At 36.9% G+C, this 72,089-nt stretch overlaps 2 protein-coding genes across 5 annotated transcripts; one reads left to right on the top strand and one right to left on the bottom strand.

Annotated features, from left to right (window-relative positions):
- The first annotated feature begins 37,439 nt into the window (after positions 1-37,439).
- Positions 37,440-63,835, top strand: LOC132300712 (serine/threonine-protein kinase ATR). 3 transcript variants are annotated; one of them, XM_059797914.1, is made up of 19 exons: positions 37,440-38,011; positions 38,160-38,304; positions 39,474-39,586; positions 39,849-40,189; positions 40,339-40,463; positions 42,036-42,180; positions 42,340-42,918; positions 43,032-43,107; positions 43,582-43,894; positions 48,519-49,775; positions 50,103-53,508; positions 53,642-54,211; positions 54,735-55,358; positions 55,930-56,124; positions 56,607-56,808; positions 56,901-57,012; positions 57,127-57,179; positions 62,517-63,106; positions 63,464-63,835. In XM_059797914.1, the coding sequence occupies exons 1-15, from the start codon at positions 37,852-37,854 to the stop codon at positions 56,772-56,774; spliced, it is 8,217 nt and encodes a 2,738-aa protein (XP_059653897.1). In that variant the 5' UTR covers positions 37,440-37,851; the 3' UTR covers positions 56,775-56,808; positions 56,901-57,012; positions 57,127-57,179; positions 62,517-63,106; positions 63,464-63,835. The 3 variants fall into 3 exon arrangements, with proteins under 3 accessions (XP_059653897.1, XP_059653895.1, XP_059653896.1); XM_059797912.1 differs by having other exon boundaries at positions 56,607-57,012; XM_059797913.1 differs by lacking the exon at positions 57,127-57,179 and having other exon boundaries at positions 56,607-57,012.
- An 807-nt stretch (positions 63,836-64,642) lies between these two features.
- Positions 64,643-66,534, bottom strand: LOC132300714 (pentatricopeptide repeat-containing protein At2g17033). 2 transcript variants are annotated; one of them, XM_059797916.1, is made up of 2 exons: positions 66,168-66,534; positions 64,643-65,936 (listed from the first exon to the last, which is right to left on the bottom strand). In XM_059797916.1, exons 1-2 carry the CDS (start codon positions 66,360-66,362, stop codon positions 64,875-64,877), a joined length of 1,257 nt encoding a protein of 418 aa, XP_059653899.1. In that variant the 5' UTR covers positions 66,363-66,534; the 3' UTR covers positions 64,643-64,874. The 2 variants fall into 2 exon arrangements, with proteins under 2 accessions (XP_059653899.1, XP_059653898.1); XM_059797915.1 differs by having other exon boundaries at positions 66,072-66,533.
- Between the last annotated feature and the right edge of the window lie 5,555 nt (positions 66,535-72,089).

Raw genomic sequence — 72,089 nt, 5'->3', positions numbered from 1 at the left:
AACTCAATTCCCTAGTCTCCTCTATTTTTTAATTCCACCTTTGAATTCATTTTAATTCTATTTTACGTTCATTATATGCTAAGTGACAAACAAACCGATTTATGACACTTAACAAACTCGAAATTAATCTTTGAATTTGGATTTCCATAAGCTAGCAATTTCCATGGATTGATACCCTTACTTAGCCAATTTCTACGTGAATTTTGTGCTACAGTTAGTTGTTTATTATTGATATGCTTGTGGCAGGAACGATCAGCTACAAAGGTTAAGGCAAATATATTTCATCTATTTACAGCCGCAGAAGCTATGTTCATTTTCAATTTATAGTTGCATTATATTTTCATGTCTCAAACCTCATAAATTATGGACTTTCTGGTGCAATTGCTTCTGATTTGAACCTATCTTGTTGACATCTTGCTATGTATTGATTGTATATCATCTGAGCATGATTATATAGATGATTTGAGGCAATTCAAGTTAAGACATGGCCAGAAAAGTGACCATAATAGGTTGTGGTCTTGTGAACCTCCTGAGTTAGGGTTTTCAGCTGAAATAAGGCTTATTGAGTATTGTTAATGGTATACCATGCTTCTCTCATTTGTTGAGATTTTAAGCCTGTTGTGTACTGACTTTGTTACAGCTTGATATATTCACTGCGTTTAACAATTGAGCAAGTGTAAATTAACATTTGGAGGCTGTGTGTATCATTAGTTGGACTGTGATGTGGTTTGTACTTGTTTTCATCCTTGAGATCAAGCCTCTTCAAGTTTTTTGCAGAAACCAGTTCTTCTAGGCACTAATTTTGTTATACCTTGTTATTCATTGAGTGGTCATCTTTCATACAAGTGTATCTTATATATTGAAGATAGTAGAGGTGACTGTTGGATTTGTTTTGAAGCTATAATCTAATTTGATTATACTAACCTCAAGCCTACAAAAACTGTGACATGATTTTTTTTGTTGTAATCCATCTTTGTATCTGTGTATTAACTTTAATCTTATTGTAACAGTTAGTATAAGATGCATTTTGGTGTATTGACACTTGTAATTGTTGTAGAAGCTATAGAGGGCTTTGAGGGTCCAAGCAAGGGCGCTGTGGATAGGGAGAGTGCTATGTGCACCAAATAGAGCTAGTATATATATAGAGGCTGTGAAAACTAGTGCTTCAACTTGTACTAGGATGTGTGCAAAGTGTGAGACAGCTGAGTGTGTAATTACTTGTACACAACTAGTGGATTTGCATTGGATGAGGTTAAGAACCAAGGTTTTTTATCCCTAATTGAGAGGGGATTTCCTTGTAATATCTTGTGTCTTTATGATTGATCTTATGGTTCAAAGCACTTAATACATACTGGGTTAATAGCTCTTGAAGTATGCAGAAAAATGATTAAGTGTTGGAATAAGTTATATGAACAAATTCACCCCATTGCCCTCTTGGTTCATCACTTTGCAAGATAGACTACTTCATCATCTTCTAGATCATCATCTTCTGAATTTTGTTCACTTTCTTTAATAGCTTCTTTGGCCGTGAGAGCTACTTCTCTTCTGTATTGAGTAGGAGCCCCAATCCTCATTTCATAAGCTATGAGAGAAGCTTGAAGATCATCAATCTTCATCTATGACATATCATTGTCTTCAAGGATTGTGACTTTTGCATTGAACCTTAGGATTAAGGACTTGAGAATCTTTTTGCAAACATCAGAGTCCTTCATATCTTCACCAAGAGCCTTGATGTTGTTGATAATTTTATTTATCCTGAGCAAATACTCTATTCCCTTTCTTCCATCTTACTACTTTCATATTGAACCTTCAACAGCTGTATCTTATTTTCTTTGATCAAAGTATTCCCTTTATGAGCAACCTTGAGAGAATCCCATATTTCTTTTGTTATTTTACAGTTCTTGATCCTTGTGAACTCTTATTACTTGAGAGCACAAAAGAGAGCATGTTTTGCTCTTCTATCATTTGCAAAAGCTGTTTTGTCATCAGCTGAATAATTATCTGGATTGTGAAAAACCACGCCAATGGTAGTGGCATACCATACATCATAGGACTGAGACATAAGAATCTTCCATTCTAGTCTTCCAAGAATCATAGTTTAATCCATCAAACTATGGAGCTTTGTTAGTGACTTGACCTTCATCTATCTCTTCAAGATCTTTCCTACAAGTTGGCTAATTAAAACCTTTGTATGGCAGACCAAAGCTCTGACACCAATTGATGAACCAAGAAGGGGGGGGGGGGGAGTGAATTGGTTCTTTTACAAAAATCATTTCAACACTTAGTTAAGTTCAAGTTTAAATTGGCTCACACATTCAACCACAAGTACTCATTGATTTTACAAGGAAAATCTTTCTCAACTAGAGATCAAAAACCTTGGTTCTTGGCTATAGCCAATGTAATCTTCCACTAGTTGTAATGCAAGTAGATACACACAAATCTGTCTCTCACTCTACACACTCCCTAACTCACAATTTTGCATACAAGCACTCCCTCTATCCTAAACAACCCTATTTGGACCTTATGAGCTCTCACAGTTCACCAAATACATATATAAAGATGTATTACAACAATAATTAATTTATTACACAAGATAAGAGTGAGAATACAACTTAAAGTATCAACCATAACAGCAAAGCCTTATTTTGCAGAATCTGTGCTCAGAGGGGTAAAACTGGAATTTTGTATTGTCACGGACTTGTAAATAGTACCCTCAATCTTATATCAACATTATGCACCTGCTCAAATGATGTTCTCAGTGGTTCAAGCAAGGTATATCACTTTCACAGCTCAATAAGGCTTATATTTGTAAGAAACCCTAAAAACTAGGGTTTCAAAAGCCAAAATGCCAAATGACTATTTTTCTGTGCAAATATCAACTTGTACAGCCTTGAATAAACTATAGAAACTTGTTCAAATGATAAAAGTTAAACTCACAACAAGATAACATGCTTGTATACTCATGACAAAAATAATAATAATAATAATAATAATAATAATAAATAATAAGGCATACATGGAGGTTTGAGACATCAAAATGAACTACAACAAGAATATGTGTATGAACAATGATTCTGTAGATTTCAAATAGTAAAATAAACTTGCCTCAACCTTTGGACACCTTTGAAAAGGCGTCAAGCTTGAAATTAACTTCTAAACCACCCCTTTGCATTAGAAAACCAGCAACACAAGATCTTGTCCATGATCTTCAAATACACACTCACAGTTTATGAATTACTGAGATAAATTAGCTCTCAAAGTAGACTCACAACTCATTAAAAGTTCATTGCTCTTAGTTCCTCAAGTGTTTGTCAAAATGTAAGTCACAAGGATACTCACAAAAGGCTTAAGGAAGCACAAATGCTATAACAGGATATATATAAGAGACATTGGCTTGTACTCCTACCCTAAAGAGGAAATCTACATGGCATCATTCTCCAATCATTGGCCAGAGGATGTCCCAGCATTCCTTGAGCAAAGGACCACAATGCCCCTGCCACTTTGCACATTTGTCTTCTTGTGAGCATGCCTTTTGACAACTTATATATATAGATACACAACAATATATATTAAGCTTGACCACTAAGTAATGCATAACAAGCCTAATTTTCTCACACTAGGACCACATGACACGTGTCATATATTTGTAATGACCAAAATACCCCTGCACGGGACACTTGGCAATATACACAGCTTTCTGTAGCTATAACTATAGGCACTTGATCAAACTGTGATTTTTAGCAATTAAATACAATGTACTATCTCAAACAAGTGTATAATGATAGAATACACTTATGTAGCCAAATACAATTGCCCCTGAGTGACTTTATAACCAAATATCACCTTCTGAACTTGAGCCTGAAACCCTAATTGTCCTGCAATGAGTATTGCTAACACAATGTACCTTCCTTAGGCTATTTGAAAAAACTTCTTATGAATGTATAATGACCATACTGCCTCTTTAGATCAATATAATGCACTGAGCATACCAGAATCATTTGAAGCTCACTGAATTGGACCTTTAACAACCTTTTGACATTTAAAAGGGCAAACCTTAATTCAAAGATGGGACCAACAAAAAGTGAGATCAAAAGTTACTATGCCCATGTCTATGATTGAGGAGTTGGGTCTTCCACTACTTCTTTTCTGGTTCCTGAAAATGTTAATAAAGGGATGAGCGACACTCGCTCAGTAAGAAATATCTAAAACACACATTTTAAGCTTCCATAAGCTAAACACCCAAAAAAATGGATAAAAATGGAATAGGGATCATACTTAGAGGGAAAAATTAGATCATAAACAATGCACAATTTCATAGCAATCAACTCACAAAGCAATATAGTAATTAATGCCAGTGATCATAGATTATGCTATTAAATGCAACCCCATCACCACGCAAACTCACACAACTCACACCAAAACCGCTAACCAACTTTACCAAGGTGAAGTTAACCAATTATCTCTGGCCTCTCATCAATGACCATTTGGGGCCTAGCTAGTTCAACCATATACGTCTTACCTGGCATATACTCCCTCTAGGTTCAGTTAGCCCGCCTAGATTGCGACTTCCAGCCTTCCTTTTCATAAAAATCCTTTTTAATAAAACTTTTATAAATCAATCCCATCATTGACCAAACTAACTCAAATCCCACTACCATGCCAATGCCATGAATACAATGAGCATACACATGTATTCCTCAGCATGATCATCATTTGTAAGGTTATATAAGCATACCATCATTTTTGAACTAACACATGCATTTAGAGGAACATTTTATCAAATAATTAATAGGCATGAAAGAGAGTAATCATATATAAAGAATAAAGACATAATTTGACGCAATCAATTAGCAAGGAAAGCATTCATTCCAATAAATATAGCACAATAGTTAAATACATGCTTCAAATTCAACATTTTAATACAAACAAAGGTAATTACACAAGTAAGCAACAAAACCCACAAATTCAACAAGTTAGAGCATAGCATTTTCAATTCTGAATATAACCTAGGGATAATACCACATAATTCTCAAAGCTAACATGCTCAAATATGTAATTAGAGTTAATAAAATGCACAAAGGACTAAAGTATTGTGTGTTAGACACCCCTAACTCAATTGAAATGAAAATCTTAGTTACCACCGAGATGAAAATGCTCCAAAAAAATCTGTCCGAAAAATAGATCTTTAAGCATGTTACCTTTAACTTTGAAATAGAAAAATCAATTCTTAAGCAAAATGAATAAATCTAAAAACCATTGAAATTTTAAATAATATAATTTGAAAATATAAATTTAGTTTAACCAAATTTTTTCTCGATTGAAACAGTTTTGATACAAAAGTTCTAAGAAAATTTTGTCCGAAAAACAAATTTCAAGCAAATAGCTTCCAACTTTGAAAATTCATGAAAATTTTAATTCTTAATCAAATTGAGTGAATCCATTGCCAATTAAAATTTTAAATACTATAGTTTGAAACTATAATATTATTTTACCATAATCATTTGCCATTTTATATCAGGTTTGATGAAAAGGTTTGGAGAAATTTTACTCCCAAAGCAGAATTTCCAGCAAGATGTCTCCAACTTTATAAATTCATAATAAATTCACTTCTTAACCCAGGGCTTAATGGAACATAATTGACTATAATTTCATGTTGTAATTTTAGTTTGGCAAGATTCATAACCAATTAAAATAGTTATGATGTAAATGTTTATAATAATTTAGTTCTCAAAACAAATTTTCAATAACTAGCTTCCACTTTTAAAAATTTATATCCAATTCATTTTAAAACCGAGTTGCATGAAATGAAAACTAAATGAACGCTAATTGATCTTGTTTTCATGTTGTAAATTTACTTTGACAAGATTAATTTCGGATTAAAAAAATTTTAAGGCCAAAATATCCGTCTCCTTCTTTTAAGCATGTTAAACATCTAAGAATCATATAGAACTACTTGAAAATAATAGATCAAGAAAGTTAACCACTCATACCTCAAGAAGAACAATTATAATTGGACCCAAAGTTTTTCAAATTAAAATAGTAAACTGGTTCAATTGTAGAGGAGAACAAGAGGAACAACTTCGTCTCTTGAAGTTTCCTCAAAATCCTCTTGTAAGTGTCTTGAATCTATGATAGAAGAAGATGAAGAAAGGTGAGAGAGAGAGAAGCCATATCTAGGTGAAGAAATAATGAATGGAAGACCAAAATGAATCATCTTCCTTATAATACCCTATGTTTTAAAGGATTTATTTTATTGTATTTAATTAGTTTATTTGGTTTTATTTGTATTTAATTGTTATTGTTGATTAACTGACTTGTTTAATTTAATTATTTGTAAATTATTTATTTATTTGTTTGATTATGTGACTTATGTGCTTAAGGTGTATTTAATTGTTATTAAGTATTATTAATTATAATTATTTGCTTTATTTATTATTATTATTATTCAATGGGTTGGGTTTTAGTATCGTTGGACCATATCTGGAGGGCCTTGTTGGGTTGTATTGAAATTAAAGCCCATATAGTATGTTAAAGCCCATGTATTATATAAAGCCCATGTAATATATTATATAAGCCCATGTAGAATATTATATGTATTTTATTTTATGATTATAATTATATATATTTATTTAGGATCATTATTATTAGGGTAAGTATCAGACGTATAATCAAAAGAGAGAGAGAGAGAATTGAGAGGCAAAGAGGGAGAAGACAAAACAGCTAATTTAGGGTTACCAGAGTTGGAGAAGAAAATCGGAGAAGCTTACGGTTTGATTTTCGATCCGAAAATCCTAAGGCGAGTTCTTTTCTACTCTTTCCCTTAAAACCCCCCATAAGTTTTACACCTTATGCTTGACTTTAGAGTTTAATTTAGAGGAAATTGAACATGATTACATGCTTTAATTTGATCTATATTAAACTGTATGTGTGTGTATATATATATATATATATGTATGCATGTCTTTGTTTCTCTAAAATTGTTAACTTAGTTTTGAAAACCCTAATTTTATTAATTGTTATTATTTGATGAATTTGAACCTTAATTATTCTTTGATTAACTAAAATTGAATGATTTAAATTGTTCTGTACAATTGTTAAGAAATTATTTTTAGACTATCTAAGGCAGAATTCTGAATAACAATTCGATAAGTCCATTTTCGACCGGATCATAGTATTTTTTGGGTATAAACTATCGATTGATAAAAACCAACTAGTTTTAGCTTGTGAGACATGTCAGTTTATGGCTGAAAACTATCATTTAGGGTTCCAAAATTGTGTTTTGTAACCTATTAGAAGATAGCATAATATTTTTGTGATTTTTGTCGAAGGCTGAAACGAAGTCTGATTGTCCTCATATTTTAAATTTGGTAGTTATTGTTGATTATGTTTCTTATTCTATTTTTTTAGAATTTTAGAGAAACTTTATTTTTAGGCTTATTTTCGGAATTGCTTTGTCACACTAAAACTTGAAAATTTTTAAATGATGAATTAAATATAGGGTGTATTAGAAGATAATAATCGTAGTTGGAATATATGATGTAATGTGATAAACGCTGATGCAGATTGGTCTGCAACGATCCAAAATAATAATGTTTTCTCTTGACACCGGTGCGGTGCCTACCAAAAAAGCTCCAATGGCTAAGTCAGTTTATAGAAGAAAATAAAATAAGCAATTCATGAATTGGAGTTCAATATTGCCCATACCTCATTAGTTGACGGGAGTCTGTTTTTTATAGTCAACTGAGCCGAGTGTTTGTTGCAATCTTCAAGGAGAGGTTTTGTCGGTATTTTAAATTTCATATAATTATATCAAAACAACCTTTCGAATTTTATCATCTCATCACCTTATCATCTTATCCATTTGTTCAGCCTCTTTTGTTGATTTCCTCATCAGTTGCCCCCCGTTCCTGAATTCTTACTTGTCGAAAGTTAGGATCGTCGTATAAATTCTCACTATTTTCGTGTGTGTATATATATATATATATATGTATTTGTATATAAATCTTCATCTGTAATTTAAAATTTTCATACATACACAAATTTCCTATAGTTGAGATAACTTTTCAACAAGGTGTGCATGTTAGCAAATAATGAATAGTACTTTAAACTAAACATACCTCTATTCGCCCACTTTAACAAGTGATAATGTTTGTGCAAAAGGATTTAAAAGCAAGTAATGACCTTATCATCTAAAGTAAGGTGTTCTAATTTCTACCATCAATTTACTGGTGACAGCAAAGAAAAAGCACTAAAGCTTTTATTCTTGCATAAACAAATAAAGAAAATATAGTTTAGTCATTGCTAGGGATTAACTGATGCTCTATTCTCTAGGCACCAAATGAATGACTCGCCCAATGGCTCGCCCATTTTAGTGGTTGAGAGCCTGTTTTGGCCCCAACTTCCTTTTCCCTCTTTTTCTATATATATATATATATCAAAGTATTTGATATACTCCAATCAATCACACCCCTGTTGTAAGAGTTTTAACTAAGCTTTTTGGATTTGGTTCCACTGTATAGGATTTGTTAAGTGAAAAATAAATAAATTAACTAATAATTTTAACAATAAACAGAAATACTCCTGATATGTGTCTAGTGTATTCTAACATAAATAAAATTCCTGGGCAATGCATTTAATTCTAAAACAATTAGAATTCTTGGAACATCATGAGACCCAATTTCAATTTGTATCTATTACGTATTCCTGATTCCAATTTCAATTTGTATCTTTATAAAGTGTAGTAGAGAAAGGGTTTTAGTTACCTCCAGTGCTGAAAAAATTCCTACAACCTGATAAGTGTAGTAGAACTTTCTCCCTGGATTCTTTAAATCATCCACCTTTCTTTCTCTTTGCTCGTCTCCTATATTTTTATCGTTTTGGTCCTCCAAATCCTTTGTTTGAAGAGTTCACGAGCTTGTGCTTATACCAGTCGGTGAGCGAAATTTTTGACATACTTTGCTTTGTTGTAAATCCTTCTAACAATCCTACCATGTCTTCACATGAGGTGGTCAGTTTGCATAAAGAAACCAGCGATGAAGAAGGATCCGAGTATGGCTCGTCTCCACTATGCAAAAGACTCGTAGAGAAAGTACAAGACATGCAATGTTTACTTACTTTGGTAAAGTTAGAGTGCTTCAGGTCGAAATATTCTATTCCCAAGACTGTTCATCTACGGCTTCCGACTCCTAAGGAGAGAGCTTGTATCCTGTTCCAGGCGAAATATGCTTTTATGAGTTCGCTCTTTTTTTTAGTCTATGGTTCCTAATTCCTACCATTATTAGAGAGATTCTTAATCATCTTAACCTTGCCCCCACTCAACTTACACCAAATGCCTAGAGAGCAATGTTGGGATGCATGGTTCTTTGCCGAACTTGTGGCAACGGCTCGCTAATAGTCGCCCAATTCCTCCATTGTTACTTGCCTAAGAAGATGGGTGATTGGTGATATTTTTCAATCCGAGATAAGAAGAATGAACTCATTACCGGAAAACCATCCAATAACTAAAAATGGAAAAACCGTTTCTTTTATGTTTCTAGTGACAATTAGGAATTTTCTCCCCATGAGAATCTTATTTTCGGAGGAGGAAAATCCATTCCTCGTGTATGGGGCGATCCAAACTCCTCTGGTAAGTTCGGTACTTTCTTTTTGTTGATGATTTTTTAGTTGCTTTCGATCTTTAATTATCAATTTTTCAGACTTCAAATTAGTGTCTGATGCTTCGTCTCACGACCTCAAAAAAGTGTTGAACGCCGTTGACCATGATGTGTCGGATTTTTCCACGTTGGTAACTGCCCAAGCCTTATTTGCCCATGGCTTGGGTCCCAAACCTTAGCTATCATGTACAAAAGATGGTACATACTATATATATATATAGATATATATATATAGATATATATTCTGGAACTTAAAAATCATAAGTTTTATCCCATCTATAGGCTATATGTAGTATTAAATATACATATAAGAGTGGTTGTGTATATAAAAGGTAATTGGCCGAAATTAACAAGGAAAAAATAATTCTTTATTTACTTACTATCTTTCAGTATATGGTATGAATTTATACCTGATGTGGAGCTCACTTTTTTATGTTTTTTCTTAATACTGTGAATATACAATATTAATGTATTAACTTGTTTGGTGACTTACCTTAAAAGCAGTTAAGCAATACCCCGCTTTTCTACCCAGAATATTGCTTATTAACTTGGAGAATTTTTTTCAAAAGATGTCCCAGGTCAATGGGCTTTTAATGTATATATTTATATACAAAAATCTACCTTATGCATTATCAATTCTTATATGTAATAGGAATCCAACTCTTTAATATATATAACAAATATATTTTTCATTAGTTGTCAGGTGGGTTGTATGGATGAGTAAATATATACATATCATACAAATAAGGAAAAACAAAGTCCGAGATCCTTAGAAGACAAATTTTGGTGTTATTGCTCCAGTAGATCCTGTTGATTGAGTTGAGCAACAGTTTTAATATAGAGCCGATCTCGCCTTCTTCCTATTTACAAATTTATTTATTGTTTACTTATTTTAAAGTTTTTTAAAAAAAATTAAAAAGGTATGTTAAAGAAATTCAGCAAGAAAATTCTTGATCAAGCTCGAGAATCAAATTATCTCCCCTATGCCACTCCTCCTAAAAGGAAGCATGAGTCTAAAACTATGACTAGTGGGAACATACCGGTGTTTGACGACTCTCATCCGCCTTCTCGACCTTCACCTCAGTACGTGGGTTCGGTCAGTGCTACTGTACAAGCTGGCGTGTCTCATCCTGTTGTGGAGCCTTTCACTTTCGGTACATCAGTTTTGGACATCCCAGGTTTTTCATTTCAACGAAAAAAAAAATTTCTAGTGAAGGAAGATTTGATTCGATTGAGTTCTCATCCTTCATCTGAGGTGGCAAAAACGTTACTGTATGATCTTGGCAAGGTTAGCTCCTGATCACTTTGACTATACTTTTTATTTTTATTTTTTCTTTAACTTGTAACTTACATTCTTGTAGTGCATCACGCGTGCTGTCTACTTATCATCTCGAGTTGTGGAAGTGGAAAAATCATTCCGTGAGAAGATGGCTTCTCTCCTTACCAAGCATCAAAGTCAACTTGATTTGGTTACTATGCAGCTCAATGTAGAGATGAATGGGTCAAAGCTGAAGCTGTTTTTCAAGAAGAGCAAGTTAGGGCTGAAGGACTCAAATCTCAAGTGGAAGGACTTACCAGAGAGATGGCACTGGTTAGGTCATTAGCTGTTGATGAGTATAAGGCTTCCCGCGGCTTCAAAGTAGCCCAAGCTAGGATGTATATCGACAGTTTTGAAGCTTTTCGAGCTCAAGCAATTTTTATTTTCCAGGACTAAAATTTTCTTCAATTCAATTGGGAAGTGATAACGAGGCTGACGACTCGCTCAATCTCTTCAGTTCAGTTAGAGAGTGATAGCGAGGTTGATGACTAGCTCAATCTCCTATCTTTTTTCTTTTTAGTTTAGGACTTCTCATTTTACTAAGTATTTTTTAGTTGGATTTCGTATTTTTTCTAACAGTAGAAATGCACTTCTTTTATCATAAAATGGTGTTGTTTGAACTTCCATGCTTTGCCCCCTAATTTTTAATATTAAAGTAGACATCATATATTCACACACACGTACACACACACACACACACACACATATATATATATGTGTTTGTATATGAGTTTTACGAGCTTCACCCAGCTCGCCTTTTAATAAGGGAATGAATTTTACGAGCTTTACTCAGCTCGCCCTTAATAAGAGAATGAGTTTTACGAGCTTCACTCAGCTCGCCTTTTAATAAGGGGGTAGAGTAGCCTGACTTCACCTTTTATCAAATATTTTGTGCTCATTTTATTGATGTATTATCAATAGTAAAAGAGTCTATAAAAAATGTATGAGATCATAATAAAACCATTATATTAAAGAACACCATTAGAAGAAAACATGATATTCCTTTTTATTAGAAAATAAAATTATTCAGAGAGAATGTAACATTACTAGAAGATAAAGTTATGCTATTAAGCTAACTCTTCTTATTATTAATAAATAAATAAAAGCAGCCACACTAATCTTCTACTGGTAGTACCTCCTTAAATGTTCAGCATTCCAAGGGTGCTCCATCTGATGCCCTCCCAAAGTTTCAAGCCAGTATGCCCCTGGTCTGTTGGTGCTAATAACCTTGTAATGTCCTTCCCAATTAGCGGACAACTTCCCTTCTCCTCAGGTTTTGGTTACTGGGGTGACTTTGCGAAGTACCAAGTCTCCAGGTTGGAATCTTCTTGGCTTGACCTTGGCATTATAGTATCTAGACACCATTTGTTGATAAGTTGCCATTCAAATCTAAGCTTGTTCCCTTCTTTCTTCAATCAGGTCTAAGCTCAATAATAATTCTCTCTCATTTGCTGGTGACTCATAATGCTCAGTCCTGAAACTGGTTACACCAACTTTAGCAGGAACAACTGCTTCACTTCCAAAGGCTAGTAGGAATGGTGTTTCCCCTGTGGGGGCTCTTGCAGTTGTACGGTAAACCCACAACACGCTGGGCAATTCTTCAGGCCTTGTTCCCTTCTTATCCTTAAGCTTCTTCTTTATCATTTGAAGTATCGATTTGTTCGCCACCTCAACCTGTCCATTTGCTTGAGGATGTCCAGGTGATGAGTAGTGGTTCTTTATCCCTAATTGAGCACAAAAGTCCTTAAACTTTGTGCAATCAAATTGCTTTCCATTATCTATGACAAACACTCTTGGGATTCCAAACCTGCAAATGATTGAGCTCCAAGCAAAAGTTTTTATGTTCATCTCAGCAATACTTGCTAGTGGCTTAACTTCTATCCACTTGGTGAAGTAGTCTATAGCCACTATAGCATATTAGACATGGCTGTTCCCCAAAGGCAATGGACCTATAAGGTCCATTCCCCATTATGAAAAAGGCTACAAACCCTTCATGGGAGTCATTTCTTCAGGTGGTTGCTTTGGAACATTAGCAAACCGTTGACATTTATCACATTTTTTCACATAATCCGTAGCATCCTTTTGTATAGTGGGCCAATAATACCCTTGTCGGATAGCTTTGTGTGCTAAAGACCTGCCCCCAGCATGATTACCACAATCTCCTTTAGAATGTACCTTGCCTCCTCAGCTGAGACGCAACGCAGGTAGGGTAAAGAACAACCCCTTTTGTACAACACCCCTTTGATGAGGGTGTACCTTGCTACTCGAATTTTAACTTTTCGGGCCTCATTTTTGTCTTCAAGAAGTTCTCCATCTTTAATGTATTTTATGATAAGTTCTGCCCATCCCATGTTAAACACTAACTGTTGTACCTCCTTTTGAACTTCTTGAAGTATACTCAGCTTATCCAGGTACTCTAATGGTATTACCCTGTTCACCTCTGGATCTAATGCGGTAACTAATCTAGCTAGAGCATCTGCATTCACGTTTTTTTCTCGTGGGATCTGATGGACTGAAAATCTTGTAAAATGATTTTTTAATTCTTCTACCTTTTTTAGGTAGGCCTTCATTTTCTCATCTTTGGCTTTGTATTCAGCTCGGACCTACCTTGTTATCAACTGAGAATCTGTGTATGCTACGAGCTGCTCCACCCTAAGGACTTCTGCCAGTTTTAACCCAGCTATGAGGGCCTCATATTCTGCTTCATTGTTTGTCGCTTTGAAGCTAAATCAAAGGGAATAGGCAATGTTTTCTCCTTCTGGGGAGGTGATGATCAACCCTGCTCCACTAGCATGTGCATTTGATGATCTATCAACAAACAAAGTCTAAGTAGCTTTTTTGTCTGTTTGAATCTGAGGGTATGCTTCTGGGGAAATTTTGATCTAGTCTTCTTGGGAAGGTGTGAACTCAGCAACAAAATCTGCTATCACCTGAGCTTTTATTGCAGTCCGAGGTCTATACTGGATGTCAAACTCCTCAAGTTCTATTGACCACTTCATAAGTCGACCTGAAGTCTCTGGCTTGTGGAGAACCTGCCTTAGAGGTTGGTTTGTTAGTACCACTATCTTGTGAGCTTGGAAATAAGGCCTGAGTTTCCTAGCTGACACGACTAAAGAAAGCGCTAATTTCTCCATTTTCGGATATCTTTCCTTGGCACCCCTAAGTGCTCGACTTGTGTAATACACTGGCTTTTAAACTTCATCCGCTTCTTGGATTAAAGCTGAACTTACTGCTGATGAGGAGACAGCCAAGTACAAATACAAATCCTCCCCTAGTATTGCTCTTGATAGAAGTGGTGGTGAGGAAAGGTATTCCTTTAATTGCAGAAATGCCTGCTCATATTCTAGTGTCCATTCAAATGCTTTTTTGAGGGTACGGAAGAAAGGTAAACATCTGTCGGTTGCTCGGGAAATCAGCCTACTTAAGGCAGCAATCTTCTCCATGAGTCGCTGGAGATCCTTTGTGGATTTGGGTAACCTCATATCCAGAACAGCTTAGATCTTTTCTGGATTAGCTTCAATTCCTCTTCTGTTCACCATGTACCCAAGGAATTTCTGAGGCAACTCCGAAAGCACACTTGTTAGGGTTGAGTTTCATCTTATGCTTCTTTAACACTTCGAAGGTTTCCGGCAGGTCTGCCAGGTGATCTTCAGTCTTCCAACTTTTCACTAGCATGTCGTCCACATAGACTTCCATGTTCTGTCCAATTTACTGCTTAAACATCATGTTGACTAACCTTTGGTATGTTACTCCTGCGTTTTTTAGCCCAAATGGTATGACCCTGTAACATTACAAAACCCTGATCAGTAATAAATAAGGTTTTTTCTATGTCCGGTACGTATATTGGAATCTAATTGTATCCGAAGTATGCATCCATAAAGCTTAACAATTCATGCCTTGCAGTTCCCTCCACCAGCCTATCAATACGTGGGAGAGGAAAACTATCTTTTGGGCAGGCCTTGTTTAAGTCTGTAAAGTCTACGCATAATCTCCACTTCCCATTGGCTTTCTTTATGAGGACCACATTTAACAACCAATCAGGATAATGTACCTCTTGAATAAAGTGAGCTCTCAAGAGTTTTTCCACCTCTTCCAATATTGCCTGGTTTCGTTCAGAAGTGAATGTCCTTCTTTTCTGTCTGATGGGTTTAAAGTTGGGATGAATATTCAAATGATGTTGTATTATAGCCGGACTTATGCCGGGCATATCCTCATGAGTCCAAGCGAACACATCCTGCTTTTGCTTGAGAAATTAAATGAGTTCACTCTTTATGCCAGGTTGAAGCAAGGATCCTATGCTCACTTTCTTCTTAGCCTCATCATCCAAGCTCACCTCCAGTAGGTCTTCTATCGGTTCAGCTCGTTGAATTTTTTATTTTTCTACCTTCTTTTGGTCTCTTACCTCTAACCCTTCAATTATCAGAGTTTCCTGGGACATCTTTTCTCTAAGAGAAGTGAGATAGAATTCATGAGCTGTAGCTTGGTCACCCCTCAACTCACCCACCCCATGGTCTGTTAGGAAATGCATGAGGAGGTGGTAAGTTGAGGTAATGGCTCTGATGGAGTTTAGGGCTGTCCTCCCAAGAATAACATTGTACGCTAAAGGGCAATCCACCACTATAAAATCAACCATAAAAGTGACCTGCCTTGGGCTAGTTCCAGCAGTCACTGGAAGGGTAACTACTCCCAATGGATATACTTTATCTCCTGAAAAGCCCACGAGAGGAGAATTCATAGGTCGTAACCTTTCCCGGCCTATCATCATTTGGTCGAATAAATGGGAAAATATTATATCAGTTGAACTCCCATTGTCAATAAGCATACGCTTTATGGTGTAGTTAGCTATAACTATGGAGACAACCAGAAGATCATCGTGGGGTTGCTGAACCACTTTGGTATCAGCCTCTGAAAACATAATGGTAGTGTCAGCTACCTTAGTGTTTTTGACAGAGAGTTGAACATTCCTACTTCATTCACCTCTGCTCTTGCTCTTTTTGCGTAAGTTTTTTGGGCCGTAGTTGTTTCAGCTCCTCCTGCATACCCTCCGGATATGACTCTGATCTCACCTACTGGTTGTTGTTCTGGTGGACGATTATTCCGCCTCCCTTGTACGGGATTAGTAGCTCATCTATCATCTCCTACTATGAACCTTCGCATGTGACCCCTTCGAATCAAATTCTTAATCTAATCTTTTAAGTCAATACAATCCTCTGTGACATGCCCATGATCTCTGTGGAACCTGTAATATTTATCCCGAGGCCTTCTTGAGGGATCTGATTTCAGCTTCAACGGCCACTTTAGGGAGGGATCACCCTGAATTTGCATTAAAACTTGATTTATAGACATAGTGAGCGGGGTGTAGTTGGTGCATTTATCTAAGCTCCTGTGATGGGATGTCCTTTCACTTTGATTAATTAAAGACTTTTTGAATTTGGTCTTCTTCTCGTCCTTGGCACCAGGCTGTGATCTCTTTTTTTCTGCCTTTTTATCTTCTCCTTCTTTCCCCCTTTCGCGCACTCATCGTATCCTCTGCATTCATGTGTTTCCTGGCTCTAACCAGTAATTCTACCATACTGGTTGGAGGCTTCTTTGACAAGGAAAAAAGGAATCTAGATGTATGTAGTCCTCCCATGAAGGCGGTGAGTGCTACCTTGTCATCGGCTTCATCCACCTGTAGCATTTCGGTGTTCAATCGGTTGACATACTCCCACAATGGTTCTCCCTTTTATTATTTCACGGTAAGCAGGTGAGTGGCCGACCTCCTATGCCTTTGACCTGTAATGAAATGACTTACAAATCCCTTGCTCAACTCTGCAAAGGTCTCGATTGAGCCTAGTCTTAATTTATTAAACCACACCTGTGCCAACCCTTTGAGAGTAGTAGGAAAGGCTTGACACATTATCTGGTCTGGTACAGCTTGGAGATGCATAAGTGCCTGGAAAGTCTCCAGGTGATCAAGAGGATCACGAGTCCCATCAAAGCTCTCAAGTGTTGGCATCTTGAACTTGCTAGGCAGTGGACATTTCATAATAGTCGAGTTAAATGGCAAATTTGTTTTTTGAACAAGGTCATCTATGGTGGTAGCGGAGCCTTTTCCCTTCATAGCTTGCATCACATCTTCCATCTTGGCATTGAGGTTCTGGATCTGTAGGTCAATGTGGGTGACCTCCTCAGTCCGTTCACCAACATAGGTCGAGGTTAATGGCCTAGAGCTACGTGGGGGAGATGGGTGACCCGCCACCCTATGCTGATCAGCAATTTGGCTATGCTCTACAAGAGCCTCCTCATGGGAAGGCTCGTTGCCTTGTACCTCATGATTTCCCTCCTCAGCATTTAGGTTAGGATGATCTTGAGGTGGGATTTCATTATGGTGATGACCCTGCCCTTGAGGTGGGTCTGGGGGAACAAAACGTTGTAGGATCATCGCATTTTGCCGGATCAGCTCATTTATTCCCTGATTCAGGGTTTGAATTTACTGTTCCAACACTGCGATGTACTCTAGGCCATTTGGAATGCGAGGGGGTTCCCCCTGCACGTCCTCCTCACCAGAGACCTGCAATGATGTTCTCTCACAACGCTCAAATCCGGATCGTAAGATCATAATCCTTTTTTAAAAAGAACTATTCCAAGCTTCCCATAGAAGGTGCCAACTGATGAAGATTGGTCTGCAACGATCTGAAATGATAACGTTTTCTCTTGACACCGGTGCGGTGCCTGCCAAACAAGCTCCGATGGCTAAGTCAGTCTACAGAAGAAAATAAAATAAGCAATTCATGAATTGGAGTTCAATATTGCCCATACCTTATTAGTTGACGGGAGTCTATTTTTTATAGTCAACTGAGCCGAGTGTTTATTGCAATCTTCAAGGAGAGGTTTTGTCAGTATTTTAAATTTCATTTAATCAGATCAAAACAACCTTTCGAATTTTATCATCTTATCACCTTATCATCTTATTCGTTTGTTCAACCTCTTTTGTTGATTTCCTCATCAAACGCTATTAAACATAATTGTTCATTCTCATTGATTAATGGTACTTATCATATCGTTGTTATTATTGGATATTTTGATAAATGATATTGATCATTTTATAAATGATGTTAATAATAATGTGATTTATTATGTTTTATGATAGTAATTATATTATAAATGATATGTATTATAATGGGATTTATGATATTATTCATGTTATTTATGATGATTAATCATAATGTGATTGTAGTTGTGTTTATGATACTAATCATATTGGAGTACTATGTGATATTGTAATAGATGATGTTAATTATGCCTTTTTATTCTTAAATTATGATTATCATATTAATGATTTGTACTATACACAATGACGAGCTTATTTAACTCATAAGTTGTAAATGACAATAATCATTCATATATGAGTTGTGTACATTGTGGAAAACATGTGGGTGAGCTAATAAGCATAGACTTACTTTTATTATCTGGTTTGGTTGTGTTATATGTGGTGCCATTCTCAAGATACGGCTATGATGTTTAAGGTGGATATGTGAGTTGGCTAATAAGTTTAGTCTCACATATATTGTGCCATTATTAGATATGGCTATGATGCTTAGATGTGTATAGGTGTGCTAGCTAATAAGTTTAGTCACATCTACTTTATACCAATGTTAAGATATGGTACGTTGCGATGATTGATATATGTATGTGTGGTGGAACCATGTGAGCTAGTTATAAGCTTAGACTCATTTATTATACCGTTTGGATTCGTTGTCATAGACGTGATTCGTCTCTGTCGGGGTATATGGTTCAATACTCAATTGTTCGTTACGCGATTATGATGAGAGTATGTGGACTGGCTAATAAGTTTATTCTCGTAAATATTGTGTCATTGTTAGATATGGCTTTGGTGTTGTTATTATATATATATATATATATATATATATATATATGTCCTGATACGAGTTGATTTGTGCTCGGGATCATTGGTTAGGACTGAGGCGTATATTGTCGGAGATGAGTAACTAGATATAAGAGATGTGTGTGCCCCCGTAGAAGGGGGACTCGTGACCACCTTGTGTGCCATTTTTCATGAGATACCCACTATCCGGTTGTGACTGTCCTATATTTCATTAAACGTCTATAGTGTGTATATGTATGTATTAATTATGTAGTTATTGCATGAGTTTTAGCTAGAGATGTTTTTTTTATCAGTTTTGGACATTGTAGATAGAACTTGCTCGTGGGTCTAACCTACACTTATTTTTTAGGTTCTTATATGTTCCAGTCTTATAGTTGAGGTCGTACTGATCAGAGATAGTCTTCATCATTCTTCTGGATTCGTTAACATAGGATGCTACCTTATTTATTATTGTTTATACATGGAGTTAATATTTCAGGTTACAGTTGTATTTAAAGGGTCCTTAATTTACAATTTATGCTTCACTCAAGTCTTGAATTCAAGACCTCTTAAATCGTGAATGAAAAGCCCCCTCTTCTGTGAAGTTGTGGGGTTGTTCTTCAGAGACTTAGGTAAAAATAGAGAGAAATGGATGTGCGGCTGATAATATTACAAACGACCCTAGGGCCAAAAAGGGTTTTGCTAATTTTTAAGTAAAACCACATAACTTCGTGTTGTCATTAAAGTGAAAACTGTATCCAAAATATTTTCAAAACAGGTCAAATGTGTTCTCTAAATACTTAACTCAGTTAACTCTAGTTCTTTAAAAATTGTTTTCAAAATACAACACCAAGCAGACTAAAATAGCAATTTTGAATTTTTTATCATTATGAAAACTAGAAAAACTGTTTTCATAGTTGAGAACCAAGCATGGACTTAATCACGCATCTCAAGAAGAACAAAAAACCCCAATTATAACTAGACTAAAGTTCTTCAAATTGAATTAATAAACTGGTTCAATTGTAGAGGAAACTGAAAGGAACGACTTTGTCTCCTGAAGTTTTCTCAAAATCCTTCTCTATGTGTGTTGAATCTATGATGGAAGAAGATGAAGAAAGGTGAGAGAGAGAAGCCATATCCAGGTGAAGAAAGAAAGAATGGAAGACCAAAATGAATGGTCTTCCTTCACACACCTTTTCATTTTATACTTCCATCTTCTCCTAATTACACACTTAACCCAAAGGCTTGCCAATTCACAAACTTAACCCAACATTCCCCTTTAATCATTTTCTTACACCAAACATCATAAGATAAATTGCCAAGTAGCACCCTAAATTAAATTTAAATGTTGAAATAAATCCAGAGCACTTGGCTCGATCCGGGCCCACATGGTTAACATCTCGAGCCCACTTGCCCAAAAAAGTGCGATGTCCCAAAAATGAAATCTAAGAGTCTAGAAACTTTTGGAAGGATAGGAAGAATCCCAAACAACCCAAAAATACATTTCCCATGTCATGAAACATGCATATGGAAAAGAAAACAATTGAAGGGAAAAATTGGATATTGGCCTTTGATAAGCGCCGAATATTGCATATTCAAGCGCCCTTAATTGCATTATTTAAGTCCATTGTTTGTTTAATTATGTAGATTACCTTTATATGCACGTTTTTGCATATTTTCAGGTTCATTGGCCAAAAAGAAGCAAGAAGGATGCTTTGTTGAGTTTTGAACATCAAAGGTCACAATGCTGAATTTCTGGCAGCAGTGGAACCTGGACTTTGCTCACCATTTTGACCTTGAAAACTCGAGAACTGCACTTCCCTCATAACATGACATATTTAGAGCTCTGAATCAGCTTTCCAAATCTTCAAGCGGTTCATCATTCGGAGTTTGGAACAGAGAGTTATGATCTTCTTATCATAGGTGCTCAGAACTGCCTGGCAGCAATGAATTTCTGCCTTACTCTTCAATTTCGACCAACCATCCTTGAGAATTGGATCTCCACCAAAACATAAAGTTTTTAGAGCTCTGAATTAGCTTTCCAAATCTTCAAATGTTTCATCATTTGGAGTTCAGAGCACAAATTTATGGCCATTTTACCAAAGTAGGTCCGGGCGGAGCAAACCAAGCATAAGGCATTCTGGCCAATTTTCGAGTGCTCGAGGCCTTATTTCGAGTGCTCGAAATTAGGGCAGATTGCTTCACGAGATCAGCAGTGGAGTCAGGACTTTGCTCGCCATTTTGACCCAGAAAGCTCGAGAACTGGACTTCCATCATAACATGAAAGATTTAGAGCTTTGAATTAGCTTTCTAAATCTTCAAACGGTTCATCATTCGGAGCTCGGAGCAGAGAGTTATGGCCTTGTTACCAGAGGTGCACAGAACTGCCTTTCTCCCCATTTTCGACCAACCAGACTTGAGATTTGGGTCTTCATCAAAACATGAAGTTTTTAAAGCTCTGAATCAGCTCTCTAAATCTTTAAACGGTTCATCATTCGGAGTTTGGAACGCAAAGTTATAGCCATTTCATCAAAGTAGGTCTGGGCGGAGCAAGTGAAGCATGGAGCTTTTTACACTAAATTCGAGTGCTCGAGGCCCTATTTCGAGCACTCGAAATTTGGGCAGTTTGCTCCACGAGACAACCCACTTGTGCTCTGAAATTTCCAACTTTGGATTTCCCTATTAATGAGGTGGTTGGGGATGTTTTTGGAGGAGAGAGAGAGCCTAGTTTGGTGGTAGATAAGAGGGATAAGAGCCACACATTTCATAAGCTTCATTCTACAAGATTAGAGGAGAGAGAAGAGAGCAAGGAGGGAGAGTTCTTCAAGCTTGAAGAAGGGAGCACGAAAATGGAGGAGGTCTTCAAGCTTCTTCCTTCTTCCATTGCTCCTATGGGTAACTAAATCTTCTCTAAGGAGGTGATGAAGCCTCCTCTTTTGATCATGTTCTAGATTAGGCTATACTTTTGGGGACTATAATGTATAATGTATGGTAGTTTCATAGTCTAAGAGCATATTCCCTCTTGTAATGAATTTTAATGTGTAAATAGTTGATGTAAGTTCATTGTCATATCTTTGATGATTCTTGGATCAATCTTATTGCTTTTATTTTCATAGTGACAATGAAAATATAGACTATGAATGTTTTTCAAGGCATGTTGATTTTGAAACTTGATATTCCATTGCTTAGGTACCTCCTTTGATGGTTTATACTTGATTCCTACCTTCATGTGCTTCACCATTTGATTGAAAGCTTGATGGTCTTTTGCTTGAGATAGTGTATTTGATTCTACACCTTAGTTTAAGTAGTTCAACTATGGTAGCTTTTGATGGATCATTCTTGTTTTGATTAAGTGAACTTCTTGATGATTATTAAGCAACGGAGTTGCTTCATATTTCTTGACCATTGCATATATGCTATTTATCCCCAAAATTTAGACCTAATCTAGCATGTACTTAGGGTGTAGTGTGGATTCATCTCCCTAGTCTTTTCTACTTGTATCTCACTTCTTCAATTTCATTGCAATCTATTGTTTTATGCATTTTCTTAGTTTAGTGACAAACACACAAACCCTTTATAAACCCCCCATCACTCTAGAATGATTCTAGACATTTAGGTTGCCTTAGACTAGCGCAGTCCCAGTGGTTTGACTTACCCGACCAATAGCCCTATTTTACAATGATTCGTGCTATTGCGAAGGTTGATGTATAGTTGATCAAGCGATCAAATTTTGGCACCGTTGCCGGGGACTGCAAACGGTTTAGCGACCAAAGTTCTAGGGTTAAATTTTAGTTTGATTGTGAATATCGTGTTTTGTGAATATTCCTTGTGTGTTTTAATCATCTTTAAGTTGTAAGTGAGATTCTAGGAACTCGAAGCTCGCCGTGGGAATGCTAGCAAATTGTAAGTCTAGAGGACCTTGGGTAAGTCTCTTGACCTTCTAGTTTCGAATTGTGAATATCGTGCATGTGTTAAGCTTAGAAGTAGATAAATTGCAAGCCCTTGTTGAGGCTAATCTTTATTATGTATTTTCAATTCCAAGCATCAGTCCTTGTCATGGCCAATTTAATTTTTGTCTTGATAATTGAGGAGAAAGGGAATATCATATGTGGAGGTTATGGTGATGAAGTGTTGTGTTGATTGTTTTGTGTGTTGTTGAATTACTCTTAGATGGAGGATAACTATCTTCCAACTCAATTCTACACACCACATGCATTTTATGCTTTTTGCTCTAGTAATACACATCATACAAGAGATTGTTTTCCAACGAGACAATTCTCGGATTTTTATCTAGAGCAACCAAATGCAAATTTCTCTGAACCGGGTAGTGATCCATACTTCAATGGTTATAACTCGGGTTCAGGAGATCATCAAAACTTCTTGTGGCATGACATAGGAAATTCAGCCCCACAATCTCTTGGGCAACAGTTTCACTCCAATTTTCAACCCAATGATCATTATTTCCAGCCCTCTTCTCCTTTTCCACCGTCTCCATTGGATGAGCTAATTGTTGCTAACAAACAAATGATGGAGTCTATGCACACACAAATGATGGACTCCAACAATCAACTATTGGCCTCCCTTGCTAGCATGCAATCCATAGTAGAGTCTATCAATCAAGTGGTACCATATCACCAGTCCCAAGTTAGTGCAATGATAGATGACCAAATATCTCAAATTCAACAAAGGATTAATGCTAAAAATCATGAAGAGGAGGAAACATTTTCATTTGAATTTATGGCCAATCCAAAAGAAAATTCTATGAATGATGAGATTACTTGATAAGCGCCGAATATTGTATATTCAAGCGCCCTAAATTGCATTAGTTAAGTCCATCGTTTGATTATTTAAGTAGATTATCTTCATTTGTGTGTATGTATATATTTTCAGGTCCATTTGCCAAAAAAGGAGCAAAATCAAGGCTTTGTGGAGTTTTGGCCATCAAAAGGCACAATTCTGAATTTCTGGCAGCAGTGGAGTCAGGACTTTGCTTACCATTTTGACCTTGCAAACTCGAGAACTGGACTTCCATTATAAAATGGCATATTTAGAGCTCTGAATCAGCTTTCCAAATCTTCAAGCAGTTCGTCATTCGGAGCTCGGACTAGAGAGTTATGGCCTTGTCACCAGAGGTGCGCAGAACTGCCTGGCAGCAATGAAATTCTTCCTTGATCTTCATTTTTGACCAATCATCCTTGAGAATTGGATCTCCACCAAAACATGAAGTTTTTAGAGCTCTGAATTAGCTTTCCAAATCTTCAAACGGTTCATCATTTGGAGTTTAGAACACAAAGTTATGGCCGTTTTACCAAAGTAGGTCCGGGATGAGCAAACCAAGCATAGGGCATTCTGGCCAATTTTCGAGTGCTCGAGGCCTAATTTCGAGTGCTCGAAATTAGGGCAGATTGCTTCACGAGATCAGCAGTGGAGTTAGGACTTTGCTCGCCATTTTGACCCAGAAAACTCGAGAACTGGACTTCCATCATAACATGAAAGATTTAGAGCTCTGAATTAGCTTTCTAAATCTTCAAACGGTTCATCATTCGGAGCTCGGAGCAGAGAGTTATGGCCTTGTTACCAGAGGTGCGCAGAACTGCCTGGCAGCACTGAAGTACTGTCTTTCTCCCCATTTTCGACCAACCAGACTTGAGATTTGGGTCTTCATCAAAACATGAAGTTTTTAAAGCTCTGAATCGGCTCTCCAAATCTTTAAACGGTTCGTCATTCGGAGTTCGGAGCGTAAAGTTATGGCTGTTTAACCAAAGTAGGTCTGGGCGGAGCAAGTGAAGCATGGGCATTTTTACACTAAATTCGAGCGCTCGAGGCCTTGCTTAGAGTGCTCGAATTTGGGGCAGAATTGCCTTCGGGAATTCTCATTTTGGCAGCCACTTGTGCATTGGTTTCCTCATTTTCTACTTACTTCTTTATGAGGTGGTTGGGGATGTTTTTTGGAGGAGAGAGAGAGCTTTGTTGAAGGAGATAAGGCAAGGAAGGCCACACATATCATTATCCCATATTCTACAAGATTAGAGGAGAGAGAAGAGAGCAAGGAGAGAGAGTTCTTCAAGCTTGAAGAAGGGAGCACGAAAATGGAGGAGGTCTTCAAGCTTCTTCCTTCTTCCATTGCTCCTATGGGTAACTAAATCTTCTCTAGGGAGGTGATGAAGCCCCTCCCTTGTAAGCATGTTCTAGTGTAGATTTTACTTTTGGGATTTCAATGTATTATTGTTGGTGATTTTATGATCTAGAGCATCATATGTGTTGTAATGAATTCTAATGTCTATACATGATTATTTTGAGCTATTCATCTTGTCTTAGATGGTTTCTCTTCCTAATCATATTGCTTGCATTTCCATAGTGACAATGGAAGTTAGATCATAGAATGGTTTTAATGGCATGGAGTTTGAGAACTTTGATAAATCATTGCTTAGGATGCCCTTTGATGGTTTATACTTGATTCTTAACTTTGTGTGCTCTCATCATTTAATTAAGGGCTTGATAATCTTTGGCTTAGGGAGCATGTTGAAGACTACACCCTAGTTTAGGTAGTTCAAGCATGTGAATCTTTGATGGATTATTCTTGGTTTTGATTTAATGAACCTCTTGAGGATAGTATAGCAACCAAGGGTTGTTATGTGTCATGACCATCATTTATGTTGATTTTCCCAATTTAATCTCAATCTAGAATTTGTATAGGGTTGGAGCGGATTCATTTCCCTAGTTTTTCTCTACTTGTATTTCATTTCTTTTTAATTCTTGCAAGTTTCTAATTTATGCAATTTCAATATTCTTAGCTTAAGTGACAAACAACAAAACCTTTATAAACCCTTCATCATTCTAGAAAGATTCTAAACACTAAGGTTGCCGTAAGACTAGCGCAGTCCCAGTGGTTCGACTTACCCGACCAATAGCCCTATTTTACAATGATTCGTGCTATTGCGAAGGTTGATGTTAATTGACCAACCGATCATTACTCCTAGTAACTTTCATCATGAGAATAATCAAGTGGTTATTACATGTGAAAATGATGAAATGGTGGTTGAAGATCAAATTGTTGCCACTCATAAAATGGAAGAATTTGTGGTTAAAAATAAGGAAAAAGATGATGAGATTGCATCATTTAAAACTCCAGAACAACCCCTAAATAATCCTTTGCTTGATGCACCTCCTTCAATGGAGGATCCTCTAAAAGCTTGTTTGGCTCATTTCAATTGTGAGGATTTTAATGTTGACAATTCCATTTCGGAGGTGAATTCTTTGCTTAATATTCATCCACCTATTCATTCTCTTCCTTGGTCAACATCAAATGTATCTCTTTCTTGGGAGCTTGCATCTCATCCCATTCCCTCATTTGAGTTGTCTCAAGTTGTTGAGCCCGAACCGCCGGATAAATGTGAGGAGGATGTTGAAATTTTGAAGGATAAGTTGTCGAGCATTCCCGTGCTCAATATGACCCTTCAAAAGCCTTTGCTAGGTGCACTCTCACCTACTCTATCTTCCTATAATCCAAATCAGCCCCATAGTCCAAAGTTCTTCATTGAGGATGAAGAGTGGATTGAGGTCTTTCCATTACCTCTTTCCAACTTTTGTCTTCAAGCTCTTTTCCTTCCGCTTCCAAAAGAACTTTCTTACTTAGGGAAGCTTGAATCTCTAGAGAGACATGGTATAGGGTAAGGAGGACTAACTTGATCTCGGTGTATCTAGCTATCGAGATTTTTGAGAATTAGTGCCTGCTCTAACTTCGTCTAGCCATCGACATTAAATTTAGCAACTCAAGGGAAGCAATTCTTTCAATTTCCAAGCTTCCTTCTCTTTGAAATTGCTCGTGCCTTGCAAAATTTTCTGGGAAACGGTTTAGAAAAGCCAAAAATTTGATTTTCTTAGACCTTCTCAACTCTAATTTTCATTCCCGGAAGTCTCCATCGCTTTCTAGCAATTTCATTAGATTTTTCAAATGCGACTCATGTGCATATTTTCTCATTTTTAATGAAAAGTTTGAAAATTTTCTCAAAATTCTTCATGCATTTGAGATGATTAAAAAGTTGAAAAATTGCAAGGTTTCAAAACAAAACTTTCAAAATTTCCCATGCATTGGAATGGAATGAATTTGCAAGTTTAAAATTTTCTCCAAAAATTTCATTCATGCATTGTGTGATGTTGCAAAGGTTTGAAAATTTTCTTACATCCATCCATGCTTTGTGTGATGTTCTGAAAGTTGGCAATTTTTCCATGCATTAGAAATTGCAAAGTTTGAAAAGTAAAAAAAAAAAAAAAAAAAAAAAAAAAAAAAGAGTTCTTTTCAAATTTTCCATCCATTTGAATGAGAGGATGTTGCAACGTTTAAATTTTTCCCATACATTGGCTTGAATCCATCAACATTGCATGCATAGGAATTTCATGCTTCTCAAAAATTTTATCATGATCCGCAAAGTTCCTTGCTTGCATGCATTTCTATATTTCATGCATGGTTGCATGCATTTCTCTGATGCATGCATTCCTTCCTATCCGAGCCCACTACTTAAATTCTTTATGCTTCCATGTATTAATTATCTCATTCCTTGAACCATCCATGCAAGCTCATGCATGGCCATACAACAGCATTCAAGCTCCATGTCGAGTACTTTAGTTTTCAAGCTTCACTTTAATTTGGCTGCAATTTGGCTGCAATTTTTGAGCAATCCCATTTCCCATTTGAGTGCTCGCAGCTTTCAAAGCATCAATCCTAGCTCACTGCCTCAATTTAGAGCAATCCAATTTCCATGTGGAGTGCTCGAAATTCCTTGCAGCTGCAATCAAGGTTCAATACCAAAATCACGAGCCTACTGCCTTCATTTAGAGCACTCTAGCTCCCATTTGGAGTGCTCTAAATGTGAACCAATCTTGCATGCACTCACTGCCCAATTTTAAAGCACTCTAAATTCCATTTGGAGTGCTCTAAATTTTCAGCCCAACTTCCGCAGCTACTGCCTCAGAATCGAGCACTCGTAGGCCAAGCTTCGAGTGCTCGAAGCTTCACCATTTCCTTAGCCTGCTCGCTGCGTAATTGTCGAGCACTCTAGATCCCCTGTGGAGTGCTCGAAAATTGCCATTCCTCTCATCTCCAACCAAGCTCCCACAACCAAAACCACCCTCTCATCAACCCAACTTTCTTTCTCATTTTTCTCAACCCAAGTAACCCCACACATCATGCATGCCACCCCTCGGCAAAACCAACCAACCCTCCCTAACCCCATAACCTCGCACACACAACATTCTCTCTCTCTCTCCCCAACCATCCCAACACTCATCATACAACTCCTTCTCTCTCTCACCTCACCACCATCCCCTCATGCATGCCCATTATGCATGCTCTTCTCTCTCTTTCAACCAACATCACACACACCTCCCCATCCACTCTTCACCACCCGGCAGCTTCACCCTTACCACCATGTAATCTCCACTAACCCGTCCCTCTTAACTCATCCCACACTCCAAGCCACACCTCTCGGCCACCCTCTCATCACCCACAAACTAACCTCTCAGCAACCCCTCATCATCCTCAACCATGCATGCCTTCCACGGCCACCCTCCCAACACAATCCCAACCATTCACATCAACACCATGCACACACCAACCAAACCGACCACCACCCCAACCTTCACCCCTCTCATTCACCAACCAACCCTCACACAAGCCTTCTCTCTCTCGGCACCTTCACTCCCTAACCACCCACCACCCTTCACACTCAATCAACCCCATCCTCAATTCCTCCACAACACCCTCATGCATGCCATTCAAAAAAAAAAATAATAATAATAATGGCACACTTTTGGCATTCTTTTGCTATCCATTTTACACTTGTGGCTAATGTCTGCATTTGTGTTTTGTTTGGATTTTTATCTTGCACTACAATTCAGGTTAGTGTTTTTAATTCTGTTTTGATTTTTCTTAAGAGCCTATGCTTTTACATGTGTATGTTAGTTGTGTTTTGACAGGTCTTCCTGTCCAAGTTTGGGGGACGCTTTTGCGCACTCACATAGCTGAACATCTACGTCGTCGTCACTCCACTTGGTATTATTGTTCTTTTCCCCCTTTTTTTGCTCTTATTTTGGTATACTTGTCTTCACACCTTGAGGACAATGTGTCATTCAAGTTTGGGGGTGCATTTATGCATTTTTGGTTTCATAATTTTTGCTAAGCAATGATAGTATAACTTAACACTTGTCGGAGATGAAACATATGTTTAATACCTTGTGTATAGAAGCAATTGAAATTTTTGAAAATAAAGAAAAATTTGAGTTGAAATGATCATGTAGATTCAAATTAGTCTGTATAAATGTCTCAATTAAATTCTCGCTGGATTTGACACTCTTTTAAGCTTCACAATGCACAGATGCACATTGGAAACTTAATTGTGAGGCATGCAACTTGATCAACCTTGACCTTGGCCTAGTTAATCTGATTTGATGAACCTGATAGATGAATATCTTTGGCATGATTTAAGTTGAAAAAAAAAAAAACAAAAAACAAAAAACTGAGAAAGAAAGAAAAAAATGACTAGTTGACGTTCGTAGCCTTTCCAACTCGAGCTATTAAGCCCTAGGAGTGTCTCTACACTTAACACCCTAAAGCCGTCTGGTTTTGGAGTTGTTGGCCTAACGCTTGCTACAAGGGTTGGTTAGAAAGCTTAAAGGACTTAAACATTGCACGGTCATTCAAAAAAATTGTAATAAACATGGTTCGCTAGAGTTCGTAGCCTTTCCAACTTGAGCTATTAAGCCCTTTGGAGTGTCTCTACACTTAACACCCTAAAGCCATCTGGTTTGGGAGTTGTTGGCCTAACGCTTGCTACATAGGTTGGTTAGAAAGCTTAAGGGACTTTAGCATTGCACAACCATTCTATGTTTCGCTTATGAGTTACAATAAATTGTTAACAGGCAACAAAAGTTGTCTTGAAAATAAAATCATGCCTTAGGGACTTCATGTAAAGGGGAATTCATTGATTTGAAAACTTGTGCCTTGGAATTGGAAAAGAAAGTAAAAGCTGCATGTTGAGAATCCAATTCACTTTCACTGAAGTAGAATTGATTTCCATTTAAGAGATGACAATTGAGTTATTTATATGGACGATGATGTTGATGCATGTATGTGGAAATGCATTTAGCCAATTTTAGTATCAATGCTTCATATATGCAAGGTAGTCTTCCCAATGACCCCATCTCCAGTTCTTTGTTGTTTCAAATTGTATTTGAGCTATGTTTGCACTTTATTTCACCATGGATGATATTTTTGTGGTAGCATGCCCATGGTTGTATTTTCATTGAAGTATTCATTTTGGTTTTGCTAAGGGACTAGCAAAATGTAAGTTTGGGGGTGTGATAAGCGCCGAATATTGCATATTCAAGCGCCCTTAATTGCATTATTTAAGTCCATTGTTTGTTTAATTATGTAGATTACCTTCATATGCACGTTTTTGCATATTTTCAGGTTCATTGTCCAAAAAGAAGCAAGAAGGATGCTTTGCGGAGTTTTGAACATCAAAGGTCACAATGCTGAATTTCTGGCAGCAGTGGAACCTAGACTTTGCTCGCCATTTTGACCTTGAAAACTCGAGAACTAGACTTCCCATATAACATGACATATTTAGAGCTCTGAATCAGCTTTCCAAATATTCAAGCGGTTTGTCATTCGGAGTTTGGAGCAGAGAGTTATGATCTTCTTATCATAGGTGCTCAGAACTGCCTGGCAGCAATGAATTTCTGCCTTGCTCTTCAATTTCGACCAACCATCCTTGAGAATTGGATCTCTACCAAAACATGAAATTTTAGAGCTCTGAATTAGCTTTCCAAATCTTCAAACGGTTCATCATTTGGAGTTCAGAGCGCAAAGTTATGGCCATTTTACCAAAGTAGGTCCGGGTGGAGCAAACCAAGCATAAGGCATTCTGGCCAATTTTTGAGTGCTCGAGGCCTTATTTCGAGTGCTCGAAATTAGGGCAGATTGCTTCACGAGATCAGCAGTGGAGTCAGGACTTTGCTCGCTATTTTGACCCAGAAAGCTCGAGAACTGGACTTCCATCATAACATGAAAGATTTAGAGCTTTGAATTAGCTTTCTAAATCTTCAAACGGTTCATCATTCGGAGCTCGGAGCAGAGAGTTATGGCCTTGTTACCAGAGGTGAGCAGAACTGCCTGGCAGCACTAAAATACTGCTTTTCTCCCCATTTTTGACCAACCAGACTTGAGATTTGGGTCTTCATCAAAACATAAAGTTTTTAAAGCTCTGAATCAGCTCTCCAAATCTTTAAACGGTTCGTCATTCGGAGTTTGGAACGCAAAGTTATGGCCATTTCATCAAAGTAGGTCTGGGCGGAGCAAGTGAAGCATGGAACTTTTTACACTAAATTCGAGTGCTCGAGGCCCTATTTCGAGCACTCGAAATTTGGGCAGTTTGCTCCACGAGACAGCCCACTTGTGCTCTGAAATTTCCAACTTTGGATTTCCCTATTAATGAGGTGGTTGGGGATGTTTTTGGAGGAGAGAGAGAGCCTAGTTTGGTGGTAGATAAGAGGGATAAGAGCCACACATTTCATAAGCTTCATTCTACAAGATTAGAGGAGAGAGAAGAGAGCAAGGAGGGAGAGTTCTTCAAGCTTGAAGAAGGGAGCACGAAAATGGAGGAGGTCTTCAAGCTTCTTCCTTCTTCCATTGCTCCTACGGGTAACTAAATCTTCTCTAGGGAGGTGATGAAGCCTCCTCTTTTGATCATGTTCTAGATTAGGCTATACTTTTGGGGACTATAATGTATAATGTATGGTAGTTTCATAGTCTAAGAGCATATTCCCTCTTGTAATGAATTTTAATGTGTAAATGGTTGATGTAAGTTCATTGTCATATCTTTGATGATTCTTGGATCAATCTTATTGCTTTTATTTTCATAGTGACAATGAAAATATAGACTATGAATGTTTTTCAAGGCATGTTGATTTTGAAACTTGATATTCCATTGCTTAGGTACCTCCTTTGATGGTTTATACTTGATTCCTACCTTCATGTGCTTCACCATTTGATTGAAAGCTTGATGGTCTTTTGCTTGAGATAGTGTATTTGATTCTACACCTTAGTTTAAGTAGTTCAACTATGGTAGCTTTTGATGGATCATTCTTGTTTTGATTAAGTGAACTTCTTGATGATTATTAAGCAACGGAGTTGCTTCATATTTCTTGACCATTGCATATATGCTATTTATCCCCAAAATTTAGACCTAATCTAGCATGTACTTAGGGTGTAGTGTGGATTCATCTCCCTAGTCTTTTCTACTTGTATCTCACTTCTTCAATTTCATTGCAATCTATTGTTTTATGCATTTTAATTTCTTAGTTTAGTGATAAACACACAAACCCTTTATAAACCCCTCATCACTCTAGAATGATTCTAGACATTTAGGTTGCCTTAGACTAGCACAGTCCCAGTGGTTCGACTTACCCGACCAATAGCCCTATTTTACAATGATTCGTGCTATTGCGAAGGTTGATGTATAGTTGATCAATCGATCAGTCTTTATAATTTATGCTTCACTCAAGTCTTGAATTCGAGACCTCTTAAAAACTGATTGTGTACTGGACCATCTCTCCTACAACTCTTATATTCTCACATTTTTTCCATTCAACCTCTTATTCTCATTATGTAATTAGCTCCTATAAAACATGAAAAATAGGTATAAGAATATTTAACTATTACAAAAAATTTATTAAACATTTATTTTTGAGTATAAAGTAGCAAGTTTTGTGCACTTATCACATGTTGCCCCTTGTTTTCTTCTTATTTTATTGTATTTGATATTACAGATTTACACGCACGCACGCACGCACGCGCGCGCGCACACACACACACACACATATTTGGCATTGTTGCTTGAAACAAGCCTTGTTTTTGGCTAAATCTGTATCGGGCCAAAGCTGGGGAGAGAGAGAGAGAGATTGTGAACGAGAAAGAAACAATTTAAATTACATGAGTGTGGCTATTTTGTTAGAAAATCGATTAAGGAAAGAAGAGAGAAACAATGAGTTTAAAATTGGGATTTTTTTGTGGGTTTTAATTTTAGTCCGTTAACCCGTTTAAAACGGGTTGATCTGATTTTTTAGTATTGATTTTTAATTATTTAACTTTGGGTTAGGTACTAAGTTACATAGAGCGGGAGCAGGAGCGAGAGCGAATTCGAGAGCGGGAGTAGGAGAGTGACAGAATTAAGTCATGAGCAGTGAGAATTTGAGTAAGAGTGTGCGCAGAGCGTGAGAGCAAGAGCACGCTCGGAACATGAGAATGGCACCTGTTAAGAAGGATCGTGTGACTTAGGTTAGGTGTCAAAATTTTATTGGCCCACATCAGCTATAAGAAGGAAGTTCCTTCTATGGGGTAGGAGGTCATTATTGTCCTTTATTTTATTTGTTTATAATCACGAATAATAAATATTTAACAAAATTTAAATTAATAATACATATAAATATAATGTAGTATCTTTAGAAGTATTTTACATATTTTATGTTGCAATTATTACAAATAGGACTACCATTTGTTTTTTTTTTTTTTTTTTTTTTTTTGGGCCTAGCAATAGAAATGCCCTACGGCATCTACAAGAGACAAATCAAACTACACACAAAACACAACCAAAACAAATAAACAGAACAACCCAACAAGAAAGGACCACAAGACCCACAAAAAAATTTCCAACTAAAAACAGTGCCTAACTGATATGACATACACAGTGCAAAAAAAGACTTCCAACTAAAAACAATGCCTAACTGAGATGACATACATAATGCAACACATGGATGAGGAAGCGTAGAGAATAAGATTGGGCTTAAAGTGTGGGCTAACATAGCATTAGACTCATATGACTGTCCTACCAGCCCAGCCATGGAATGGACGTCAACAATAGAAGCCAAAAAGAAGGAGCCGAACATACCATAACATACTGGATAAGTACCCTTCCCATGCACCAGCACTAACCAAAACTGTGAGAACACCAGAATCGGAGAACACCCGAATCGCCGAACACCATGAGAGCGATACAGCAGCCCTAACAACCAAGACTGCAACAAGTGATAAATATCCCACAAAGGGATTTGATGGGTAGTTGCATGACCTAAAGAAATCTAGTGAGAAGCATGTGTTTCCTTGAAAGAATTATTCAGAGGGCTCCCAATAGTGATAGCATCATGGCCATGAACAACCAAAAAATAGAGCGTTAAACACCAAAGCTTAAGGACTTCGGCCACGTCGTGACTGAAATTGTCGTAGCCATTGTGGTGGGTGCGGGGTGGCTTCCAAGCCCCATAGACCAAGGTTACCGGTGGACCCTTATCGCCAACCACTGAAGGACCCAAGGAAACCCAATCCAACTCTGAGGCAAGATAGACACCAATACAACACACAGAGAAAATTAGAATTAAAAAAGAAACAACAAACATAATACCTAGATCAAAGGGGAAGAGCGGAGCACGACACCTAGACACCTGCCCATGGATGTCACGATATAGATTTGGCTTAGTATTAACCGCATGGGCCAAATCATAGATATAATTAGCAGTAAGAGGACTACCCATCAGTCGACCCAACAACAATTGGGCTTATATTTGGACTAACCCAACTCCAAAGAAGTGACAGGTAGTGGTTTTAATATCGGCCACCAAAGTGGAACAGAAAACGTGGCCAAGCGTATCAGCACATTTGTGATACCCCTCAGATCCGAGACACGGGTTGATCAGGCCCAAACCCAAGGGAATATCAAATAATTAATATTTAATATGAACACAGAATACAAAATTTAAAGAATAAGAAATAAATAATAACGGCTAAAATGAATTCTAATGAAAAATCCTCAAAATAATTATTAAAATTCAAACTCCAAAACCTCCAATTATTTAACAACTCGGGAATCCATCTAGTGGACCCCTAATAAAAATCCCAACTGTAAAATAAAATAACTAAAGTACGATCCAAAGCTAATAAGTAAACAGTCCTACGTAGTCGGTGAAATAGAAGTCTGTATTTGCTCTGCACAACCAAGCTCTAACCCTGAAACTGACGAACACCTGTAAAATAAGAGAGTGGGTCAGGCCCACATGCAAATCCTATTCTACTACGATCCAAACAGGAATTCGATACTCAGATACATCCTAGATAGACTCAACAATAGCTAGAGTAGTCCATATATGTATATATTACACACTATAGAACGCTCACTAGTCCAATAGGTCTGTTTCAGACTGAGTAGAGATACCATGCAAATCGCACATTACGTGGTCATGTGTACCTAGACCTACCAAGGAACAGCAACTACTGTCCAGCTATCCATCCTAGGTGATATACGCACCCTAACCATGGTCTTGAGACTTAAACTCATACCATAGTACCATATCATATATATATATATAAAGTCCATGTCCTCCCAATACAAAATATCACCCATTTTGTATAGTGGTATGACATATGTATAACAATCCATCCCAGAAACCAAGTTATGTCATTCAGTTATTTACTGACCTGACACCAACAGGAGTTGGACTTAACCTTTATGGTTAATCCACACCTTAATTCATTTTGGGTAGAACTTAGTGTTGAACTAATCCATACCGAGTATGCCACCGTCCCATACCGGTGCATACTATCTTCCAGCTAACATGGTTGACAAAACAGTATAAAACATTCATCAACCACATCCCAAAATAAACACATATATAGTTTAACATGTGTATAATCAATTTATGCGTTCAATATAAGATTTAGAAATCCTATTCTAGTCCTTGAAACTGATAAAGTAAGATTACGAAATCAACTCCTCCAAACAGTACCATAACTGATGCAATGTATAGCAAGTTTTAACATCAGTTAATTCCATCTAAGCAGACATATATTTAAACAATTATATGCACATATCACAGCTGAAACATGATTCATATTTTAAAACCATGCAGAGAAATAAAAATTGCTAAAACTATAGGCAATTTAAATTATTCATCCAATCCTCCTTATACGGTTCACTATTTAACCATAAGTTAATTCCATCCTCTATATTTAAATGTAACCATGCTACCCAACATTTTTTATAAGTCTTTAGCAATGAATTACACCATCCAGAGAAATAAAAATTTCTAGAACAGTAGGCAATTTTAATTTATTTATCCAATCTTCCATATACGGGTTCATTGTTTGTCCATATGTTAATTCCATCCTCCCTATTTAAATGTAACCACGCTTCCCAACATTTTTATAAGTCTTTAGCAATGATTTACACCATCCAGTAGCCTTTAAACAGTTTTTGAAAAAACCCAGTTAGCCAAACAGTCCCAAAAATTAGTTTTTTTTTTTAACGATTTTAAAGGAGGGAGTAGGCTCTTAAACTTGATAGCCTGCTCTGTTGCAAGGAGAGCCGGCTCCCCACCCTTGGGAGCTGGCTCTAGGCTGTTGAAAGCCTGCTCTCAACCTAAAGAGCCGGCTTTAGCTTGGTGGGAGTAGGCTCCCTCCTCTTTTGGAGCCTACTCTCATCTCTAGGAGCCGTAGTCAGTTCTCAGTCTTCTTCCTCGCCTCTGGCAGTACTTGTAGTCTCTGTAATAATTTTTATTACATGTTTTAATGTCCATCCTAGTTCCAGTTTGATCATTAGACCATAATATACAACCAAGACTTAAATTGAAAAATAAATTTGCAAGCAACGGCAACAAGATTTTAGACTTAACTTTTAAAACAACTCAGAACAGATTATTTCAAGAATTACATAACGATTAAACATGCATAAAAGATGTATTTAAGCTTTAGTTTAATCTCTGGAGTTTACCTAGGCATGCACAGAACACAAATTAAAGGGAAAGAGTAGAAGAGAGACTTGCCTTTGAGACTTTGAATAAAAAATCTCTGACTGTTGCCTCTATCTTCTCCGGCCACGTTGGTTGTGTTAAACAGCTCTTGCTGCTACTATTATAGTCCAGTAGCCCACACCAAACTCCCCTCATTGGTTCTGTTTTGTGAATCACCCAAGTTCACTCTCCGGTTCTCTCTCTGTTTTCCCTCTGTATCTCATAGTCTTTGTTTTTACAGAACTTACGTTTATTTTTTCTAAACCCTAAACCATCGTATTGCGTATATTTATAGGTGTAAATTAATCACCCTAGTCCATGAATAATTAGACTAAGTCCTAATTCTAATCCTAGTCGGCCCATGAAACTATCTATGTTTCCTTACGGCGACTTACCTATACGTAAATTATAATCCAAAATTAACTGTAACTTAAAAATGTTCAATAATTAAATCAAGTAAAAAAAAATTAAATTCCAATTAAGTAAAATAACATAATGAAAAACCAATTAAATAATTAAATACACTTAAACAATTAAGTCCAAGTAAATAATTAATTAAAAATAACTCAATTAATTCAATTTAATCACCACAATAAAACCATAAAACAATTAATCAAATAAAAAGACAATTAAATCAAAAATGAAATTCTAGAAATAACCTTTTTAAAATTATGGATATTACAGCATTGTCGCCGGGCGGTCACTTCTATCCACCACAAATTTAGTCAAAATTAACTTTGACGTGTGAGGGAAATGGGGACACGTCACCATACACCACGCAAACTGAGGACGGCTTGAAGGTGAAGGAAAATGTGCCGAAAGGGAATGAGAAGCGGCCGGCAAAGCCCCAGCATTGGAGTATCCATCAACAAAACATAAGCACCGCCAATCATTCCGATAAGCGAAACTACCGTTCTTTACTTGAGCCATTTTTTGCAAGAGGGCTTGGCCTGATTTCTTGATTTTCGGCATGGCCATAGGATTCGTAAACAGCCCAGTGGCCCGGACCTGCTTGGGCCGGCCCGGACGGCCCGGACAGTACACCTAATGTTTCCTCTCCCTTTATTTTCTTTCCCTTTCCCCCCTCCAATTTTCCAAACAGTCCTGAACTCGAAGTTATTACTACCCCATATACCTGGAAATTGGAGGGAAGTAAGAGAGTAGAGAGAGGAAGAGAGATGGCAAATCTCTCAAGCCTAGTTCACGAGCTTCGCGAACGCATCGCAGCTTCTTCATCTACACCTCCGAACCATCACGGAGACGACGACGCATTGGAGATCAGATTTCGCGCTGTTCTCCCCAATCTCCTTCACGCTTATGTCGTCCCTTCTTCCAAAGGTCTCTCTCTCTCAAAACCTTTCTCTAACTAATCCATAAGTTTCATAATATGTATGTATATTATATATATATATATATATATATATATCTATCTATCTTTTTCCATGTAATTAATTGGATTGATTGTTTCTATTTTCTTTTGTGGCAGCCAAGGAGAGGGAGGTAATCGCTGTATTGAAGCTCTTGACTCACACTGCCAAGAACTTCCCTGGCGTTTTCTACAATGGCAAGCCCAGTGCGGTCTTACCTGTTATCGGTCGCATTTTGCCCTTCTTTGCAGAACCTGCATTTCGGTGAGTCATTCAAAAAAAAAAAAAAAAAATACTAATTTTTGTGTGTTTATGAATTTGGTGTAAGTTCATTCTTTGAGTTCTTAGTTCCCATGGAAATGTTCATTTTTTTTGACCTGTTTTTAACAACTTGAAAGATGGCCCCCTTATCAATGGGGCTTTAAGTTGTATTGCCTTTTGATCGTGGTGTGTCTTCACGGGCACTAAGGGATTAGGTCTATAATTTAAATTCCAGAGTTTTTAGTTATTTTTCATTTGAATTCCATTATTTTTATAACCATATTTTCAGCATAAATGAGACCATATATATATATATATAATGCAATCAGCTATGAAAGAGAACAAATAAATCTGAAGAAGGGAAAACATGGAGCAAAGTTAAGCTAAAGAATAACTTAAACACCCACAACTCAATCCCAAAGAAAGGGAGAGGTAAAAAGCTGCTACAGACTAAATATATTGATAATACTTAAAAGGCTGTTCATTACAACTTGGAACAACCCTTTTATAAGCGACAAGGGATGCCCTAGCAAAGATATAATCCTAGCCCTTCAAATAAATGTAATCTAAAGGCTAGTATTCTCTCCAGCAGAATAAAGAGCTAAAAATTACAAAACAGGCCTTAAACAGTCACATGACTCACTTAAAAGGCACGTGACTTATAAAATAAAACCAAATGACAATAATATCCTAAGCATGAAATAAAACAGATTAAAGACTTATAAATGACTAAAGACTAAAAACAATCACATAATTGGACTCATCATCAGCTGCCCTCTTTATGGAAACTTGGTCACGTCTTCTTAGAGTGTTCAACTATTTGAAAATAGTCTTCTTCCGCTTGCTCTCCATCAGTCCCTCTAAGTGAGAGAAAACTCGACCTCGAGTTAGCATCATCCTCGCTTGAAGAGTTACCTTGATAAGGAATCAAATGACAAACATTGAACACATCGGATGTCTTGATGTGGCTGGGAAGCTTCAACTTGTATGCATTGTCGTTAATCCTTTGAAGTACTTCGCATGGTCCAATCTTCCTTGCACTCAGCTTGTTATCACCACTTCCAGATATTTTTGCTGCTTGTTATTGCTTTATTCCATTTTTGCTTACAATGTATGTTCAAGCGAGTTTATTTTCCTCAGCTCTATAAAAAAATGAATGTGCTATTTTTCAGTTCTCGACATGGAGTGATATTTGAAACAGTTGGATCCCTTTTATCCTTGCTCCGTACAGGAGATCGAGATGCGTATCGTCAGTTTTTTATGGATTCTATGTTGGCGGTTGAAGGTATGAAACACACACTGCAAAAATTACACATATTATCATCCATGGTAGCCAGTGAAATAGTAATTTTCTTGGATTTACATAAACTGTTCTTGTTTTGGGGGGTGGGGTGGGGGTGGGGGTTGGGGTTGGGATATGCACAAAGTTTTTGAAAAACACATAACAACTTCCTATTACTTTCTTTGGTGATTTTTCCTGTTACTAATGTAACTACTAGCCATGCTTCGACCAACCGGGTAAAGCTAACTTTTTTGTCTTGATACAGATCTTTTGTATGTAGGTTCAGTCTGTGACAAGACAAAGATAACAGAATCAAGCAAAGTGTATTTGAAGTGTTTCTGTAAGTCCTTCACAGGAATATGCGATGAACCTGCTCAGGGTGCTCTTCTCAGTGATCTCCCTGCTTGCAGCAAACCTGCTAATGGCTATGGTGTTTTGATTAACCTCACAGGAAAACAAAGGTGGCAGCCTTTTGCTACTTGGGTCATTAAGCTTATTTGTAAATGTATAACTGAAGGAACTCTGTATGTTGAAGGACTCATCAATGCATCATTTGTTTCGGCTGCATGCACTCTGTTATGCCATGGAGATGCTGATTTGCATATGGTAAGTGGCATATTGACTAAAATTTCCTTCCTTTATCCTGGATTTCTAGTTTATTTAATTTGATGAGCTCACTCAGGATGAATGGCTTTTCTTTTCTTTTTTTTTTTTTTTTTTTTTTTTCAAAAAAAATCAAATCAAAATTTGTGAAGGCATGTTTTGACTTTGCACGTGTCATCGGAGCGGTAATGAATTCTGAAATTGTTCCCAGTGAGAAACTAATTCTTTCTATATCCACTATATTAAGTGAAGAAGAGGAGGGTCTTCCAGTTTTCAGGTAAAACTCCATGTATTTGAAATTCGGTGCTTTTTGTTTTTGTTCTCTCTTTATTAAGCTCTGAGAAATCTAAGGACTGTTACCCAAGGCTCTAATATGTTAAGAGCACACAGTTTAGTTGGACCTAGAGGGGAGTTATTTGTGGATAATTAACTTTTCAATACCGTTGAATAGTTACTACAGTAAACTAGAAACACGTTGTCAGACCGCCCCACACGGTGTAGATATTGTCCGCATTGCACACTTTCTATGCTTATGGTGTCAAAACGTGTCAACACATGTAGGAGGCATCCCCCCTTGTAACTGCCAAGAACTTCCCCCCGGCGATGTGAGACTTCACAATGACCCTCTGTTGGGACCTAGTATCCTCGCTGGTGTGACCCTCATGGGCTTGTGCACACTTCCCCCCACTTCCGGCTGGGGATTGGCTTTGATACCCTCTGTCAGGACCCGTCCCACACTGTGTAGATACTAGATACCATCCGCTTTGCATACTCTCCGTGCTCACAATTTCCAAAATGCATCTACATATGTAGGAGGCATACCTCCTTATAAGTGCCAAGAACTTCTTCCCCCAGGTGATGTGGGACGTCACACACATGATCTTTTTCGTGGAAAACTCTAGAAAGGGAAAAACTAAGGGATCTAGTTCAACCATGAACAATCCACTACGAGAAAGGTATCATACACTAGGTTGACTAGATTATATTCCAAGGATCACCTAGTTATATTTGACACAGATTCACGCCAGGCGATCCTTTACAATCTCTGCTGCTATCAATCAACGAACTCACTCCTCAAGCAATCAGCTCTTTCTTTAGTATTTTGATTTCCAATGGCTAGTCTGGTCGGTTCAATTTGTTCATTACGAATCGCCCATTTAATGCATTATTTAATAGTTTTAATTCCGCTTGTTGTTTTGATTCTCTCAGTCAGATAGAATGGCAGTCTTTGAAAAACCCTAGTTTTGATTCTTGAACCTTTCTCCCTCTAAAAGATATGTAGATTCTCTCAATAATATGTAAAGAGTTAAATACGTTGTGAGAGACACCCTAGACTGACTATAATACCATATTTGTTGCCAATATAGGATTCCATTATGGAATAGGAAAAGAAATCCTTTTAAAATTTTGTTTTGAGAGAGTTTCCATAAATATTTCATGCCGATCGATTGATCAAGATACAAATCGAGAGCCACTGGTATTACTTTGATTGATAGCACTTCGATCGAGTGCCACTGTCCAGGTTTCAAGTGATTGACTTTGTAATCGAAGCTTATTGGACTTCATTAAAAACTATTGTGGAAAATTTTGATCGATTGAACCATTCTGTATTTTGTGAAAAAATTCTTGTTCAAAATTTCATTCAACCTGTTTAAAAAAATTTATGATTCAAATCCTAGTTTTGACGGTCTCTAAGGTCTCAACTTACCTAAACCTAGATATGTGATTGGATTTGAGAGATTTTTAGGGTGTCTTTTGCTGAACTTTATCTCCATTATCTTCTTATTGTTGTAAACTATGTTGATCACTTAGTTTCTCTTATGATGCTAATATTAACCTTAAATTGCAGAAATACGGTTTATGATTCTTCTATGGGTAGTTGCCTTCAAGCACTACACTCTAGTTGTCCTGATGATATTGTCAAGTTGACTGCTGCAGATTTAGTCAATGTTTTTCCTGAATCAGTGCGGAGAACTAAAAGTCCGGACCTTCAGGTAAATTTTTTTGCAAAATTCATTTCTCAAGTTGACAATCAGGTTCATTATTGCAAGGAATTCATTAAATAATTTTGGTAGCTAGTAGCTTGATGAAGTTAATTAATTCCTTAGGAACACAATGACTGATTTTTTTTTTTAATTTTTATTTATTTTCAGGCTGCTTTGTGCAATGCATACATTCGAATTGCTAAATGTTGCCCCCCTCATATCTGGAGGCCAGAATCTCTTATTTATTTGCTTTGTTCCTCGGAGGCCTGTTTCGAATTGATAGATTGCTTTCGAGCTGCTCTATCTATACTAGGTCCTGAAATTGCTGGAGAGGGTACCACTAATGATTGTTGTATGGGTTTATCAACCTCAAGTGATAATAGATATGAGAGCTTAAGGGTTGGAGAAAAAAGACCGGCTGAGGACTTGGGCACTTCTAAGAAAAAACGCCAGAAAGTAGATGAAGACATTTTTGCTTTTAGTTCTAATTTTCAGGATGCAAACAAGCCCATTTGTAAATGTACTTTTGAAAGAAAAAATGAATATGTTGATTGTATGCGTAAATCACTTTTTTCATTTGTTGAATTTCTGAAACCTCTCGGTGGCAAAGCTAATTCACTAAAACCGGAAGTTTCCTTGACAGCTATTAGCATGCTGAGCATTATTTTCTGTATATATCCACAAACAAAACTTTCAGTCGTAATCTTTCGGCATATTCGTGAATGGATCCATTGGATATGTGAGCAGGTAGGTTTTTTTATTTATTTTTTATTATTAGTATTTTTCCTTACTTTTATTTTTATTTTTAAACTGTTCATTACCTTCATTTCCCATCTATTACTGAAGATTACATTTTGCAGGCAAATCAAAGCAGTTCCATATCACTTGATTTATCCATCTTTCTGGAAGCAGTTCACAGCATATTGCTTATGGAAAGTAAGCACATGGACCTAGTCTTCATCAAAAGATTTATCAAGTATTTATTTGGTGGGCTGAGTAGCTTATGGGAAATGGTTTTTGATAATGCTAAGAATAATCACTAGCGAAAAATTTGCAGTTTATCTAGAAGAAACATGGCTTCTTTAAAATTTCTCTGGATGCTATTTTCGGTTAAATAGGCTGGATTTATAAACCTTATTCAAATGGGTAATAATTTAAACTTCCTCGTTTTTACAGCTCATAGAATCTCCTCTCTTTGATTTTACTTCTAGAATCATAAGATTAACAAAAATTTCAATATAAAGATTCCCCTAGCTGTAATTTCTTGCTGTTGTAAATGAATTGAGTTGACTGAATCATTTGAATCTGCTGTTATATTAATTGCTAATTTGTTCTCTGGAAGTTTGTTAGTTTAATCTACTATATTTTCTGCTATGTCTTTTCTGATTTAACTGTATCTTTTTTATTTAGGCCCCCTTCCTATGGAGAATAAGTGTTTCAGAAATGAGGATGGTGCAGATCTTATGCAAATAGTGCTAAAGCTTCCATGGACGCATTGTATTGTTTCTTCTGAATCCCATCCTCCATGGAAGATGAAGTGTCTCTCTATTCAAGTTCTGGCCAAGATTGGACCTACATCACAAAGTGGAAATGGTCTTGAAATATTGGATTTGGGTCTTCATGATGAAGCAGAAGAAGTTAGAATTGAAGCCGTTGCTTCTATGCCAGTGATGGTCTTGTGGTCTGGTTGTGGTATACTGCCTCATGTATTCAAAAGACTTCTGTAAGTGAACAATAGATATCTTTTGTTTATCTGTGCGTGACAATGAAGTTTTATTTGAATGCTTCATTTACAAAATTATATACATGAAGCTGGCATTTATTTTTTCTTTTTGACTTTTTTTTTTTTTTTTGATAAGTAAGAATTTTATAAAAAGCGCTCAAAAGGGGAGCGAATCCCAAGAAAACAAAAGGCCACAAAAGGCCTCAAGCCTTCAAAGAGGCCAAAAAAATAACAATCTCCTCAACAAAACGATAATCCCTCCCTGAGACCCAACAAAAAAGAGTTGAAATAATGGAGAACTTAAGCATAGAAATAGGTTTCTCCTTGCCATCGAAATGTCTCCGACATGTTTAACTTACGTTTCTCTTATTTATTTAATCAAAATGAATAAAGTATATATCTTAATTTGCAAATGGGACCATGAAGAGATGGTTTATTTTTAACAGATTCAAATTAATTGAAACAAGAAAGGGTATATGGAGTAGATTTGAATAAAACATTAACCAAAAGTTGGATTTTGTTCAGATTTGTTCTATGTTATGGAGAATCAGAAAGATCCTTTTCAAGTTTGAATTTCTTCATTTAGAATACTTAGATTAGGTTGAATTAATCAGCATTTAAGTTCAGGATTTAAATTCTAAAATACTTAGATATCTGATGCTGCTATCTGAAAAAAGTGAAATTACTGGTGTGAGAAATATAATTAGTATCTCCAAACATATTGAAAATGTATCATAATGCTTGTCAAATCAATGTAATAAAATGGTGTCAGAACGAAATTTTATTTTTATAAGTTTTGAGCAGTTTGTTGTGTTCACTTAGATTAATACTATGCATACATTATGAAATATATTGAACTCATCTCAAGCAAGCCAGATCTCACTACTCAAGTTTCCCTAAGTGATTTTTTATTTTTTAATTTGGTCCTTAGTGTTGATTCAGCTTTATCTGGGAGCATAACTTTTGTTAATTCATAAACCATCATTATTTTCTCAAAGATTTGAACCATGCTTCTTTTAGTCTTCCTCTTCGTTTTGTCCGTGTATTACCTTCAACTTAACTACGAAGTAGTTGTAAGTTGATGGAAACGAAGCGCTCCGGGTTAAAGGCCCTTAAATGTACGAATTTTGTTCAAATGCAACTCGTTAATTTGGATCAAGTTATGGGTCCTGACTTGTAAATAAGGTAATTATCTAGATCAGATTGGTTTTGTTAACTAATAGATTGACATTTGATCTAGGTGATGTTATTTGATTAAGATAAAACACTGGAAATATTCTAAATTTTCTGTGTGGTTTGTTTCTCTATTGATCGTAACTTGATGGCTGCTGTAATATTTGAATCAGATCATGTTCAATTTCATAAATTACACACTTTCCCAATATCTGATGTTTCTTGAATCCTCATGGATCGAACAGAACTATTGTCACGGATTTCCAATTGTTGATTAACTCAAATTTGGATTAGTATTTATATTGTTATGTTGGAGTGTAAGTTGGATTGGATCATATTTTCACCTTTATCATATCAGATTTCCTATCCAAATGTTTTTGAAGCACCACAGGGATAGAGAAGACAACTGCCCAGTAGTAATAGATAGAGGAAATAAAGGATTTGATAAGCTTTACTCTATATGCAAAAGACAAATTGGAGGCATTCCAGCCAGAAATCTTAGTAGAAACCTCATCTATCAGAGAAGAACAGTGCCCCTTCTTAAGGTTTCTGTCCACCATGGGCAGCCCTAAATAATTGGCATGGCGAGAGCCACTTTTAAATCTCAACAACCTCAGAGTACCCTTCTTTCTAGCTACTGATTTAGAGAAGAAGATCCGACTTTTCTCCTTGCTGACTTTTAAACCAGAAACCTCTTCAAATTGAGCAAAAAGATCTGCTAAATTCTTGGTATTTCTAAGACTGGCTTTCAAGATGATAAAACAAATGTTTCTATACAGGGAGAAGAATATATACAAACTTTATAAGTCAAGGGAGATGAAAACTATAGATTTTAATAGTATTAAGTGCATCAAGAGTGAGATCTAAGGATCTTAGTGAAATATGATGTAATTAGAGAAATGTCAAAAGTAAATTTGAGAAGTTGCTAAATAAAAATCATATTGTATCCTAGGTTTGGTAATCTTAATGGGTTTAGAGAAAATATATATATATTTTTGATAAAGGCGTGGGAGGTAAAAAAATGCATTAAGATGAGAAGAAAAAAGACTGTAGGCTAGATGGCAATTTTCTCTATTGAGGCTTGGGAGTGTTTTATTGATGGGGTAGTGCTTTGGTTAACAAAATTCTTCCATAGGATACTAGTAATTAAGAAAATACTTGATGAGTGGTGTATAAGTATTTAATACTTACCAACGGGCCACTGGCCTAGCGGTATCAGCCTTTCACTTCCCAAAGGGAGGTCCGGGGTTCGAGTCTCAAAAGAGACGTGTGTGTGAGTACCAACTAGGAAAAAAAAAAAAGTACTTAATACTTACATATAAAAATAAAGGGGATGTTCAAAGTTCTACAAATTATCATGATATCGATTTAGTGACTCGTATGATGTAACATTGGGAGAGAAGTGATTAAAAAAACTAGAGCAAGGATAAGTTCTAAGGTAAATAAGGCTAAAACATGAACACATAAAATGTAACTTACGTAGAACTAGAATTACAAGAAGGATGTAGTGAAGATTGAGGGTCAAAAGATAACAAAAGCAAAGTTCTGTAGGCTTCATTAGCACAGAGAGGGAGAACTTGGAGACAATTTTAATCATAGAATTAAAGCAGGATGGTTGTATGGATTAGTGCTTTTGGCATGTTCTATATATCTTGGAAGGTAAATTTTATTAAAGAACTATTAGACCAGCCATACTTTTATGAGACATAATGTTGGGCAATTAAGAAACAATACATTCATAAAATGATGATGTGAAATTCCTAATGTAGAGATAGATGTGTGGCAAAGCTGAAAAGGAATAATTCGAAATGAATATATTCTTGAGATAGATGGAGTAGCACCTACTGGAAATAAAATGAGAAATGATTGATTAAGATGGTTTATCTATGTGCAACAACAACTAGTAACTGCACCAGTTTAGAAAAAGATACATAGTTCTTATTGATTGTAGTACTAGGAGAAGGGGAAGACCAAAACTAATTTAAGTCGAGATAATAAGGAAAGAGAGATAGATGTTGTTAAATAGGGCTGTTACCTTACAGTGAATGAAATGATGAAATAGATTCATGTAGCGGATCCCAAATAGTTCAAAAAAGGCTTTACTGAGTAGAGTTAAGTTGCGTAGATCTCAAACGAATCCGGTTACTTCTCTCTGCTTATCCAATGTAAAATGAAAAAGTTCGAGTTTGAGGCTTGAGTCAATGATCTTGTGAAAGATCACAACAATGACAGGACCTTATCAGTTAGACTTTATTTTTGTGTTTAAAATCCACTAAATAATTTATTAAATCTATTATAATGCATGATTATGTTAAGCCATTATTGGCCCTAATATCTTTTTATCTTTTAAAATAACCATTGACATCCATTTGCTTGTTATAATAGTATTAATCAAGATTTTTATTAATTACTTTTACACTCATCTTATATTTTTATAAAAGTTGGTCAAAAAATAATTTATATAATCAATTAATATGATTATATATTTTTGGGGTAAGTAAATTTACACGCAACATACAGACTCCAGTGATGCTTAGACTCTCCCAAAATTTTAGACTTCGACATTATTCTCCTGCTCTTGCTTCCTCTCCCACTCATGGTACTGCTCTGGTTTCCACTTGGCATGACTTAGCTGCACTCTCGTCACTAATATGTATCACAACTGAACGCCTGTAAGACATGATGAAGCCTCAAATGAGCTTGGTTCAAGAAGCTATTAGAAAAAGCTTGTGATCAAGAACATAGTACTATGTATGGTCTTAGATAAAGTTAAATAAAGAAATATGAATTTGTATTGTCTAGCCATATTAATTCGGACTCTCAAGAATTTATATGTAGAATTGTTCTTGTTTTGTTTAAAAAAATGTGCATGATGTACAGGTCATTATCATGCTTTTATATGTTACAGTAAAGATAAAATGAGAAAACATGTCATGGTATCACAAAAAGGTTGCAATGTGCAGTTAGAACCTCATAAAGAAGTATTCTTTTATGTATTTTGGGTGGGGTTTTAATTTTTATCACCCCACGGGTAACCGAGTTGGCATAAGACCTCTGAGCATGATCTAAAGGTCTTGTGTTCAACTTCTGGAGTTGTCAAGTCTCCGCCTTAATCGATACCCGTGATCTAGGGGGTGATTAGTCTTGCCCCCCTGAAAGGGGTGGGGACACCCTCCGTTGCTTTTTTTATTTTTTATATATAAATTTATTAATTTACAATTACATTTTTTTGGGTTGAGTTTTTGGTTTGGATGGACTGGTGGAGGTACTAACCAACACTGATTATGGCCATTTTTTTTTTTTTTTTTTTTTCATGCTATTAATGCATGATGGCTTTATAGAATCTAGCTGGTAACTAAGTGAGGTGCTCTGTGAATGGAATGCAATTGTTAGATTTAATTGTGGCCCTTGAATCTATTCCTTCTAAATGTTTCCTGTTTCTGAATCTCAGATTCCTTGGGAAAGAGAAGAACGAGCAAGTTAAGAAAGTTATTCCTCTATCTCTTGGTTATTTGGCATGCCTTAGCGCATCTTGTAGTGGTGTTGCTGATCATTCAGAAACTGAATGCAAACTATTCTTGAAGAAGGGGAATGAGAAAGACAATTGGTCAGTAGATAATCTATTGCGAGGGTTCTGGTGCTCGAAGTGTGACAGAAGAGTTGTGCACAATCATGAGTTACATTCTGCAGTTTTGCATCCACCTGAGAATTGTGCGATAGAATTTGGCTTGGACTGTGATTTTATCCATCTACAGTCTCTCTTTTTTGAGCTTCTTTCAGATGAGTCGTCTGAAGAGGTTCAAGTTGCTTGTGCTGGCATAATTCGTAGGATCCTTATGCATGTGACTGCAGATAATCTGCTTCAAACAAGATCTCGATGGATTAAATGTGTTGAAGCATTACTTCTTCACAGAAAGAAGGCTGTGAGAGAAGCATTTAGCACACAGATCAGTTTTTTCCTTGAGGAGCCTATTTTAAACTGTTTATTTTTGGATAGGGAGGTATCAAATAAAACCAAAGAACAAAGGTTCTTGGACAAAATAAAACATTCTCTGGCAGCAGCTGATGATCCTGAAATTTTCGAGACACTTTTGGAGTCCACAGCAGAAATAATGATTGCATTTGATATCTACAGTCAATCTTTTTTATTATCTCTTATTTTGTTGGTTGATCAACTTGATAATCCACATGTGATTGTGAGAATGACTGCGTCAAGGTTAATACATAGATCCTGCTACTTCCATCTTAAAGGAGGATTTGGACTAATCCTTTCAAGAGTTGTTCAAATTCGGAATGAACTGTATGATTATCTATCTTTGAGGCTTCTAACCCGTCCTAACATGGTCAGAGAGTTTGCAGAGTCTCTTCTTGGTGTTGAAACGGAAGAACTTGTCAAGAAAATGATTCCTGTTGTTCTTCCAAAGCTCGTGGTCACTCAGCAGGATAATGATCAAGCAGTTGCCACCTTGTATGAGTTGGCAAAGCGTTTGAACACAGATATGGTGCAACTGATTGTTACTTGCCTGCCTAAAGTGCTTGCTTTTGCTCTCTATCAAACTGATGGCCGAGAGTTACTCTCTGCTTTGCAGTTTTACCATGCACAGACTGGGTCTGACAACCAAGAAATTTTTGCTGCTGCATTGCCTGCACTTTTGGATGAACTTGTGTGTTTTATTGATGAAGGTGACTCTGATGAGGCGAACAAAAGGTACAATTGATATGGACATTGTTCTAATTTATTATTATATGAAACTAAGTGTGCTTTGTCTATGTATTTGCCTTGGTCTTTTGACGCTGAAACATTCATGCCTGGATCATATATATGGACTCGCTATTTTTTAAATGTGTTATAAAAATTTCAGCTTTTGCTTTAAGGTTTTTTGGCTCCCTTTGCAAATTCCTTTTCCAGTTCAGTTGATAAACCAGGGCCTCTTGCTTTAGCTGAAAATTCATGATTTATTTTATGTTATTAACTGCTTATATAGTGTGAAAATGGGGATCAAGTCAGTTATTGCCTTTTACTTTCTGATTACAGGTTAGCGAGGGTACCTCGGATGATAAAAGAAGTTGCAAGAATTCTTACTGGCACTGAAGATCTCCCGGTCTTCTTGAGGAATCATTTTGTTGGTCTTCTTAACAGTATTGATAGAAAAATGCTGCATGTGGAGGATCTGTCACTTCAGAAACAAGCCATGAAACGTATAGAGATGCTGATCAATATGATGGGCTCTTACCTTAGCACTTATGTACCAAAACTTATGGTTCTTCTTATGCATGCTATTGATAAGGAATCACTCCAGGGTGAGGGTCTCTCTGTGTTGCGTTTTTTCATTAAGCAATTAGTTAAAGTGTCACCATCTAGCACTAAACATGTAATATCTCAAGTTTTTGCTGCTCTTATTCCTTTGTTGGAGAGAGACAAAGAAAATTCTTCCTCAAATTTAAATAAAATTGTGGAGATCTTGGAAGAACTTGTGTTTGAGAACAGGGATATCCTAAAGCAGCATATCCATGAGTTTCCTCCTTTGCCCAGCATTCCTTCCCTTTCAGAAGTGAACAGTGTGATCCAGGAAGCACGTGGATCAATGACTTTGAAGGACCAAATGCGAGATACTGTTGATGGGTTAAATCATGAGAATCTGAATGTTAGATATATGGTAGCTTGCGAGCTCAGGAAACTGCTGAACGTTAGAAGGGATGATATCACATCTGTGGTCACGGGGGAAGTTGGTTCAGATATGGAAGTCTTGAGCTCTTTGGCTACATCCTTGCTTAGAGGTTGTGCAGAAGAATCAAGGACTTTAGTTGGACAGCGACTGAAGTTGGTTTGTGCTGATTGTCTTGGAGCACTTGGTGCAGTTGACCCTGCTAAAGTAAAGGGTTTCTCAAGCCAGCGCTTTAAAATTGCTTGTTCAGATGATGATCTAATCTTTGAGTTGATCCACAAACACCTGGCCAGGGCTTTTAGAGCTGCACCTGACACCATTATCCAAGACTCAGCTGCATTGGCCATACAGGAGCTGCTAAAAATTGCTGGTTGTGGGGGATCATTGGATGAAAATGTTACAGCTTCTATGTCAGAGACATGGAAGAACAAACAACCTCCAAATGTCTCTTCTGGGATCAAGTGCATAGACAATTGCAATGGAATGAATGGGAGGGGTCAGAGATTGTGGGATCGTTTCTCTAATTATGTCAAAGAGATAATTGCCCCTTGCTTAACCTCAAGATTTCAGCTTCCAAATGTGGCAGATTCTGCATCTGCTGGTCCTATTTATCGGCCTTCTATGTCATTTAGGAGGTGGATATTTTTCTGGATAAAGAAATTGACTGTCCATGCAACGGGTTCTCGTGTGGGCATTTTTAATGCTTGTCGAGGTATAGTGCGTCATGATATGCAAACAGCAATATATCTGCTGCCATATTTGGTTCTCAATGCCGTCTGTCATGGTACTGAGGAGGCACGCCATGGCATCACAGAGGAGATCCTATCCGTTCTTGATGCTGCAGCATCTGAGGGTTCTGCAGCAGTAAATAGCGTTGTAAGTTCTGGTCAGGGTGAAGTTTGTATTCAAGCTGTGTTCACTCTGCTTGATAATCTTGGTCAATGGGTGGATGATGTTGAACAAGAAATTGCTCTTTCCCAGTCTCTTCAACTCTCAAACTCGAAGCAACCAGTTTCCAAGTTAAAAGATCAGAATACAAATTCTTCAATGGATTCAGAACAACTCCTTTTGCAATGCAAATATGTTTCGGAGCTTTTGACTGCAATTCCTAAGGTGACTCTTGCTAGGGCCTCCTTCAGGTGTCAAGCTTATGCTAGGTCCTTGTTGTACTTTGAATCTCGGGTGCTGGAAAAGTCAGGATCTTTCAACCCAGCAGCTGAGAGGAGTGGCATATTTGAAGATGAAGATGTCTCGTTTCTAATGGAAATATACAGCGGTTTGGATGAGCCTGATGGCTTATCTGGTTTGGCATGTCTGCGTAAATCTAAAAGCTTGCAAGATCAGATTTTGATAAACAAGAAAGCAGGAAACTGGGCGGAAGTTTTGACTTCTTGTGAGCAGGCTTTACAGATGGAACCCACGTCAATTCAGGGGCATTCAGATGTTCTTAACTGTCTGCTTAACATGTGCCATTTACAGGCCATGGTTACTCATGTAGATGGACTAATTTCTAGGATTCCTCAGTACAAGAAAACGTGGTGTATGCAAGGTGTTCAGGCTGCGTGGAGGCTTGGCAGGTGGGACTTGATGGATGAGTATCTTAATGGGGCTGATGAAGAAGGTTTACTTTGTAGCAGCTCTGAGAGTAATGCTTCCTTTGACATGGATGTTGCAAAGATACTGCAGGCTATGATGAAGAAAGACCAATTCTCTGTTGCTGAAAAAATTGCATTGTCCAAACAAAGTCTGATTGCTCCTTTGGCTGCTGCTGGCATGGATTCCTACACACGGGCTTACCCATTTGTTGTAAAGCTTCACATGCTACGGGAGCTAGAAGACTTCCATGCTCTCCTTGCCGGTGAGTCTTTCTTGAAGAAATCATTCTGTCTGCATGAATCGGAATTCTCAAAAATGGTGGAAAACTGGGAAAATAGGCTCAGATTTACACAACCATCGCTCTGGGCGAGGGAGCCACTTTTGGCTTTTCGAAGACTTGTTTTTGGTGCTAGTGGTCTCAGGGCTCAAGTTGCCAACTGCTGGCTACAATATGCAAAACTCTGTCGTTCGGCTGGTCATTACGAAACTGCAAACCGCGCAATACTAGAAGCCAAGGGTTCAGGTGGTTCTAATGTTCACATGGAAAAGGCTAAGCTTTTGTGGAGCACTAGGCGTTCTGATGGTGCCATTGCAGAGCTGCAACAAACTCTCCTTAACATGCCTGTGGAGGTCATAGGCTCTGCTGCAATATCATCAATCACCAGCCTTTCATTGGTTCCACTGAACCCGCAACCTTTACTCGCTGATACCCAGACTCTAAATGAGAATCGAGATATTGCAAAAGCCCTCCTCCTATACTCGAGGTGGATCCATTACACTGGCCAGAAGCAGAAGGAAGATGTAATAACTCTTTATTCTAGGGTGAGGGAACTGCAGCCCAAGTGGGAGAAAGGATACTTTTATATGGCTAAGTATTGTGATGAAGTATTTGCTGATGCCAGGAAACGGCAGGAAGAGAATCCTGAGCTAGGTAGCCTAGGTTGCAGGATGATCCCATCGACTTCTGCTACTGTTGTTTCTACAAGTTTAAGTAGTGAAAAGCATTGGTGGTCCTACCTTCCTGATGTATTGTTATTTTATGCAAAAGGTCTTCATAGGGGCCATAAGAATCTCTTCCAAGCCCTTCCAAGGTTGTTAACCCTGTGGTTTGAATTTGGCAGCTTTTATCAAAGAAGTGGTTTGTCATCCAATAAAGATATGAAGAATGTTCAAGGAAAGGTAATAATTTCACTTTTGAGATATATATATTTAAATTTTTTTTTTAATGCATATCAAGAAAATTGTAGTTTTTTATTGCCTCCATCTTTTGTACTTTTTTTTTAATACTGTTTTCACCTTTTTATCTTTGCAGGTACTGAGCATCATGCGAGGATGTTTAAAGGATCTGCCCACCTATCAGTGGTTAACTGTCTTGCCTCAATTGGTTTCTAGAATTTGCCATCAAAATGTTGAAATTGTTCGGTTGGTCAAATGCATCATTACCTCTGTTCTCCGGCAATACCCCCAGCAAGCCCTTTGGATTATGGCAGCAGTTTCAAAATCCACAGTTCCTTCAAGGAGGGAGGCTGCTGCAGAAATCATATCAGCTGCACGAAGAGAGTCCAACCAGGGAATCAGTGGCAACAATCAGTTTGTTCAATTTGCTACGGTGATTGATCATCTAATTAAGTTGTGCTTCCATGGGGGCCACTCAAAGGCAAGGACAATCAATCTCTCAACTGAATTTAGTGCATTGAAGAGGATGATGCCGCTGGATATCATAATGCCCATCCAACAATCCCTCACTGTTAATCTACCTACCTATGATGTGAATCTGACTGACTTGCTTCCATCTGATATCTTTTTAACCACAGATCTTCCTACAATAATAGGAATCACAGATGAGGCTGAGATTCTTTCATCTCTTCAGCGACCAAAGAAGGTAAGCTTTGTATGATCGGTGCTTGGAATCAGTCTGCTTCAATATGCGTTTTCTTCAGATATGTTTCTAAAAATTAGTTCTTCCTGTAATTCATTATTTGTTTGTTCAATGAGTTCAAAGTTATAACTTAAAACGCACCCTAAAATGGTGTGGAGTGACATAAATTTTCTTATATGAATGGGCATACCTATTCTTCATATATACTGAATTGATATGAAAATTATGACCCAGAGAGGCAAAAATCCATAATCCTAGCATGCACAAAAAGAAGTGACAATTCTACACATGCTGGACCTTTATGCTGTCATTGATCTGATAAGATAGTTGTAAGAGTTCAGATACTTTCTAAACTTTATGTTTTTAAAGTACAATTGTTTTGATTTTGAGTCATAGACCTCTTTGGAAGGCCTATTGAATCACGAGTCTCATCCTTTATGCACTTGTTTGTGTATCCTGATAGTATTTGAAGATGGTACCATCCATCGTGTTTGTAACAAATTTCCACTATTTTGGTGTTTTACAGGTCGTTCTTTTGGGCAGTGATGGCATCGAACGCCCATTCCTCTGCAAACCCAAGGATGACCTCAGGAAAGATGCGCGCATGATGGAATTCAATGCAATGATAAACCGTTTGTTATCCAAATGTCCAGAAAGTCGCAGGAGGAAACTTTATATTCGCACATTTGCAGTGATTCCTCTAACAGAGGACTGTGGTATGGTAGAATGGGTGCCCCACACTCGAGGTCTTCGACATATACTTCAAGACATTTATATAAGTTGTGGGAAATTTGACAGGCAGAAGACAAATCCTCTAATCAAGCGAATTTACGATCAATGCCAAGGTAAAATTCCAGAAGATGAGTTGCTGAAGAACAAAATCCTTCCAATGTTCCCTCCTGCTTTCCACAAATGGTTCTTAAACACGTTTTCAGAACCAGCTGCTTGGTTTAGGGCTCGAGTCGCCTATGCACACACTACTGCAGTTTGGTCAATGGTAGGACACATTGTGGGCCTTGGAGATCGGCATGGTGAGAATATCCTTTTTGATTCTACCACAGGTGACTGTGTTCATGTTGATTTTAGTTGCTTATTCGACAAAGGTTTGCAGTTGGAGAAACCTGAACTAGTGCCTTTCAGGCTAACCCAGGTAAGAAAACACGTGGATGTATATGTCTTGAGCTCTGACCAAAACCCTCTATAGTTATTAACAAGTCTTGACTTAAGCAATTTGCTTAATTTAATCATATGCTACGAAATTTTGTGGTGCAATTTGGCAGTCTGACATAAATATTGTTACCATGATGCAAATAAGTATTCGAATTCCAACCCCAAGGGGGTGGAAGAGTTAGTTAAGGTGCACTTATAAGGTGGAGTTGTTGAGTTTGATTATTTTTCCTTGAGGTCAACCTCATAGGAATTTCAGTGGACTAAAATTGGCCTGTGGCATTGCGGCCTGCAACGTGTCCAGAGGGGATCAATCTTTCCCATAGGGGTGGGGATGCCCTTCTAGTTTCAGGGGGGAAAAAAGAAGAGGAAGAACTCAAATTCATTGATTACACTGAAAAATAATTTAGTCTTTTTAAAGGCATTCTGTTCTCTCACTTGAGTGCTTTTTAAGTGTTTTCAATTTGTTCATGATATTTTCTGTCAGATTTCCTAATTATATAGATTCCTTTTGCTAATATTTCTTGAATTCCTAATTCTTTTGGGACTTGCAGAACATGATTGATGGCTTGGGTATTACTGGATATGAGGGCATCTTCTTAAAGGTCTGTGAGATTACGCTTTCAATTCTCAGGGCTCACAGGGAGACTTTAATGAGTGTTCTTGAAACTTTCATCCATGACCCCCTTGTGGAATGGACTAAATCTCACAAGTCCAGTGGAGTAGAAGTTCAGAACCCCCACGCACAGGTTTAAGTCTCAATTTTTCTCCTTTTTCATGTTTTAAGAAGTTTAATGAAGTTAGCGCTTCAAGCCTTAAAGTAAAAATTGTCCCTGGTCAACTTTTAAGGCCTTCTAAGTAAAAAAAAATTGTGTGGCTTGGCTGAATTGACAAGCTTTCTTTGGAGCAAACTACTAGTTTGTTGTGATTGGGTCGACAATTAATTGGCCACATTCTGGAATTTGTCTGAATCCAGAAGTATCCACAAGGACTTTATGTCGACACTGTGTACTAAACCAACAAATTTCGTTTACATCAATTATGTTGCTAAGATTATGGGTGATGTGACAGTAGTCACTGGTTCCACTTGCCCTAAATTACCTGATTCTTGATTTTGTGAAATTGGTTTAAACAGATCAATTTGTGGGACACTCTTCATCTTCTTTTTAATTTATTATTTTTTTATTTTTTAAAGAATAACCTTGTTGAATGCTGTGTCTGGAAACTGCAGCGAGCCATAAGTAATATTGAAGCACGGCTGGAGGGAGTTGTTGTTGGTGTTGGGGCAGCACCATCTTTGCCTCTTGCTGTAGAAGGGCAGGCACGTCGCTTGATTGCCGAAGCAGTTTCACACAAAAACCTTGGGAAGATGTATATATGGTGGATGCCTTGGTTTTAGGAGTAACAATCTGGTTTTGCATTTGCTGAGTCTGGTGACCTGACATTTCTTTTGATTGATTGAGTAATTATAGTATTTGCTGAGTCAGAGTAACAGTAGCCAATATCTATAAGTGGAGCCTTGTAGGTCGTATCGAACCACCAATATCCAAGCTGGAGGTTCTTGCAGTTAAGAACTCGACAGCTTTTTGTTCATGAACAGCTGCATTGCCTTCTTCTAAGAGAGGATGGAAGTGCAGGTATGTTGAGGTTGTGTATAATGTTAGACCTGTAAATACCTTTCTTGATTTTTTTTTAAGTCTATTATTTGTTACAAGTGTTTAAGTTAATTTTTTGTTGGGTGTTCCTAATAGGTCGTTGCCAAAAGCTTTGCAGTAAGAAACAACTTGAACAATTCAATTATTTGGTATTCCTCCACTCATTATGTTTATGGTTTCTTTATGTTGTTTTTCAAATGGCTATATTCACCATCATTGTCTTCCTCTCTGCATTTGGGGAATCTCCTGCTGAAAGAACTTTGGCTAAATCACTCAAGTTGCGTCAGAGTACATTGTGCTCTAGTCAAGTAGGGGGAAAAACATCGGTAAACTTGATATGAACATGTAGGGGTGCAAGTTAGGCAGGTCCAAACCCAACCCAACCTTGGGCCAACCCGCCCCAACACAATTGTGGGTTAAGATTGTCAACCGGGACCCAACAATTTTTGGAGTTTTCGGGTTGGCCCGCAATTTTAATTTTTATTCCAAACCCGATGCCATACAAGGCCGCCTCCAACCAATCAATGCAGTCATTAATTACAGTTTTCTTGATCTCCTTCTTATCTCCATTTGTCCATTTTAATTCTTCAGACCCATTCATCTCCTTCCTCATTACTCCATCTCCAAAGTCCATTCTCTCTCCTTTCTCTCTCCATTCACCCATTGCCTAATCAAACATGAAAAATAAAAACAAAAAAATCTTTCATATGTAGAACCAAACCCACAAAAGTGGAAATAATAACCAGTACCTCCAAGAAACCAGAAAGATTCCATAAATAAAGAGGAAAGTTGAATACCACCACCACCAAGTCACCAACAAACCCTTTTGTCTATCTCTTATCTCAAGAGAGAATTTTTTGAACCCAAAACTTGAAAAGGAGATACTTCCCAAACCCAAACCCAAACCCTAAATTTTCCACCACATTCCCAGAAACCCTAAGAAAAGTAGACTCAAAAGAGGAGAAAAATCATTTTTTATTTTTTTTAATACAAATGAACCAAATGTCCCACATTGACAGCATCCCATCAACCCCAGGCAAGTTCAAGAAGGAGAAATCTCCACACATTCACAAGCTTAGATGATCGGCGGTGGTGAGAGCGCGATGGCGGTAGCAGCGGTGGTGAGAGCAAGGGGCGGCAATGGATTCTCAGTGGAATGAAGAAAAAGAGAAGTTCATTTAGGGTTATCTGGAGAGTTCATTTAATCTGAAATTTTAAAATAAAAGTAAATAAATATTATAATATGAAAATCGGGTTCGGGTTAGAATCTTTCTAACCGGAGTCCAACCCCAAATGGGCTTGGGTTGAAAAAATTCAACCCGAGCCAAACCCGAATTGATGAAATAACAAGTCCAGGCCTGAAAAATCTCGGGCCGGTTTGAACCCGTCCAACTTGCACCCCCATGAACACAACATGTATTTTTGTACAAATAGTTGATTTCTATCATTACCTGTAGGTTGTTTGGATAACAAATTGTAAATCTAAAGCTTTCCGCTTTATAAATTTACAATTAGATTGATATCATTACCTTCCGATATAAGTTAAATCTTCCTGATTTGCTTAAAAGAGTGTTGCATATGCATAAATAGTGAAAAGAGAGTACGAATGGCAGTTCTTCTCTATTGTGGACAAAAAGGACAAAACATTATTAGAAATAAAGAGCAACAAGTACGTAGGATGATAAATATGGATTAGGTCTGTTGGCCTTTTTTAATACAATTTATATCAGTTTATATCTTTGGCTTAACAGGTATTTTACTAGTCCAATCTAGAACGGAGTCGCCTAATCTGCGTGTCTGGAGCAGTCATCTGGCTTTAAATCACAATCTTATGAATTTAGAGTGGATCCTATAGGAATTTGCAGATTGATAATTAGTGAAGCATGGATAGGACATCTTCAGAACACGAATCTTACATTCTCCCTTTTAATGAATGTTTCATGCACTTCCACCAAGTTATATGGACTCGAGGGCATCAGGCAACGACCCATAATTGAAGCAATCAAGATTTTTGCCTAGGAGGTACAGACAATTCTCTTAGGGTTCCGTGGCAGACACTCGTGGGACGCGGCTTGGATAGTGGGATACGGCTCAGACACGCGTCCATCACAATTTTAGTGTCCTAGAACTTGATTTTTTTTTTCTTTTTCTTGTTGGTCATGTCTTGGAAAATGGTATGGGCACATTTGAGACACTTTCAAGACACTGCAAGGTAGTTTTGTAATTATTTTTCTTAAAAAATGTGAATCCAATGCAATTTTACAATATATTATAAGTTAATTACAAAAATAATATAAAATTTTAGAAAATAAAATAAATTTGAATTCTTAACCCTCTCCAAATTTGTGATTTCATTCATGATAAGGATAAAATGAGAAAAAATTATGTTATTATTTTTGACGTATTCCTGCCATATCTGTGTCCTTTTTCTTTTTCTTTTTTTTAAGATTTTCCGTATCCCCATATTCGTATCTTATCGTACCCGTATCTCATGCTCGTATCTGTGCTTCTTAGATATTTCATATTTGCAATTGTTGCTTTCTAGAAAGGTTGATACTAAGAATTAGCAAATATTGAGAACATAGTTTACCGTTGTATCACTTGACATGGTATTCTCATCTCTTTCTTTTTTAACCTCTGGCTCATGATGTCATCCAAATATGCCCTTCCTTTTTGTATGAAAATTCTTTTATATATTCTCATCATCATCATCGTCGTCCTTGCCTGAATCCCATACGAATGGGGTCAGAAATGAATTATCTTTTTACATTATATTCTATTGCAAGCTTTTGTACAGTATTGTATGAGTTGTCACACGTGTACAGTCAGTATTATTTGAGTTGTCACCTACCCCTCATTACCATATATAGAATTACTATATATAGGGTTTACTTGTTCTCCACTCACCTACTCCCGTAGCTTCTCCTAGATAAACACCATTGTATTATTGTATTACCGACTCAATAACATATACGTTTCATAAACTCTCTCTCTCTCTCTTTCAACACAAGCTATATCTCCTCTAATTAACTTTCTAAAATCATTTCTAATAATTTCATCCCATGTCAATTTCAGGCACTCTCTCCACCTACCCTCCCTGCAAATTAACCTTCTTCTTCTCACTAGTGCATCTATAGGTCTTTTATGTATGTGTCCATACCACCTAAGTCTACTACTCTCATTAATCTTATCACTAATAAGTGTCATGCTTAATTTCTCCCTCACATTTTGGTTTGTAACTCCATCTCTTCTAGTGACTCCTATCATATATCTTAATGTCCTCATTTCCGGTACGTGAATTCGTTATTCGTGCTTCTTTTTCAAAGCCCAACACTCTGTACCATATAAAATAGTTAGCCTAATAACTGTTGTTTAAAATTTTCCTTCAAGTTTATATAACATTCGTTTATCACACAAAACGCCACTAGCTTGCCTCCATTTTTTGTCCAACTTGTGCCAATTCTACTAGTTATATCACCATTTTATCTCACCATCCTCTTGCATAAATGACATTAGATTCCAAAAGTGTGCACTTTGGATAGTTCTTTGATTTTGAAGTGTAATCATTACCTCATCTAAATTTGCATTCCATATATTCAGTTTTAGTTCTACTAACCCTTAACCTTTTTGATTCTAACCATGGTTATCAAAATCGCGATTCTGAGTCGTAGAATCAATTCTACGACTCAAAACTCAAAATCGAGTCAAATCGTAGCAGAATCGCTCAATTGGTAGAATCGGGGGTAGAATCGGTAGAATCGGGGATAGAATCGTAGAATCGGAGGTAGAATCGTACGATTCTACACGATTCTACAAAATTTGTTGTTTGGGTTGGGCTTTTTTTATTTTTTGGTTGGCTTCTTCTGGGCTACAAAATAAAAGAGGCCTGGCCCAAGTATAGTATACAAAGTTAAATATTTATTCTATAAAATATAAATTATTTTTCATTATTGGCAGAAAAAGAAATATATATATATATGTATATATATCAATTATTTTTACCATACATGTCGATGTTCCATAATATATTTTTGTGTTTAATTATAAAAAATTAAAATGATCTATTATATCTCAAGGATGCAAACTCGTGACTAACACATTTAGGCAAATTTTGGTTTCATGATCAATATTTTCATTTGACCAATTTTTTTTTTTTTTTGAAGACTTATCATATATATTAAAAATTAAAAATAATTTAAAAGCTTAAAAGACTTGCCGGATATGCTAACCAAGGTATAATATTGTAGTCTAAACTAATAATATAATGAGATCTGAGATCGAGTTAGCACGTGGTTCATTAATTTTGTTGTGCTAACTCTTGATTAATTTCATACTTGTGACTAATAAGGTCACATACATCGTAACACTTGGATTGGTGGACAAAAAGGTCTTTTTATTTCTTCAGTTTTCGAAAAGAACAAAAAAAAAAAAAAAAAAGAAAAAAAAGTGGAAATTGCAGAGTTCAAAAAAAAAAAAAAAAAAAAAAAATTTCCTTTTGATATGTAATTTTAGTTTCTAACTTTGAAGATGGATGAGTTAAGATTTGAGATTTGTAAACTCATGTTATTTTGAGCTACATTCTTTTTTATTTATATTCAGATTTTGAAATATTGTTAGGATTTGAGATTTGTGAACTCATGGATATGTAATATTTTGTGTTTTAGCCTCATTTTTGTTATATTTTACAGATCTTATTGTTTAAGAAGTTAGTTTCAATTGGTTTTTCACAATTTGGTAGAATCTTACGATTCAAGATCCGATTCTACGATTCCGATTCTACGGAGCCCAAAACGATTCTGCGTAGAATCCCGATTTTAACAACCTTGATTCTAACACGTTTCTCCACCTTTCTACTGAGTTTTCTTTAGAAGTGTTTTATAGTACTATGTCATAGGCAAACAACATGCACCAAGGAAAATTATATCTAAAGGATTTTTTTTTTTTGCAAAGCCTACCAAATTATATCTCTCAGCACCATATCGTTGCTTTCTTTAGGTCTATAAAGACTATATGTGGATCCTTTTGCTTTCTCCTACATTCTTCAACTAATTGTCTTAACAAGTAAATAGCTTTCATTGTGGATATCTTCTTTTATATATTCTAAAATCCATTAAATACATGGTAGTTTATGATTAAATACTATAATTAGTTATAATACTTACATATCGTAACATATATTTATTGATATTTAAAATTTAGACATACAGGTTTTAAAGACCTGCGCTCTGAAAATGCTATCACTCCTTATAAATTTTAGTTTTTGTTGCTATCATTCATTATTGTGTCTCCTACTGAAAAAACTGAAGGTATTCTATCGTGTATGGTGCTGATTTACCTCATAAGATCCACTTATTTTCATCTGTCAGCTTCTTTAACATTATCATTGCCCTCTTAAGCTTTTTGGATGCACTGTTATTTAGGATCCATCATACAGTTGCTGTATGTTTCTTAGCAGTTAATATGGTAAACTATCTTTTATTTTGCAGGTCAATGGTATTCATAGAATGTGGTGTGCTTTCCTCTGCTGATTGATATAAAAGCAGATGTAGAAAATTTTACCAGATGGTAAATTTTGTGTTGGCATTGTCATGGGGGTTATTTGGCTTTTCTGGCAGGCATTATAATGTGATTGGGAACTTTAAGATGCTCCTTGTGGTGTTTATGCATGGAAACACCTGCTAAGTACTGTCAACATTACTGACTACACGGGTGATCTTTGTGAGGATGGAGCTCAAGGAAGAATATTGACTTTGAACTTGTGTTTGTGATTTCATGCACATCTAGTCAAATAAAGTTTTTGCTAATGGGTGTTTTGGGGCCTATGTATTTGTTGTTCAAGTCAGATGATGGTGGAAGAGTTCAGGACCTTTGATACTGCCTGCTACATGCATGAGAAGATCATATAGAGAAACCCAAGCCCATTGATACTACCATACTTTCATTGGCAGCACATGGCCCATGGGAGATGCAGTTTAAATCGTTTTTTGACAAATACTTTGTCTGCAAAGGGCATTCTGATATTATTCCATCTTCCCCACTGCAGGCGCCTTTTTGACATACTACCTGCCACTAAGAGGTTAGTGTTTTATCAGTTAAGTTAGTATTTATATGTCATAGAGATGAACTGTAATCAGCACCATAAAAAAAAAAAAATAAATAAATAAAAAAAAATAAAAATAAATAAATGATTTGCTTTGTTACCCTTTGTCACTAAAATCATTTGTCCAAAAAAATCATTGATCATGGCCGCTTCTATGATAAAATTTTTGGATACCCATAATCATCTGAACAGATTTGGATATTGTTTTTTTTTTTTTTTTTTTTTTGGGGGTTGGGTGGCCGCATTTAGCAAAATTTCATATCTCTCATTTTCTGAAGGAAGTTTCTTACTGCACTATTTAATTTTGAAGTCCCATTATTTGTCCATTTGCAGGAAACCCTCTTATTTATTGCGGCTAATTTCTCCCAATTGCCAATCTCTGATTCCGTGGCGATGCAACTAGAGCATGCTATCTTCTTGTTCAAGTAGCAATCCAGGATGCAGGGAGGATATCAGTTGTCTAAATTGCTTGCACAGGAAAAGTTAGTAACAATAACACTTGGAATGTTGTTATTGTTCTCTCTTCCTCTCTTTTTTGTGTGACCGGTTCCTTTTGTATGGTAAACAAGAGCTCTCAGAATGTTAAATTGTACTATGTCAAATCATTTCAACTGATTAACTTGCAATGTTCAAATAGACAATGACTTGTGGTATCACCTTAGAGTGACATAATGGTGAAATGCTGTTTTTCCCTTTCCTTACAGTGACCTTGAGTCTCAGTTAATAAAGACTTGACCTATCCGAAAGAGCATTCCTTTAGCTGCATTGCTCTATTTTCACATTACTTACCTAGTACTATGACTGATTCCTTACGGCTGTTGTTGAAGTTTTGTTTCCCGGAAAGGACCACCTGTATCCTGTTCCTAAGAAATTATTATTTTTTTTCTTAGTTGGTACTCACACGCACATACTTCCACTGAGACTTGAACCCTTGACCTCCCCCCTTTGAGAGGTAGGAGTTTGATACCGTTAGGTTATTGGCCTATTGGTTTCTAAGAATTCCAATGAATGATAAAGAGGAGAAGAATGGCCGGAGATGGCATTAGCACTGCCCTGTAGGATGAATCACCAGATGTAGTAGGCAAGGAGAGACTTCCATGCGTAACGTTCAAATGGAACACAACATTGAAATATTAGATGCTGATGTTTGCAAGTCATACCTGCTGAACATGAGACATTTGGAGGGAAATGAAAAAATATATTACCTTCCCTCTTCCTTCTGTGATATGTTATATGATGCTTCAACAAGCCCACAGTGCTACAAGGGGTTATGTCAGAGAGAAATAGAACCATGATTGAGGCAATGAGTTTTGTTTCCTTCCATTGCTCTCTTGGTGTATGTTTACTATTCCCATGTACGTGTAAAACATCATTTGATACTGGTATTACAGCCCACTTATCATTTTTTTTATTTTTTTTTTATTTTAATGTAATTTGCAACTGGTTGTGGATTTCATATTTGTAGTATGCATGCTGCTTCATATGTATTCCTAGCCTGGGAAACCTTAATACTGCATAAAAAATAACTCAGCATCTGAAATATCTGAATAAAAACTGTTCTTCATAGTTAAACAAGTATCATCGTATTAGGTGACCTGACTAACAGCTGAAAACCTATCTCAAAATTTAGACTACTTTGATTTTCATATGTAGGGATTTGTTCAAGTAAACCAACTCTTCCTCCCTTGCAAACCATTTTCCTTCCTTTTGAACACTCAACTCCAGAAAGGCCCTGCAGAAGGGTTCAACATAACCACTCTTTCACCACTCTCCCTTTGCCAACAAAACATCCAACATTCTTCCTGTCGATTCTCATCGGACATTTCATCCGAAGCATCATCTCTTTAACCAGACTCTTCACCGGTGACTCGCCCCTAACAGTGCTATGCTTTCCTGACCCGCATACCACTGTAATCTCAGCTGGAATTACTGAGTCCTTCATATGGAACCTTGAGTGCAGCTCTTCTTTCCACTGTAACATTATCAAATAGGCACAACCTAAGTGCATTCCATGCATATCCAACTTCGATTCCAGAGAGTCCCACTCCATTGCCTCCTCCAGAACTGATGACCCAATCAACTCATGAACCAACAGAGCGTCATCACCGTGCAAATTCTCCGTCAACTCTGCAACCGAAAGAGGAACCCTTTTCGGTTCTTGAAGCATTGACATGATCGTTGGGGACGAATTCAAGACTGAATTATATGTCCGAGCTGAAAATGGGACACTCGAATTCTTCATTCTTCGAAGCCATGATACCATCTCCGAGAGCTCAGTGTAAGCTCCGAACGACGAAAGCACCATGTTTGAACAAACTGTATCTATTCCAAACCCTTCACTCTCCATTTGAACTACACTTCTCTTCATATCTTCAAACAATCCCAATCTCCCATAGGCATGCACTAAAGACCTAAACTCAAACACACCTGGTTTGAGCCCTAAATCTCTCATCTCTCCAACCAAACCCTCCGCTTCACGAGGTAGATCCATCACACACAAGCCACCAACCATTGATTCATATGCCCGAAGCTTGACAAAAACAGAGTATGAATTGCTGAGCAACTGCTTCAGACGCGTGCAGGAATCGAAAAACCCTTGTTTCGATTTGTGCTTGGAGTGAGAATCAATCAAATAGCAGTAGAATTGAGCGAGTACGCGTTCCCGGAACCCTAACTTTGAAACAGTTTCAGAAACTAAGATCTGTGATTTATCCAGCTGTCCTTGCTTATCAAGCAAAGCAATTAGTTCTGCCACTAGCTTAGGGTTCCAACTGAACCAAGACGCTTCGGTGATTGCCATATAGAACTGCAAATATAAATTCACAGTCCATGAGAATTAGCCACAAAACTTCATAGTGTGTGTCTATACATGTACATAAAAAAAAATGTAAATGTGTGTGTATACTATACTATATATATATATGGATAGGGGTTAATTTACTAGATGAGCGAGAGGAGAGAGATGTGGATGGGTGGAGTCAGGGGAGAGGAGATGAGAGAGGGCGTTGAGAGCTACGAATTTGGATGAAGATTGTACAAATTTGCGAATTAAGCGATTGGCGGCTGACGAATCGCCGGCGGCGCTGGTGGTGGCGAGGGAGGAGAGGAGGCGTTTGCCTTGTTTGCTCAGAAAGCAAAGGGTGGTCAATATAGGTGCAACTTGTGGCGGTGGTGGCTGTTGGTGGCGATATCTCCATGATAGTGGCAGGGACAATTGGAGACTGACAATCATTTTTCTATCCAAGATGGTACAGTAAAGAGTCGTAACAATTTGGAAATCAGCAATTCCGGAAAAGTGTTTTGTTTCACGAGAAAATTATTAGATGCAATTCCGGAAAAGTGGGTGTCGCTTCATGAGATATTATTAGATGCTCTTGATCATTGGTACGAAGTAGTAGGGTGATTCAATAAAAAAGTAAGATTAAAATTTCATTTTAAATGTATTAATACCAGGACCATTTTTTCAATCCAATCCACCAGTATTTAATAATTTTGCCGTATTTCATAAGTTTTTAAGAAACTAATACTAGAACTTCAATTCAATATTGTCTTTGTGAACACATCCTAGTCGGTAGGTTGTTCTTGTACTGTCCCTCCCACACTAACGTTTGTCTATATTCCACTTATACATTCTTTACGTTTCAATATTCTACCGATTTCTCTTAAGATTTTGGTTTTTGTAGCAAATTATTTCATGCTGTTAAGCAACTCACGGTGTGCGTTGATGTCAGCATCAACAAATTGTTAAAAAGTCAATTTTACCTTTCTAATGTCTAAAATGATATCTTTAACCTCAGTTCACCAATACACAATTACAAAACGGCCCTTAGTTAACTTAAGGAATACCCTACCTTTCACTTCAATATATATATATATATATATATGTATGTATATCATCTTCTTCCTTTCACACACAAACCCATTAATTTAATTAAAAAATAAAATTTTATTTTATTTTTAAATTTTTAATTAAATTAAATTTTTCAGTTTGCCCAATGGTCAAGGCTTATATAATTGTGACGACCTTGGTTTTTTAGGCCAGCGTGTCCTGTGATGAACCGAAAATTGACCTGATAACGGATCCGATTAGCGGAAGCGAAAATAGAAAACAAGACTCTAAGAAGTCAAAGTGACCTTCCATGAGGTCGTGCAACTCAATGAGAACTGATGCGGAAGCAAAAGGTCAAAAATATGACAAATAAGCCCCTAGGGGCAAAATAGTCATTTTGGAAAGTACGGATTCCGGTGCCACCGAGCACACCACTGGAAAGACAATGAAAAACTAACCAAGATGGACTCAAGAATCACATGATTTGGGGTCCGGTTGATGAAGATATGAAACTCTAAAGTTTCATAAAATCGAACTTTTGGGTTTTTAAGACAAGTGCGGCAATGGTACTTTACAAGGCTTAAACTGGTCTTTTTAGACAAAACCAGATAAAACTAAGAATACCATTAGATAGACAAGGAAAAACTAATAAATATAGACTCAAGAATCACTTGATTCGGAGTCCGGGCAAGGAAGATATGAAGCCTCAAAATTTCAAAAAAATAGACTTCTAAGTTCAAATCAATGTGGCAAGGGTACTTTGTAAGGGGTAAAATGGTCTTTTTAGATAGAATTGGATACAACCATCCATGCCTTTGGATAGACCAGTAAAAACTAATAAACTTAGACTCAAAAATCACTTGATTTGGAGTCGGGACGAAAAAGATATGAAGCCTCAAAGTTTCAAAAAAATATCAACTTTCCGGGTTCAAAAATCTGGGCAGGAATAGTGTTTTGACAGAAAGCTCAAATTAAAATTTTTTTCCAGAACCGAGGCAAAAAACGGACCCTTAAACGAGTTTTTCTGGAAAAACACGAAGAAGAAACCCCCCTTAAAATCATGTTTTCTACCCGACTATGCAGAAGAAACCAAAAAAAAAATGATGTAAAGTCCCTAAAATGTCCCTTGAACAGCCTAGGTCAAGATGGACCCAAAAAGCTGCTACAAGCATTTTTTTTTTTCCAGAAACAGCCAGAACAGAGAGTAAAAACGGGCTAGTAGATGAATTTTTCTGGAAAAATACAAAGAAGAAACCCCCCTCAAAATTGAGTTTTGTATGTGACTTGTGAGAGAATTAAAAAAAAACTCACTGTAAAATGCCCAAAATGCCCTCCCAAAAAATCTGGTCCAGAGGGTCGAAAAAACTGCAAAATTGAAAACTGAAAGCTGAACTTCGTAAGCGATTTCCGATGCCAATACGACATTTTCTGGAAAAACACGAAAAAGAAACCCCCCCTAAAATCATGTTTTCTATTTAACCATGTTGAAATAAGGAAATAAAACTGAATTGAAAAGTCTAGAATACCCCTAGATCAGAATATGCAACAAAAACGCAAAATGAAATCGTAGGAGGCTCAAAATACAAATGATGAGGTTTTGCCCGGAAACGACTATGCACACAAACGTAACTTACCTATTTGGACGTGCTACAATGGTCCATGGCTTAAAAATATAGTCGATACAAAATCCGACCCCCCAACGGGCAAAAAGGCAAAAATGGACTTGGAATGGAAAACATGGAATCCAAAAATATAAAATGGAGTCAAATGACCATTTGGCCCTTGGCCACACTTCATACAAGATTAATAAGACCCTATGAAAGAATGAAAATGGAATTCCCACACCCGATGCAATCGTGGTGAAGCAATGACTTGCGATTTTTCAAGGTTTTCATAACATTTCATGAAGTTAAAAAGTTACATAGAATACAATATACATGTCATTGGCCTCCGGCCTCATCTCATACATATCAAATATATTGAAAATAGTGTACTTAAGTACACATTACATATATGGAATCAAATATACAAATTTTACATATAAGTCTACAAAATGACATTTCCTGCTAACATTTGCATGAAATGGAAACTTGAAAACTACACGACATCCAAGGAATGCTAGTCATCACGAACCAAGTCTTCGTACCTGAAATATGCCCCAGTATCGTAGGGGTGAGCAACATAAAGCTACTCATAGGAGATGAGCATGCATCGACCTAGCATTTTACAAATTTATCACCTTAAGGTGAAACATGTTAAAGGGATTCATGCCACCTAACGTCTATATCGAAATGAGACTCAGGGAGCATCCTAAGCTACCTTAGAGTGTTTCTAGCATAAATCACATCATTCATGCATTTCAATAACATAGAAACATGTTATACAAAGCAACAAGAATCATGATATAAATACATGAATGAAACAAATCAAAGTTGGAGTAATCTGATTAATACAACGAGTTTATAGTTACCACGGATCACATTATCAATGTAATTGAACAAAGTCTAGAGGAATCCATGCAACATGACAAAAGCATATTTGAATACAAGTTAACAAGAATTACATTATCCATGCAATTCAACAACAAAAAAGTATGTTATACAATGCAACAAGGTATAAGTTCTCAAAACCATCAACTTAGAATCTGAAGCACAAAATAACAGTAGTGGGTCATGCCACCTAACATCTAAGTTCTAAATGAATCAATAGGATCATTCCTAAGCTATGTTAGAACGTCAAAACACAATTTTCAATATCGATGTAATTTAACCAATATTGGAACTTCCAATACAACACATAAAACACAATTTCGCAAAGTTAACATCATGTAACTTAAAATGGAAAGACAAATTAGGAACAACAAGTTACAACATCATCTAGTTATCAACTTGAAAATGAAATGCGAAGTCAACAAAGTGGATACTCAGACGTCACGCCGGATCAGACCGACAACATAGTTACTTTAGGGTTACTAGCCCATGGGTAACCTCCCTATGTGTGCACTAGACTACATAGAGGGACTATTCCCCATACTAGAACCACGTCCTAGCCATAGCCAAACAACGACATCCCCAAATTTCCAAAATCAACAAGTTGTGCAACAACGCATATATCAACAGGAATATGCAAGATAATCAACTATCTACCAAGCACAACCAAATTTGGAAACCTATACAATACATGCTCTAAGTCCACAACTAATATGATATGATAAATGTAGAATTTTCAGTGTGCGATTCGTTACACGCTATGCATGAATGATGTTAAATATGAAGTGTGCAAATCATTACGCAAGATAACAATATATTCAATATTGAAAACATAAGCTCATGAGTTTCAATACAACAACAAGGTAGAACTTTAATTAAATCATACTAATTTAAATCCCAAGGTTCTAAAACAACTTCAAATAGTCCCAAATTAATATATACTAGTAAACAAGTCATGGCCAATACAAATATCAAGTTAAAACCTTAATTAAGCTAATGGGACCACAAAATAGATTTTAATTAATTCTTTTAATTAAAATCTCTAGATTTTCAAATTTAACCAAATGCTCTCAAATTAACCTATGTTGGAAAACATGTCAAGGACTAATGTAATATCATATTACAAGTTTATTTCATTCAATTTACGACCATGAGAATTAAACTTTCACTAAAGTTAAACATAAAACAAAAGTTGCAATTCTCACGCAATAAATCCCAATTTAATATATGTGAAAAACCATACCACAACTTAATTTTCTAGCATGCCACAATACAATTCCAAGTTGTATATCACCATGAGGATTAAATCTTAAACATGGAATTTAATTAAATAAAAGGTTTCAAAACCTAACCGAATATTCTAAATCAAATATATGTGAAGCTATATGGTATGTAAATCAAGAATATCCAACCGGAATTCAAATAGAGTGAATAGTGCACTCGGGGCAAATAAATTAATTAATTTAGTTAATAATTACTGATTTTCAAAACACCTCCAATTACTTTCAAATTCAACTATGTTGGAGAGCATGCTAAGGCCTAATTTAATATGCTAACACATATTGATTTTAAGCTAGTTAAGGCCATATGATTTAATATTTTATTCAAGATAAATATTAAATAAAATCTTTAATACTTGTTCAAATTCTCTCAATTTAATATATGTCAATGACCATATTATAGAGCATTATATTACCATGCTACATGTTTAAAACAAGTCATAAGCAACCGGAAAAATCAAATCCAATACAAGAAAATTAAATAATAAAATCTCTAGATTTCATATTTAAGCATGCAATCAAGTTGTATAAGCATCAATAGCATGTTATATGACAAGAATTAAACCTATAACACCACCTACCTCAATTTGGGATGAAAATCCCAAATCCCCACCGAATAAAAAGTGTCCCGAATTCGCCGAAACCGAAGGGTTTTGTCGGGGGCAACACAATCTACATGAATCCGAAGGAAGCCCCATAAAAATCACAACTTGACCTCAAACCCAAACTCAAGAAATGGTCATAAATGAATTCTAATAAGGGAGAAAGGTAGAGCACGGCGAGGGGAACAACAAACGTTAAGGCCGAAGACTTTCCATCAAGGAAAAGGGAACCAAAAGAGGAGAGAGAAGATGGCAGCACCCCTTGGGCTGCCATGGGAGCTCCAGGTCGTGCATGAAGAGGGAGAAGATGAAAAATGAAATATCTCACCTCCCTTTTATAGAAATCTCAAAAAGTGCCCCGAACGGGCCCCGCCGGGTCCGAAAAAGTAAAATTTGAGCATACGCGCTCAAATGGCAAAACTTTGTGAACGAAAAAGATTCAAAATGATAAAATATGAACAACAAAAGAAACAACATCAAAAACCGAGTCCCGAGTAGAAAGTTATACCGAAAACAAGTTTGGTAAAAACTTGGGCCAGAAACCCTGAAACTGGAAAACATCGACCAGGAGGAAATTCCAAGAGTACACAACTCGATGAAATGTGAAAATGAATACCGTACGAGGATCCAGGCTCAAAATAAGACATTTTGCAATAACTTTCATTGATTGCACAATGGCCCCTCCAAAAAATGAAAACTACACTTATGGCCCAGAATGAAAATATCTTCCAAAAATATTTTCTTAAAAACCCCTAAAAT

Source organism: Cornus florida, unplaced genomic scaffold, assembly GCF_030987335.1.
Source record: "Cornus florida cultivar Cherokee Brave unplaced genomic scaffold, ASM3098733v1 CherokeeBrave_3.0.0_Hap2_Chr03, whole genome shotgun sequence".
In the NCBI taxonomy this organism is placed as follows: domain Eukaryota; kingdom Viridiplantae; phylum Streptophyta; class Magnoliopsida; order Cornales; family Cornaceae; genus Cornus; species Cornus florida.
The sequence above is the reverse complement of the archived record's forward strand: the minus strand, read 5'-3'. Positions and strand labels throughout refer to the sequence as shown.

Coding starts and splice junctions, on each gene's coding strand:
- LOC132300712 (XM_059797914.1), top strand. CDS start 37,852: ATGGCAAATCTCTCAAGCCTAGTTCACGAGCTTCGCGAACGCATCGCA. Junction 39,587..39,848: donor TTCTATGTTGGCGGTTGAAG/GTATGAAACACA, acceptor GTCTTGATACAG/ATCTTTTGTATGTAGGTTCA. Junction 40,464..42,035: donor GAGGGTCTTCCAGTTTTCAG/GTAAAACTCCAT, acceptor CTTAAATTGCAG/AAATACGGTTTATGATTCTT.
- LOC132300714 (XM_059797915.1), bottom strand. CDS start 66,362: ATGATTGTCAGTCTCCAATTGTCCCTGCCACTATCATGGAGATATCGC. Junction 65,937..66,071: donor TCTCTCCTCTCGCTCATCTA/GTAAATTAACCC, acceptor TTATATTTGCAG/TTCTATATGGCAATCACCGA.